At 42.4% G+C, this 71690-nt stretch overlaps 2 protein-coding genes and 8 non-coding genes across 11 annotated transcripts in view; 5 read left to right on the forward strand and 5 right to left on the reverse strand.

Annotated features, from left to right (window-relative positions):
- Positions 1-8284, reverse strand: part of Trim27 (tripartite motif containing 27) — a 21800-nt gene extending 13516 nt beyond the window's left edge. Inside the window, exons 1-3 of one of the 2 annotated variants that reach the window (XM_052727906.1) lie at positions 7545-8284; positions 6333-6428; positions 4044-4274 (exon numbers count right to left, since the gene is read on the reverse strand). In XM_052727906.1, the coding sequence (XP_052583866.1) occupies positions 4044-4274; positions 6333-6428; positions 7545-7964 (747 nt within the window). In that variant the 5' untranslated portion in view covers positions 7965-8284. The remainder of the gene's footprint in view (positions 1-4043; positions 4275-6332; positions 6429-7544) is intronic. The other variant, XM_052727905.1, reaches the window with a different exon arrangement.
- A 16341-nt stretch (positions 8285-24625) lies between these two features.
- Trnal-caa (transfer RNA leucine (anticodon CAA)) lies at positions 24626-24730 on the forward strand. Its single transcript has 2 exons — positions 24626-24663; positions 24686-24730. It is a non-coding gene; the product is annotated as a tRNA-Leu (tRNA).
- Positions 24731-25161: 431 nt separating this feature from the next.
- Trnaq-cug (transfer RNA glutamine (anticodon CUG)) lies at positions 25162-25233 on the reverse strand. Its single transcript has one exon. It is a non-coding gene; the product is annotated as a tRNA-Gln (tRNA).
- Positions 25234-27199: 1966 nt separating this feature from the next.
- Trnal-aag (transfer RNA leucine (anticodon AAG)) lies at positions 27200-27281 on the reverse strand. Its single transcript has one exon. It is a non-coding gene; the product is annotated as a tRNA-Leu (tRNA).
- Positions 27282-27557: 276 nt separating this feature from the next.
- Trnam-cau (transfer RNA methionine (anticodon CAU)) lies at positions 27558-27630 on the forward strand. The gene has a single exon. It is a non-coding gene; the product is annotated as a tRNA-Met (tRNA).
- Positions 27631-29125: 1495 nt separating this feature from the next.
- Trnak-uuu (transfer RNA lysine (anticodon UUU)) lies at positions 29126-29198 on the forward strand. Its single transcript has one exon. It is a non-coding gene; the product is annotated as a tRNA-Lys (tRNA).
- A 392-nt stretch (positions 29199-29590) lies between these two features.
- Positions 29591-29663, reverse strand: Trnam-cau (transfer RNA methionine (anticodon CAU)). The gene has a single exon. It is a non-coding gene; the product is annotated as a tRNA-Met (tRNA).
- A 6165-nt stretch (positions 29664-35828) lies between these two features.
- On the reverse strand, positions 35829-35901 carry Trnaf-gaa (transfer RNA phenylalanine (anticodon GAA)). Its single transcript has one exon. It is a non-coding gene; the product is annotated as a tRNA-Phe (tRNA).
- A 618-nt stretch (positions 35902-36519) lies between these two features.
- On the forward strand, positions 36520-36591 carry Trnae-cuc (transfer RNA glutamic acid (anticodon CUC)). The gene has a single exon. It is a non-coding gene; the product is annotated as a tRNA-Glu (tRNA).
- A 20123-nt stretch (positions 36592-56714) lies between these two features.
- Positions 56715-67061, forward strand: LOC128104364 (putative olfactory receptor 2W6). Its single transcript, XM_052729248.1, has 2 exons — positions 56715-56727; positions 66118-67061. The coding sequence occupies exons 1-2, from the start codon at positions 56715-56717 to the stop codon at positions 67059-67061; spliced, it is 957 nt and encodes a 318-aa protein (XP_052585208.1).
- The last annotated feature ends 4629 nt before the right edge of the window (positions 67062-71690 follow it).

The raw sequence follows: 71690 nt of genomic DNA on the forward strand, positions 1-71690 counted from the left end.
TTTGTACAGACCAGGCTGGTCTCAATATTGCATTGATTCTCCTACCTTTGCCTAGGTATGTGCTTCCGCTTCAGGCCTCTCAGTTACCTCTCTTTCTTCTTTTTAAAAATGGCATAGTATTCTGCTGGGCATGTGTTTAGCTGACTAAGTCAATCTTTTAGGTTTGGAAGTTAGACTATTTCCAGGACTTACACACAATGTTGAGGCAAATCATCTTGGTATATATTTTCATACTTGGGTCTGACAACTTTGAATTCCCACCAGCAGATCTAACAACATCCCAAACACTTGCTCTTCAAACCGATAAGGGAAACCTTAGTGTAGTTTTGGTAGGCATTACTTCCATAACACTTCTGGTACCCTTGCTTACTCCACAGGCCAACTTTATGATTCTGCAGCTTATCTCTTGGTGACTTTTGCCCATTTTCCTATAGAATGTTCTTTCAACTTTTTTTCTTCCTCAGATAGGGTCTCATCCTCAGATAGGGTCTCATCCTCCTACCTCTACTTGCCAAGTGACAGGGTCACTCTGTAGCCTAGCTTGGCTTTGAACTCACAGCAATTCTTCTGATTCAGTGTAGGGAGACAGGTATGAATCGCCACACCAGCCCCCGCCCCGTTGTATGACTATGTTGTCTCTTATCTAATTCAACTGGTTAAAACTTCCAATGAAGTTTTCAAACAGCATGCAACAGTTTGCAACTGTAGCACTTGGGAAATGAGGTAGAAGGTAAGTGCAAGGCCAACCTGGGTTATATGAGATCTTCATCTCATAAAACCAACAAGTGAACAAAAGTCGAGGGTGTACGATCTGCCTTTTTTTTCTGACCTCTGGACAGTCTGCTTTTCCAAAGACATAACTCTAAACAGCCCTAGAGAGCCATCAGACTTCTCCTCCTTATTGGATCCAAACACACTCTGTAGTGGGTAGCCATTCCAGCTTTGATCTGGAAGTTCCAACCCCCATTGAGACTTCGGCAACTGTCACGCCTACAAGGCGGGGCCAAGGGAGGCGCCTGGGGACCCGAGATCTGGATCTGGATCGGCTGGCGCTCTCTCTGTTGTGGGACCCTGGACTGGAGAGGTGGACCAAGCAGAGCTCCAGAGAACACCGCTGGACTGCGATACACCTTCCCCAGACCCCGCGACCTACCTATCCCTTAATTTGTAAGTTACACCATTAAATAAATCTCCTTTTAACTACGTGGAGTGGCCTTAATAATTTCACCAATACACTCCCATCATCCACCTTCAATTTCATGATCCATATAGTAAAAACTATTCTCACATGCTGAGGGTAGCTGTGTTGGCATGAAATCGTAGCATTTTGGAGGTTAAAGCAGGAACATATGAGTTTGAGGCCAGCTTAGGCAATATAGCAAAACTCTGTCTCAAATAAACAAACTAAAACAAAACCCCATTATAATTCCCCCAAAACATGCTGGATGTGGGTGCAATCTATAATTCCAGATCTCTGTGAGTTTGAGGCAAGTCGGGGATACACTGTGAAACCTTGTCTGAAAAAAAAAAAAAAAAGAAAAAAAAAAAAAAAAGAGTAGGACAAGTGGCTGGAGAGATGGCTCAGTGGTTAAAAGCACTGGCTGCTCTTCCAGAGGTCCTGAGTTCAAGTCCCAGCACCCATATGACACCTTACACCTGTCTGTAACTCTAGTTCCAGGGAAATCTGGTACACAAACATACATGCAGGCAAAATACCAAAGAACATACTATCTCTCTCTCTCGATATATATATATATACATATCATTATATATGCATATATATATATACATATCATTATATATGTATATATATATATATATATATATCTTATATAAAAGAAGCAGCTGGGTACACACGTCTTTAATCCCAGCACTCAGGAGGCAGAGTAGGATATATTCACAATGGAATATTATTAAGCTATAAAAAGATAAGGTATTAATTCATTCCATGAGAATGAATATTGAAAAAATTACGCTGAGTAAAAGAAGCTAGAATTAAAAAGTCCACATATTGTATGATTTTACTGAACACCCAAAATGTAAAAAACCCAGATACAGGGACTAGAGGTAGAAAGGAATGAAAGGGACTGCTAAATGAAATGGGGCTTCTTTGGGGGGTGGTGATAAAAGTGTTCTGGATTTAAATAGTAAGCTGATATTTGAATTCATTATTTTAAAATGCTATGTTTGTGCTACAGAAACAACATTTTGAAATGGTGAAATTTATATTTTCCATGCAAAAAAAAAAAAAAATCCCAAACCAAACAGGCCCAATTCTGTTTCTCAGGACTTACATGGGAGCAGTGAGGACCCAAGGCAGCTAACATCACCCACAAAGGGCAGAACAGTCCAATAAATACATCGTCACTGGGGGCCAGGGGGTAAGAGCCCCTTGCAAGCCTGAAGACTTGAGTTCAAGCCCCAGAACCCACACAAAGGAGGAAGGGGAGGACTGATTCCACACGGTTGTCCTGACTTCCTATCACATGGCCACACCTACCGATCATCAGTCATCATCAATTTGTCATTGACCAAACAATCCTACCCTGCCTCAGAGAGCAGAGGCTTTCCCATACATCGCAACCGTCTCTTCTCACACAGCAGAGGAACTCCTGGAAGCAAATGTGCTATTCTCTCCCCACAACCCTCTTAGCAGCATGCACTTCTGATGTCCCATCATTTTGGATTGTGTCCACGTGTTCTCTAACCTGATCTTTACCACAGACATCCTCCTCCCATGTTTAAAAGGTTTCTTCAAGTAGTCCCTCCAGATAAAGGCACAGAAGTCTCCTTGTCTCTAGGAATCTTCTCCATCATCACCCTTCAAATACTTGTTTCAACTATGACAGTTTCTACTCGCCTCACATGGTCACTACTTTTCAACTCTAACATGGTTCCTGCTCAAAATTATTACTGTGACAACTCTACGTGGAGTCATCAGTCATTTAAAAAGCTGATACTGCTGGGCATCCCCTGCATCAAGACTGTCACCTACTCCCACCATCCTGGTCATTCTGCCTCACAGGTCAACAGTCGCCCCTCAAACTCTCCCTTCTCTCTCCAACAGTAAAAGAGCGACAGTCATCAAGGCTTAAGCTGTCTGCCCTTACTGTGCTACCTAGAGTAAACTTTTTCTTGAAGAGTTAGATGGTAAACAGTTTAGGTTTCACTATCTATACAAATACTCAGCACTACTGATAATGGAAAAGCAGTGAACGTTATATATATGAATGAGCATGGCTATGTCTAATAAAAACTTATAGACATCTAATCTCAATTTCATACAGTTTCACCTATAATGAAAAACATTCTCACCTGGTTCCCAAACATCTTTAAAATATGAAAACCTAATTGGTTCCAAGCACCAACAGAAACCAATGGCAGGCTATAATTTGCTCACTAACCTATGTACTATTGTACTAACCTATGACCTGCTTTAAACGGCATTTATTAACAGATGTGATAACCATTTACTTATTGTCTGAACTTCAAAGTAAAACATAATTAAGGAAAGCTTATTTTCCTACCACTTAATTCCAGTGCCCACCATAGTGCCCGTGGCAATGGAAGATAAGACAGGAGGGCAGGCAGTAGATTAGCTACTGTGGTCTTGCCCTGTGAATACACTGGCCTTCCTCAGCTACACTAACACAGGCAAGTTACAGCCATCCTCAGGCTAACGTACCTGCTCTCTACCCGATGTCTTCTGGTTGTGCTAATATCCATGTACATATTAAAGTAAAGGCTTTATTATAATCCAGCTGAGCAAATGAGCTCAATGAAGCCCTGACAGTGTCAAGGGCCTGGCCCGCGATCAGACCACATAGTGCAGGACAGGCCCAGAGACTAGGTTTTTCTTTGCCCTTTCCATGACACAGTGCAACTGAAGAACTGAGTGTGTCAGTCACAACAGGCTTTCCTTCTGAAGTGCCCGACACTCAGGCAGTCGAAAAGGACAAAGGGAATCGTGAACTTCCAACAACAGTGAAGCTGCCCTGTCCTGCTGCGTCCACCAAGCTGTCCTGCAGGGCTCTCCTGGTTACCTGTAGGAGTTCCCGGGTGGGCTGCTGCTGCTTCTCTTCCAGCTGGGCAATCAGGCCACTGAGGTGAGAGATGTTGCAGGAGAACTGAGTGATGGCACCGTTGATGCTGTTGTAGATGGCCAAGTCTAGCTCCTCGAGGCGAGCTAAGAGGCGATACTCATGTTCCTTCAAGGAGTGATAGAGCTGCTCAAACTCCCAAACAATTTTTTCCCTCTCCATCTGAGTCAGGCTCTGCACACGACAAACAAAGGCAGTGAACAGGAAAGGCTCACTTCTAGAACTCTTCAAAGTATTCCCAATGACTTAACCTCAAGACCTCATCATTTCATCTCACACTAAAACAGATTCTCTCTCTCTCTCGCCAGTCTTTATACACCAGACACACAATGACCATGAACTGAATTACTCCAATGGTAACTAAGAAAGAGTCCCTGACCTTAAGGTACTTGGTCAAGTGAGAGTCAGGTTCATGAGACACCATCATGGTGGATAAGAACCGTCTTCCCCAAATCCATGTCCACACAGGGTCATGAAGAATGTCGTGGAAGCATGAACTCGGTAGGCTTTCTAGGCTGAGCTAAAGGCACAGGTAATCATGTGGGGAGATAAGACACATGGTTCTACATGCTTGGAGCCCGTGAGCATCAAGGGACAAGATCAGATCATACCCTGCCTGCCAGAGTCATGAAACAGCCATACAGAAGTGGGAAAGTGGGAAGGTTAGGTGTGTGCCCTGTGGAGGTGATCTGTAACGATCAAGCACACCTTCCTAGCCTTGTTTACTTGGTCCCTTTACGTGATCCATGCCCTATGATTTTTGGGGGTGCTTATGGGTTTGGCTTTGAGGAAGGTGTCCTCCTTTCTGTTCTCCACACAATGTGTCCATTACAGTTTGGCTCTCTTTCCTTCTCCACCCACCCCTCCACTGCTGGGAAGCTGGAACCAGGTGTGCTAGCGCATGCCTGCATTCCCAGGTGTGCTAGTGCATGCCTGTATTCCCAGCACTTGAAAGGTGGAGATGGGAAGACAGGGACTTTCAGGTCAGCTTTAGCTATAATGAATTCAAGATCAACCTGAGCTATGTAAGAACTCATCGCAAAAAACCAAGACTTCTAACTAAGGAATTATAAGTGTGGCAGTACATACCTGTAATCCCAGAAGACTAAGCAAGGGATATTCAGAATTCAAGACATTCCTGGGCTACATAGTGAAATTATTTCTGAATAAAAAAATGGTCACCAAATGGCTCTAGAACAGTCAAGAAACATTTCCTAGAATCCAGCCACGCCCACTCATCCATGTATTAGACATGGCTGCTTCTGAGGAACAATAACTGAGCTATTTAGTTGTGATTCGGCTTGTGTAAACCCACAAAGCTTTTTAGCTACTACTGGCGCCTTTTAGAAAGTTTGCCAAACCTGATCTGAACTAAGCTGCTCCAAGACGACACCCGCCTCATCACACCTCTAACCAACCCTCTTAGGCACTTACTAGGGATCTTTGTAGCACGCGCTTGTGCACGTATACGTGCACACGATACATACACACCTTGTGTTATAGACCCTTTTCATAAGCTCCTATCTCTTCTCAGCTGAGTAAGTCTTTCAAAGGCATAAAGCATACAATATAATCTTAGATGGACAAAATTACAGCTAAAAGACACCTTGAAGATCAGTGTTCCCAAAAGGGGTTGTGACTGACGCCCTGGCAGGAACAATTTGCCTGGCATAGGTCTGTTTCTTGCTGTAAAAATATTCATCAACCTTGTCCCACCTTCCCACTCAGCCTTCGACTTGGCCCAAAACAAACCATTTACCATTTCAAAGGCAGAAAGGGCAACACCAGCCTGCTGGAGAATCACAGGTTTCATCTGACCTCTCTATTTCACAGACAAAGAAATTAAGGCCCAGAAAGGCTGCACCACCTCTCCATCTAAACCGGCTAGTGTCAGAGCCAAGAAGCAAACCCAAGATTCTAGATTCCCAGAGGTTGTACCTCTCTGGACAAACTTTCCAGAGCTGACACTGCTGTACATGTAAGTTCAGTCCACTCAGGATCACTGAGAAGTTTCTTCAACCTACTTTCAAGCAAGGGGTGCCAAGGTCTCATTCAGCTGTATGTGGCAGAGCTAAGTGGTGGGATTGACAGACACCAAAGGGATAGGCTGTTTGAAGTTTTTCACTGGACCCTGGCCAAGACTGAGATTTCTCAAGGAGTACCAGAGACAGTAGTTCCGAAGTTTACTATCCAGATGCAATGCCTCTGCAGGATGGAGATCTGGACCCTTACCAAGAGCTCAGCTCTCGCCTGCTCCCCCTGTGCCCGCCGTCTCTTCTTCAAGTCTTTTACTCTTCTCAGATGGTCCAGGCGATTCTGGATTTGTTCCTGAAGAAAGCAAACAGTTGGGCAGTTCAAGATTATACAGATCTCAACATCAGAATAGTTACTCTGCTCGTCACACAGGAACCCAAACTACAGATGCCAAGGCCCAGCTGGATTGTCCTCAGACCACAATGCCACTCCTGGGAAGATCCCAAAGCACAGGGGTCAGCACAGCTCTGCTTTAGCGAATTGTTATTTAAACTCTGAGCCACCCACCAGTTCCTAGATGGGTTCTGCATAAGTTATGAGGCATCTGGGTGAGAAGGCTCAAAAGCTAAGGTGCACCTCTTCCTCAGAGGAAATGATTTATTTTCCTCATGCACAGAATCGGTAAACATCACTTTCCCAAAGTACAGCTTATCACCAGCGAGTGAAATGATACAGGTGTCAGCTCTGTAAACAGCACTGACATTTGGATGAACTCACATTTAAACAAATATAACTCTGTGTGCAGCCCTCAAAATAGATTATCACTGTGGAGCTCCATTATATGTAACATTTTTGCATTTCTGTGGAGCCGTGCCAGTGTTTACTCAACAGTCCACAAAGGTCTCTCCAGGTCTTGTGAGTTCACTTACTCCTCATAATGACTGTTCTCTCCCGAGTCTCAGAGTGCCTAAAAGATTTACTCAAGCAGTAAAGAGCTGTTTCCATTTCCATTAGCTTCTAAAACAGGCGACAGGGAAGTGCTGGGGACACAGATTAAGGGACAGGCACTGCTTGGTGTGAACTCAGCCGGCCAGCAGCGGCCGTTCGGTTTGCTATCCCGGGCCAGCTCGAGTTCGAGGTCTCCGAGGCCTCTCCAAGTGGACGCGGCTCCAAGTACATCTCCTTTGTCAAGGGAGCGTCCCCTCGCGCCGTCCCTGGCCCGCACGCGTGGAGGCAGTTAACAGGGGGGTGCCGGGGGTGGGGGTGGGGGTGGGGGTGGGGGGAAGGGATGGGGGTGGGGACGCCGCTGGCCTGGCCAGCTACAGGTTCTCCTTCCGAGTCTGAGTGCGGAGGCTCCGCGGCCGACAGGGAGGAAATGACGGCGCTGGGCCCCACGTCCGGCTCGCCATTTTCTCGGCGGCAGGCCAGGAAGCCCCCGGCTCGCCCCTTTGTCCGCCGGCCCGGCCCTACCTTAAAGCCCTCCACCGCCTCCTCGAGCGGCAGCACGCTGTGGCCGCGGTGCTCCCGCGAGCGGTCGCACACCACGCAGATGGGCATCTGGTCCTGCTCGCAGTACAGCTTCAGGGGCTCGCGGTGCTTCTCGCACACGCCCATCTCGCCGCCGGGCCCCGACGGCCGCTCGGTGCGCAGCTGCTTCACCAGCTGGGTCACGTTGGCCAGGTGCCGGTTGGGCCGCATGTGGCGCTGCGGGAAGGTCTCCCGGCACTGCGGGCACGACACGTTAGTCTCCGCGGCCCCCCAGCAGCGGGCCAGGCACGCGCAACAGATGTTGTGGCCACAGTCGAGCATCATGGGCTCCGCGAAGTACTGAAGACACACGGGGCAGGTGGTCTCCTGCTGCAGGCACTCGGCCACGCTCCCGGAGGCCATGGCGCGGGCCCACCGGGCCGCAGAGCATGAGCACGGAGCCGAGCTCTGGCGGAGCCCGGCGCGCTCGCTCGGCGGCTCCGCTCCGGAGCGGGGCGGGGCGGGGCCTCGGAGGCCGGGATCCCAGACGCGCGCGGAGCTCTCGGGCGGCCGGGCCAATCCCCGCCCAGCCGCACCCCGCCGCCGACAGCGCGGGAAGGCCTGGGCCCCAGAGCCCGGCAGGAGGCCGAGCAGAGGGGTGCCGGGAGCCGGGCGCCGCGGGCTGGCTCACAGGGCAACGTGGCCGCGTCGGAACGGATCCCGAGGCCGCGCAGACTCCTCAGGGCCGAGCGGAAGAGGTGGGCCGGGGGCGGGGCCTGGCTTCGCGCGCCGTCTCCTCCCGGCGAGGAGGCGGGTGTCCTCCGTCCGCGGGTCGCCGGTGGCCGCCCAGTGCGGTGTGCACACCGTGCCCCTGGCCGTGGGGTCCGGACACTCCGAGCGTCTGTGGACCCCGAGTCTTTTTGTCGGTCTCCTCTTGGTGCCTAGGCCTCGGCTCCTTTAAAAGTAAGATGGCTTTGTATAAGTGCTGGGAAGCCGGGCGGAGAGACCAGAGAAGCCCCTCCCTGCGTGTGAAGCCCTCTGCAACACACCCGACTCCGGGGTTTGCAATTGCTAGAACAAGGCTGCATTATCAGCAACTTTTCTGAATGGCAGAAACGGAGAAGCCCAGTTCTACTTCTTCCACCCTAGAGTGAGTTGGTTTACCGTTCCGAGCCTCATTTTCTTCTCGTGTGAAAATGGGGAGTGTCAGAATCCAGACCTGAGCGCTGATGATGATCAGACCCTGATACCTCCCGGAGTCCTCCCCTTTCTCCCTAGCGCTACGGCTGCTGGGGAGCCACTCCACTGAGAGCCCGCCCTGGGGTCCCTAACTTCTTACCAGGCGCCCTCAGTGCCCACATTCCTCACTTCCCCGAGTGAGACCAGCTGAGTCAAAGGGCTGCCTGGCGACACACCTCCCTCCCGTTCCCCCTGCCACCTGCTGAGGAGTCAGCCTACCGGCGGGTTCCCGTGAGACCCTCTAAGAAGGGACCCGGATTCTGCCACGTGAGCCTCGTTCTCAGGACACCCCCGCCCCCTCCCGGCCCGCTCCCTGCGGCGCCAGGGCCTGAAATTCTGAGTGTCCACGTGCTGCGGTCCGTCCGCACAGGGCGTTAGTAATTCTAGTAAGTTCTTACTCCCAACAATCCGCTTCAGTGTCCCCCTTGAGCCGAATACCCTATGTCTTTCAGGGATATACTCCAGCAAGGAGTTATACTTGGTTTTTTGTTTTTTTTTTTAACAGTTTAAGCCATGAAGATGTTTACTCACTAGTGTAAGTAAAACACCCAGTGCATGGATGGCATTGAGTAGAACCTAAAACTTGCTTGTTTCTGCTCTATCGAGAATCCTGTGATAAGTCGAGGTCTCATAGTGTCCACTGTCTTATCACAGAATACTTCTGCAGTTCTGTGCACTGTCACCTCTGACGGGGCATTTCCTGCTTTCCTTTGGGACTGTCTCAGTGTTGCCCTTGTGTATGAGTGAGTAACAGGGGCTTCTGCACCCAGAGCATCACTTTAGAGGACTCTGTTCAGATCTTCACCATGAGACAAGAAATTCGGGGTCCTAACAGGTCTTGCCAAGCCAAGCCTCCATTCTCCAATCTGCCCTCTGAAACTCCAGGCCCCAACTAAGCACACTTCCAGTAGAAGGCAGAATACTTGGCCTGGGCCACACCATAGTCTAGTTTGCTTCAAAACTGAAGTCCAAAGGAATGAAAAAGTTCACACTTCTACTCTAGAAGGAAGAAACAAGTTTTGCAAGCCAGTGTGTAAATATAAGATGCAGATGGCAGATGTGTGCCCTTAGGCAATCAGTGCAGGCCTGGAGTTTAGATTTGTCATCCAGGACTAATGTGGTCTCTGCTTTCCTAACCTCTGGAAGCAGATGGCCTGGAGATAAAGCAGATAAACAGGTGAGTTGGGTAAGGTGGGGGTAGGGGAAAGGCAAGCTTTCCCTTCTGGGTTTCCCACTGGTCCCCCTCTCAAATCACAGCTGCTTTCTCCTTATCCACTAAGTTTAGTAGACTTGTCATTTGCTTTATTGCTTAATTTGCCTACTCATTTACAGTTTTATTAGTGTTGGAGATCAAACTCAGGGCCTGAAGCTAGGCAAGTGCTTTTCTACAGTTCCATCCAACCATTCTAATTTTTGTTAATCCACCTTGACCTAAATCGTTGCAATACTCTATCAGTTTGCAAATGATTTTGAAATGAATTAGTAGTCAGATGAAGGAAACTACTGCCATTCATTTTGTTCCCAGCCTTTTTTTCTAACCATTTCATACCACTTCCAGGAAGAGTCATCCTTAAAAATTCTCCATAGTGTTCCTTCCATTTTGTCAAATTTTAAAGTACTTTTTGGAGTTAGTTGATGTTTGAGCTCCCTTGTTCATTGTGGTCTTTGTGTCATTGTGCTTTGCTCGTGTTAGGAGCCGTTACTTTCTGTGTCTGTTGCTAATCTACATTCTGCATATGAGAGAAAATGCGATAGGACTCCAAAGTTTGTTTGCTGAGCATATTTTTCACTTGTTCTTTTCTTGCATTTGAAGCACTCTTCGGTGACACCCTCAACCCGAGATTCTTCAACAGTCATAGTTTTTAACTACTACACAATCCCAACCAACCACCTTACTGGGTTTCTTTCCCTCTCGGTCAGTTTTACAGAGGCCAATCATTGCTCTAGTTTCTTGTTATATTTATTTGATGCTCAGTAAAAAAGGCTTTGCTAGTTTACCTTTGTCACAGTGGCTGCTCTTTAAACTACTATTCAGCCAGGTGACTAAGGCTATAGCCTGGGGGGACTTCTGTTCTCTCAGACAGTGGTCTGCTGCTGCCCTGAAGGTAGATTTAACTAAATCTCAATGTTCGAATAAAACTGAGATTCAAAGGATGGAGGAGATTCAAAGGCTACGGTGAAAACCTGTGAGCAGAGAGTTAGAATTACTATTCTAACCACGGGCTAACTTTCTCTCAGCGGTGTCCGGTGTCCCCGTCTCTTCCCCCCCCCCCCCCCCCCCCCCCCAGCCTCTCTCCCTCCACACCACCTTAAATAAATAACCCGTGCTGTGCTCCTCCTTGCTACTTCCTGTCAACTAGTTGCCAACCCCACCTCTCGGAGCCCAGGTTAATTTCATTTAATGCAAATGCAACACATCTTCATGTAGTTAAACAAATGCAGCATAAACAAATGTAACACATCTTTAACTTAGTTAGACAAATATTCCACAGCAAGGCTTCCACCAACTTGGCATACACAGGCTCATTGCAATTAGATGCAACAACACAAAGATGGAGTTGGCATTTATCTAAAGCTTTGGCCACTTTGGGAATTTCATGTACCAGGTCGTGATGGATGAGGGCAGTCTTCAGCACCTCTTGTAAAGCAGTGTAAAGTAAAGTTAAGGAACATTACATCTCTAGCAACAATGCCTTACTCAGGCCTTCCTCTTGTGTTCATGAGACTCCCTGGTGGCATGAGAAAAGTGTGTCCTTTCTCTCCCCTCTCTTCCCTTCCCCCTCTCTCTTCTCTCTACCTCCTCTCTTCTGTTGTGGGAAATTTTGATTGCACTCTGACACTCCCAAGACTTGCCAATAAAGTTAAAGCTTGAATCAGGGGGCAGAGCCAGTGATTAGCTGACCAGAATTGGCCATAGAGAAGCCAGCAATTTGGATAGAGAACATGCACGGGAAGGGAAGGGCGGGGACTTAAGTTTGGTGCTTTCCTTTTTGGTTCTGGGATGAGGGAAGAGACAAGTCTCTTGCAGTATCTTCTGCCAAAAAGCAAGGTCAACTAGTTGGTACTCAACCTCTCTAAGCTAGCAGGTTTTCACCCCAGCCTTTGACTCCTGAGTCTTATTGATAAATAGAACGATAGAGGCTTAATTTAAACCTACATATGGCAGCCATGACAGAACAGCCAAGGGACCAGAAGCCCAGCCATGTCGCCACCTGAGTGGCTGGCAGGATGCTGACTGAGGGGCCGTAGGGTGGCAGATAATAATTAAAATATCAGTAGATGCATGTGCAGCTGCAATGCCAGCAGAAAAACACCATTTTTCCTCTTCCCTCCTCTCCTCTCCACCTCTTCCCTACCTCTTCCTCTCCCTTCCTTGCTTCTCTTTCTTCCCTCCCTGCCTCCTACTTCCTCTCCTCCTCCATTTCCCCCCATTTCCCCCTCCTGATTTTGTGGATTTTTTTGAGACAGGATCTTTCTATGTAGCCCTAGCTGTCCTGGCACTCACAGAGAGCTGCCTGCTTCTGCCTTCTGAGTACTGGGATTGAAGTCTCTACGTTCTCATTCTGTTTTGTTTGTTTGTTTTTGCTTCCAAGGCATTGCCCAAACCGTTTAAAATACAGGACAAAGATATTAAAACACAGCCAGGTATGGTGATACACGACTTTAATCCCAGCACTCAGGAGGCAGAGGCAGGTGCATCTCTGGGTTCAAGGCCAGCCTGGTCTACAAAGTGAGTTCTAGGACAACTAGGACTACATAGAGATATCCTGTGTCAAAAAACAAACAAGCAAAAATTATATTAAAACACTATTTACTTATTATTTATTTCGTTTTGAGAGTTTCCCTAGGTAGCCCAAAATGGCCTTGAACTTGCTAATCATCCTTCCTCAATATCTTGGGTGCTTTTACAGCTGTGTACTAACATTTATAACTTACAATTTTTATTAATAAAATGTTTTATTTTAAAATAAATTCCTATTTGTTGTCTTTACTCTACCTACTCTAAGGAGACCAGTGACTTCTAGACTCTGTCAGGCTTTAGCACCTCAGAGGCATTTGGCACTGGTGACTCCTCCTTCATCAGATATTCATACAGGCTGAGTGGGACCCAAAAGGTACAGAGAGTTTCTCCTTCTTCTCTTTTTCTCATCTGCCCTTTACCAAGAAAATTTTCAGATTCGTGTATTTCTTAGTTAGGATTTCTATTGTTCTAAAGAGATACCATGACCACAGAAACTTTTATATAGGAAAACATTTATTTGGGGCTGGCTTACAGTTTAAAGGTTTAGTATATTATCATGTTGGCAGGAAGCATGGCGGCATGCAGGCAGACATGATGCTGGAGTGGTAGCTGGGAGTTCTACCTCCAGACTGGCAGGCAGCAGTAAGAGAGAGAGACATTGGGCCTGGCTTGAGCTTCTGAAACCTCAAAGCCCACCCCCAATGACACACTTTGTAGTGGGTTTTTCTTTGGAGTATCAACTCCCAAGTAACAACACAGAGACTTTTTATTAATTATGAAACCTTAGCTTAGGCTTGTCCCCAACTAGCTCTTAAAACTTAAATTAACCCATTTACATTAATCTGCATTTTGCCACATGGTTTGTTCCCTCTCCTCAGTACCATATGTCCAACTTCCTCTATGTCTGGCAAGCAAATCTCCTGTACCTCAGATTCTTTCCCAGAATTCCTATCTCTCCCTAGGAGTCCCGTCTATCCTTTCCTACTTAGCTATTGGCTGTTCAGCCCTTTATTAAACCAATCAGAAGGTGCCTTAGGCAGGTGAGGTTAAACAGAGACACATCTTCACACAGTGCACAAAAAGATTATCCCAACATCTCCCCCTTTTTGTCCAATGAAGGGCTCTTTCTCTAACATCAATAAACTATATGCAATAAGAACAATTATCAGATAAGAATTACATTCATAATGTCCAGATCATTTGTAATTGGCAACTTTGGAGAAAGTATTATGTATCTTATATTGGTGAGCCCAAAGTTTTATACCTAAATCACTTTCTATCATAATTTGTATTACCAACCTAAAAATGTCTTTTTAGACCATAAGACATTTTCCTACATAAACAATTTAAGCTTTTTTTTTTTTTTTTTTTTTTTAGGTTTTTTGAGACAGGGTTTCTCTGTGTAGCTTTGCGCCTTTCCTGGATCTCGCTCTGTAGACCAGGCTGGCCTCGAACTTACAGAGATCCGCCTGCCTCTGCCTCCCGAGTGCTGGGATTAAAGGCGTGTGCCACCACCGCCTGGCACAATTTAATTTTATGTCTCTACCTTTATAAACTTTACATCTTTTTTATGAGTTTCTTTTCTGAATTTGGTAACAAGGAAAACTATAAAACTATAACTGTCTAGTTTTCAACCTCATCAGAGACCTGAGAAGGATAAATATTACCTAAATAAACTGGAAGTGCAGAGCACGCAACTTCCAAAACTGTAGAAATGATAGAAACAGCTGGCTGCCTGGACAGTCACCCAAAGTTCCTCTGCAACATTGGAGCATCCATCTTCGGTCTGTTGGTCCAGAATATCTGACAGACTTTTCTGTGAAGCAGGAATTTTGAAGGACGGTCTTACCTTGTCTTAGCAAAGTTCAGCAGTCACCTTCTTTTGTGTCCTACTTGTCCATTTTGGACATCAAACTCAACAGTTGAGGTAAGTGCAGTTTCTTGCCCAAATGGCTAGCTTTGCCACATTGAAAGCAAACTCCCTATGGAGGTTCTTTGCTTCCCATCATCTTCTTTGAAGTAAATTGGTGCTGCCATCAGCAGGCATGTCTCACTGTCATGAAAAGCCTTATGTTGTTAAAATAGCTTAAATATCATGTTCCATAGATCTCTGGAGTGTTTTGAAGACCACTATCTATCTAAAATATATCTCTGTTTAACTTTGAAAACATGTCTAACGGGGCTGGAGAAATGGCTCAGAGGTTAAGAGCATTGACTGCTCTTCAGTGGTTCTGAGTTCAGTTTCCAGAAACCACACGGTGGCTCACAACCATCTATGGTGAGATCTGATGGCCTCTTCTAGAGTGCAGGCATACATGCAGACAGAACACTGTATACATAATAAATAAAATCTTTAAAAAAAAAAAGAAAAGAAAACATGCCTAACATGACTACTACCACTAACCTGTGGTTCTTAATTATCCTGAACAGTTTGTAATAGTAACTTTCAAGGACTAGAACTTTACATTACATTTTTAAATGAGCTGCATAGGTACAATACCTAAACAAGGGTAGAAACATATATACATGGTGGTAGAATTCCCACAGAGCTACAGCCCTTTGACTCTGAAGGGTTAGCACCTAGCTTTGATCTGCCTTTTGTGATTGCTATCTCCTGTCTCTACCTTCTGTTTGAAGTCTTATCTGAGAGTTTTCCTAGGGAATCCAAGCCTATGCAGACTTATCTTAAAAACAACTCAGAACACTATGGTATTCTTTATTAAGAATTTGCATTTGGCATTGTCCCTCTGGAGGGCTTAGATAAAGGTTTTGGTATACAGAATTGACTTGCTAAAGGTGTGAATTGTATAACAATAAAAGGGCCCTTTACTCAGTTACAGCTGTTCAGTCCATAGAATCCATCCTGCAGCTGGAAAAGGCTAAAAATTCATCCTTGAGGTGCCTCTGTACTTCTTTCCACAGACCTGCGTGTACACCCACACCTGATATACAACATACACAGTATGTTGTAACAAAAATAACCTTAAATTTGTATAAATATACAAAAATCCATACCAATGTAAAATATTTGAGACTTAGTAGCTTGATCTACTTAAGGGGACCCTGGCAGTAGGATCAGGATCTATCCCTGGTGAATGAGTTGGCTTTTTGGAGCCCAATATCTATCTATGGTGGGACACCTCGCCCAGCCTTGAGGGAGGGGAAGGGCTTGGATCTGCTTCTACTGAATGTACCAGGCTCTGCTGACTTCCCATGGGAGGCCTTACCTTCTTGTAGGAGGCAATGGGGGTTGGGTTGCGGGGAGAGGCTGGAGGGGCGGGAGGAGGGAAGAGGGGGATCTGTGATTGGTATGTAAAATGAATAAAACACTTCTTAATTTAAAAAAAAGAGGGAAAAAGTAGCTTCAATAATCTACCCTTTTATTCTATCATTTTTAACACTTCCTCCAACAAAGCCAAACCTATTCCAACAAGGCCACACTTCCTAATAATGCCACTCTCTATGAACCTATGGGGACCATTTTCATTCAAACCACCACAGTGTGGGAAATAATAGGAAAAACAAGCTGCTGCACTTTTTTTTTTCTTCCAGAGCTGAGGACCGAACCCAGGGCCTATGCACTTGCTAGGCAAGCACTCTACCACTGAGCTAAATCCCCAACCCTGTTGCTGCACTTTTAAAGATAATATAACAGATCAATGTAGCAGAAATAGGAAAATGAGAAACAATTCAAAATATCAGTAAGAATTTAGTATAAAATAAAGGAAAAATTTCAGGTTATGCTGTTGTCAACAACTGGTTTTGTAACTGTTGGCTGGCTGGTTGTGGGGAAGGAAAAACATCCTCCCATGATGCTTCCAAATATATTTTATTTCAAGGAAAGAGTTAAGTTTAAAATGGTCATTGAAAGTTCTAAGGTTGGGCAAGGGTTCAAAAAGTTACCTGGGGGCTGGAGAGTTGGCTCAGTGGTTGAGAGCACTTGATTCTCTTGAAAAGGACCCAGGTTAAATTCCTAGCACCCATATAATAGCTCACAATGAGCTACAACCCTAATCCCAGGATATCTGACATCCTCTTCTGGCCTCCTCAGATACAAGGCACAGAGATGGGGTACACATACACACATCTAGGCAAGACACTCTTGTTCATAAAATAATAAATAATATTTTTTTTGAGAAAATGTTTGTGTAGTCTTGGCGGTCCTGGAACTAGCTCTGTAGACCAGGCTGGCCTTGAACTCACAGAGATCTGTCTGCCTCTGTCTCTCAACTGCTGGAATTAAAGGTGTGTACCTCCACTACCCTGCTATAAAATAAATCTTTGGGCTAGAGGGATGCTCAGTGGTTGGGAGCACTGACTGCTCTTCCAGAGGACTCGGGTTCAACTCCTAGCACCCACATGGCAGCTCAAAGCTGTCTGTGATTCCAGTTCCAGGGGACCCGACACCCATGGCAAAAACACCAATGCACATAAAATAAAAATAAATTAAAAAAAAATCTTTAAAAAAAGTCACCTGAAGTTTTTCTAAATGTGAAGCTACGTTTGATCAATCCTAGAAGTCAAAAATTAATCAATCTGATTACATGGAATTATAAATCAAATGAGTCAATTCAATGATAAAGCAAATTTGGGGAAATATTTTTAAAGAATAAGATGAAGCCAGTTGGTGGTGGCCAGGGGATCTCTGAGGCCAGCTGGTTCTACAGAGTGAGTTCCAGAACACCAGGGCTAAACAGAGAAACCTTGTCTTGAAAAAACAAAACAAGCCGGGCGGTGGTGGCGCACGCCTTTAATCCCAGCACTCGGGAGGCAGAGCCAGGCGGATCTCTGTGAGTTCGAGGCCAGCCTGGGCTACCAAGTGAGTTCCAGGAGAGGCGCAAAGCTACACAGAGAAACCCTGTCTCAAAAACCAAAAAAAAAAAAAAAAAAAAAAAAAAAGAAAACAAAAAAGACAAAGGATATGACTAGAGATGATGCACTTTTAATCTGTAAGATAAGCAGGATTCAGTATTGCTCAGTATTGGTTAAGAATTTGAAGAACAGGCATTCCAGGCACTCCAACACTGAGAATGTAAATGGAATGAACATTATTGAAAGCAGTTTGGTAAAAGCTAATTTTTAAATGTAGACACTTTTTGAATCTTCTATTTGTTTCTCCCTCATCTGTATAAAATGACTGATTATACAATGTATAAATATTATTGCACAATTTGGACTTGTAAAATATAGAAACATATAAAAATACTTCAATAGAAGAAAACTTGATGAAAATACTATGCAGATATGCAATGAAATACTATGCAGGCACTAAAAAGAATGTGTCAGATTTCTATATTACTAATTTGGACAGATGTCTGAGATTTATTCATTTAATAAATGTTTTTGAGTATCAACTATGGTGACAATACCAAGTGTCCTTGCTAACTTTTAGTACACTCATGGGAACAAAACAATCCTGGGCTTCCTTATGTGTCTGATAGGGGATGAGTGTCCTTAATATGTGAAAGACTGAAAAATAACATACACACAAACCAAAACTCAACAAGAAAAAAAAAACCCAGTCAATCAATAAATGGTCAAATGAATTGAAAATACAGTTCTCAAAAGAAGTATAAATGTCAGATATATTCTAACTGTTGTACCAGTTTCTTGAAACCCCCAGAGACCACCAAGGAGCCGGTTTCTGATGCAAGCACATAAGGGTCCTTTTATTGTCAGATTCAAACCTAATGGAGGGAAATGTGGCAAAAGCCGAGAGCCCAGGTTTACGGAGTTTTTATAGGGAAAAAAGCGCAAGCCGGGAATTACATGCTTTGGCAATTTGGAATTGAGTAGATGGGATCTGAGGCAAGGTGATTTTTTTTTTTTTTTTTTTTTGAAACTATTGGTCTAGACTTTGGGCGCAAAACCACATTTGAAACCATTGGGTTAGACTTTTTGGTGGGGAACCACAACTTGCTGAGCAGGATTATCTGGGCTGCTCAGCAGGATTATCTAGATAGCTTCAAGGGCCATAAACTGCAGACAAGATGTCTGCAGAAGCATACTGCCCTGTATCTGTTCGAGTTATGGCACATTCCTGAGGTCCTTCCTGGAACTGAGTCCAGCAGGTGGCCTAAGATGGTGGCCCCACCCTAAGATGGGGTCTGTATTGCCTGCACACCAACATCCTTAGCTACTAGGGAAACAGAAATGAAAACTACACTGGGATTTTCTCTCCACCAGTCATGATGGCTGTTGTTAACACTAAGCAACAGCAAATGCTGTCAAGGGATTGAGAAGGTGTCTTTCTATACTGTTGGTCGGAATGTTAATGAATACAGGAAATCAGTAGACCCCACCCTCACCCCCAAATTAAAAGTTGATCTATAATGTGATGTGCTCCCGGGTATAATCACAGAGCATGCCATGGAGGTACTTGCATACCTATACTTATTGATGCTCTATGCATAATAGTCAAGATATTAAATCAATCTAAATGTTCATCAACAGATGGATAGATAAAGAAAATGTGGTACATATGTACAATAGAGTTTGGTTCAGCCACAAAGAAGATGAAATTATTTGTTTTAAAGGTTATAACATTAAGTCAGACTCAAAAAGATGTATCACGTGTTTTCTCTCAAAAGTGGAGATCAGGCTTTAAAATAGCTGTGAGCTGTCAGCTCTCTATCTGCCTACTGCCATGTTGTCCACACAGCCAGGGACACTAAACCTCTGCAACCATTAAGCCTAAATGAACTCTTCTGTAAGCTGCCTTGGTCATGGTGTTTTATCACAGCAACAGAAAAGTAACTAATCCAGTTAGTTTGATCCCTGGAACTCACATGAAAAAGAAATCTACAAAAATAGCACTTGGGAGGCAGAGGTGGGTGGATCTCTGTGTTTGAGGCTAGCCTGGTTTGCATAGTAAGTTCCAGGACAGCCAGAGCTACATAGTGAGACTGGAGAGAGAGAGAGAGAGAGAGAGAGAGAGAGAGAGAGAGAGAGAGAGAGAGAGAGAAAACAGAACCAGTGGGAGTGAGAAAGGACTGTTGTGAGAGGGTAATGGGATGAACATGATCACACTCGATATACATACACATCTGAAAAACCATTATGAAACCTATTATTTTGTGCAACGAGCATATGCTAATTTAAGTAGTACATTCAAAAATCTACGAGATGTGAAGATAGAAAGGGAGCTATTTGGAAAGAGGAAGATCAGCAGGAGGAATGAGGTAAAGAGATGGTCGTAGGTAAGGTGAGTATGAGCAAGTGGGTTTCACACTTGTATGAAAATGTTCTAATCTGTTATTTCATGCAGTTAACGTACACTAATAACAAAAAAGTTCATATGCTCATAAAATTACTTCTTGGGCGTAATAAACCAATGACTCCAGAGGCTGAGAATGTAGCCAAATGATGGAGCATTTGTCTAGTACACTCAGTGCCCTGGGTTTGATCCTAACACTGAAGAAAACAAAATTCATTCATATACATACACACAGAGACACACATATGCACATATCAAATCAGGCCTGACCTGTACAGGCCTGCAATCCCGGTTACTTGGGAGGCTGAGGCAGGAAGACCAAAAGTTTGAAACCAACCTGGGAACCAGAATGAGTTTAAGGCCAGTCTGGACAACTTGGTGAGACCCTAGAGGGAGAAGAAGAAGGGAAGAGGTGGAGGGAGAGGGAGATTGAAAACGTGATGAGGCTACAGCTTAGTGATAGAGCATGTGCCTAGCATGTGAAGGATCCTATGTTCAAATCTCTAGCACCATGGCCCGCGTGTGTGTGTGTGTGTGTGTGTGTGTGTGTGTGTGTGTGTGTGTGTGTGTGTGTGTGTGTATGTGTGTGTGTGTGTATGAGAGAGCATGGAGAGTGACTGGAATTGGTTGGGGTACCGTTTTCTCCACTTTTAAAGGTTTGTTTATGTGGATGGATATTTTGCCAGCATGTGTGAATGTGCACATGGATCCCCTGGAACTGGAATTACAGATTTTTGTGAGCTGTGTGGGTGCTGGGAATCAAACCTGGGTTCTCTGGGAAAGCATCCAGTACTCCTAACCATTCATCTCTCCATTTTCATCATAGTACTTTAGAAATATTAAAATTATAGACAGAACACTGGCCAGTAATGTCCAGGATTCAGGGAGAAAGGGGAAGGCAATATCTGTGGCTTTGCAGGAGTGGTGTGCTGGTTTGAAAGAAAATGGCCCCCAAAGGGAGTAGCACTGTTAGGAGGCATGGCCTTGTTGAAGTAGGTGTGGTCTTGCTGGAGGAAGTGTGTCACTGTGGGGGTGGGCTTTGACGTGTCTTTTACTCAAGCTTTGCTCAGTGTGACACTCAGACCACTTCCTGTTGCCTGCAAGATGTTGGATTCTTCAGGTACTTCCTCAGCACATGTCAGCCTGCATGCCACTGTGTCCCACCATAATGAGAATGGACTGAATCTCTAAATTGTAATCGAGCCACCCCAATTAAATATTTTCTTTAATAAGAGTCGCCGTGGTCCTGGTGTCTCTTCACAGCAATAGAAACCCTAACTAAGACAGGTGGCGTGAGATTCCTTGGGATGGCACAGTTTTGCATCTGGACTGAAGATTGTTCACATGATGTCTATGTGTGAACTCAAAATAATAGAGAGAGCAAACTTGAAATGGCACAAATCTTTAAATTCTTAAAGCCAATCTCCAGTGATTCCTTTTTCCCCAAACTCCAGTGATACCTCTTTCCCCAAACTGAAGACCAAGTATTCAAATGTCTATGTGAACATCATTTAAACCACCACACAAATAAACAAAAATTAAAAACAGATGTATCATTGGGAGAAAGTAAAGGGTGTACTTGATCTTCTGAAGTCTCTCTCTCCTCCAGAACATAGCCTCACACCTCCTTCACATGTGCCCCACCTCTGTGCTATACAATTAGCCTTAATATGAGTTTTGTGACATTAGTTCATGATCATATATTTGAGGCAATATGTCATTTTAATTTTCCCACTTAGACATACCCTTTTTGAGTCCTCATTATATAAAAAATTTAGGGTTGGAGAGATGGCTCAGTGGTTAGGAGCACCGACTGTTCTTCCAGCGTTCAATTCCCAGCAACCACATGGTGGCTCACAACCACTTGTAATGAGATCTGGTGCCCTCTTCTGGCCTGCAGGGACACATGCAAGCAGAACTGTATACAACATAATAAATAAATAAATTTGAAGATTTGTTTTACTTTTCATTTTTATTTGTATGTATTTTTGTGTGTCTGTGTATGGGTACGTGCACATGAGTGCATGTGCCCTTGGAAGCCAGAAGAGGGTGTGGGATATCCCAGAGCTAGAGTTACCAGTAGTTGTGAGCCACCCAACATGGGTGCTGGGAACTGAATTTGTGGCCTCTGGAAGAGCAGCAAGTATTTTTAACTGCTGACTGATTTCTCTAACAACAATTAAAGAAAAAGAGGCCATGAATTTGAGAGAGAGCAAGAGGAGACAGGTGGGCACAAAAAGTAAAAATTATAAAAATATATGCTTATATCAGCATTTATGTGTGTGTGTGTGTGTGTGTGTGTGTGTGTGTGTGTGTGTGTGTGTTACGGGGGAGAACGATCACAGGAGTCCTTTTCCTCCTGCCTTGTGGATCTCAGAGAATCAGGCTTGGTTGCAATGCTTTTACCTGCTGAGTCGCCTTGAAGGCCTCTCGCTTACCTGTGGATACTGAACACATGATAACTTGTCCCTGTGATTGTAGACGTAACAGACTGAGGATGAACTCTCAGGCAAAATTTCTCACTGGCAAGAAAAGGGGTCAAAGAACAGGGTCAACCCAGGTTTCCTGAAATTCAGTTTTCCTGCACACCTGGAAAAGTGCAGGCATTTTATTGCGTTGTTGGAGGGTAAGGTTTATTAGTCATGAGAATGACTTCCCCCTTCCCAGGAAATTTCTTATGATTTTGGGAGATTTTCCCATTTAAGATGCAGATTAGTGGCCCGTTTGTTCCCAGAGACATCGAATATTACCCTGTATATGGTGAGTTCTTGTCTTGTAAGATGAGATTAAAAGACAGGTACTGGGAAGGGTAACTCACTGGGTGACAGGTTCTAAGGATTAAAGATGTGAGAATCTGTTGTCTCTTGTCCCATGTGTGTTCTCTTGTGGTATTACTCTCTCTTCTGTCACAGACTGGCTTCTCTCTAGCCTGGAAACTAAGCAAGCCTTGGAACATCTTGTTTTATCTCTTTGGTGTGAAAACTTCACTATTATGGGATTTCACATGCTTTTATTAAGGTAAGTCTGTGTTTGCTAGAACATGTCTCCAGAAACTTCCTGAGAAAGAGTATGTGGGACATACAATGTTTTGAGTCATGCAGTGTCTGTTTAGGGTTGGTAAGGTGTCTCGGTGGGTGAAGGTGCTTGCTGCCATGCCTGAGTTTGATTCCTGCGACCCACGTGGTAGGAATGGAGCGCTGACTCAGCAAGTTGTCCTTTGACCTCCACATTCACAGCAGGGAATGTGCCCCTCTGTCAATAAATAAATGTAACGAAAATGTCTGTCTACATATCATCAATGGTCTGCCTGGGGGTGGATATCTAGATGTGACCATGACTCATCTTCTTGACTTGACTGAGTAATTGTGAGCTCCAAGCATGCCTGTGCAACTTAGTGAGAACAATGAGGAGTAAAGAGGGAATAAGGGAAGTGCCTCCCAGGCAAGTCCTAAGGCCCAAGCTCCACACCTAGGACTCCATCAGGAGAAGATCTACCTTTGGATTTTTTTCTTTTTTAAACTTAAAGGTCATTGACTTCCTGTCCTCTAGCTTTGAGTTTTGCTGTGTTTAAAAAAAGGACACCATTCTGAATCCGAATCCTTTATCACAGTCTCCGCAGTCTTTCTCTTTACAAAGACTTCACTTCCGATAGAAAGCGTGCCCTGATGGGGGGCCTAGAGGGGCCGACCCATCTGGAGATTTGAGGTCTTTGGTCTAATAAACTCTGTCTCCTTTCTGTCATTTCCGCCTTTTCTTTCCCAGGAAGCCCCAGGGTTTGAGAGCATGCCTTCTACTAGACTTTAAAAAACGGTTTTGTTTATCGTCTCCAATTTCCCGTTCCCCACCCATTTTCTAGGAGATTTCTTCAACTTTGTTTTGTAACTCAAAAAATTTCTGCCACTAAACTGTTAAAGAATTTATTCCTCTTCTTTTACCTCCTGAAGGAGATAATAATAATAATAATAATAATAATAATAATAATAAAAACAACCGAGTTCCCGTGCTGTATTTGTTTTTCCCCCTCTTAGGTCCTCTCCGATCTCCTATTATATTTAATTTTTTTCTTTATTGTAGAAATATTTCATAAGTACCTGATTTTTCTTGGTTGTTATTCATACTTAAGATTAGAAACTAAAACTCTGATTCTGGATGCTGTGTAGCCTAGAGATTCTTCGGGGTCACACTGATTCCCAGGTATTTCTTTGGAATATTTCAAATGTCAGTGTCTGTTGTCACTATGGTACCATTTTTCCAAAGATGGGACAGTTCCGCCTTTTCCTGAAGAAGCACCAGACAGTCTGCCTGTAAGTCTTCGGAGCAAAGGATCTGGGATTCGTCTCACTCTGACTCTTCCCTCCCAAAGTTTCTATCCCTTATTCCTGGTCTTCCGTCTTACTCTTACATCTGCCGTCAGTTTTCACCCAGGCCTCTGCAACTCTCGTCTACACGGCAGCCAGTGTTCATGGACTACACTCCCTTTCTAACCTGTCTGTTCTACTGTTTCACTCCCCTGCAAGCTCGCTCCATCAAGCGGGCGCTTGAGGACACTGTCTGGGAACAGAGCTTGAGCTGAGTGTGTCGGGTCGTGACTCCGATGAATGGTTCTGAGCCAGACCTGAGCTCGCAGGATCTTTGCGTTTTCTGAACTCCGCTGCACTCTGGAAGGGCCAGGGACCCAGGGGCCGATAAACGCTGAATTCCAGAGGGGATTGGGAGCAAAAAACCTCGAGAGTTTTCTTGTCCACATTCCTGACTAGACAGAGAAAAAGAGTTTAGTTCAGCTTACAGGGATCTGTATTTCTACATCGTAAATGAAACCTAAAGTGTAGTAATTGCATATACATTCAATACATTTGAAAGATACATTAATTATCACACAACCAGCGAGTCAGGATGGCCGAGTGGTCTAAGGCGCCAGACTCAAGCTTAGCTTCCTCCCATTGAGGGTTCTGGTCTCCCATGGAGGCGTGGGTTCGAATCCCACTCCTGACAGGTCTGCTTTTCTTGTTTTCAATTACTTTTCAAAGACACTTTGTCTCCTCTCCTTTTCATTTTCTATCTTAGCGGAATCTGGACCTTTCATGAAATCTGTCCCACTAATCACGAAGCTCGTTGAGTCCTGTGCTCGAGCCCTAAAGGGGTCTTTGCCACCAGAGGGAGAACATCTGGCGACAGGATACTGCGTGAACTGTCTGAAGCTTTCACGAACGGTGTAGGAAACGTGCACCAACTCCATAGAGACACTATAGACAATTGAGTACAGAGTTGACGGGGTCAGATACCACATGACCTTTTCCACTGCCAGGACCATTAAGAGCCAAATGCTGGAATACAAAAGGAACTGTTCATTGCAAATACAAAATTCAGCGAAACTCTGTTGACAGCACGAAACGAAGCAAAAGGAAAAATAATTTTGAAGAATAAGGTTCCACCGAGATTTGAACTCGGATCGCTGGATTCAGAGTCCAGAGTGCTAACCATTACACCATGGAACCAACTTGGCCAGGAGTTTGCCACAATGTCCATCTGTGAACACTGCTTAAAAAAAAAAAAGGCATCGTAAAAAACAAGAAACAACATTTCGCGGGTGTTATTTGAAATTCTGTTACGAATTTAGTATGTTTCAGAGTAACTTATCGTTCCTTTCTCATGAATTTCTCAACTTTATCCTTGGTCCTTCTTTCTTTCTTTTCCTGTTGGTTTGTTTGCTGTTTTCTTTCTCCAATTACTGTTTTTGGTTAGCATACAAATAAATGGGTCTAATTGTGACATTTTCGTATACATAAGTTATTAAACTTTGTTCTTATCCCCCACTTCCTTCCCCTTCCTCCCTTCTCCTCTGGCTGCCCTCCCCCCGCTGGCTGCCCCCAGTCTACTTTCACATCACAACTGAGGTCCTTGTGCTCTTCGCCAGCGCATGTTTGGTATACAAATGGAATGTCTATCTCTAGAGCCTCCAAGTGATTCTAACAGTATTTGTATCGGAGCTATTCACTTTTTAAGTAGAAAATCTTCGTCTTCGGTGTGTGGACCACGGACCTCCTGCATCTCAGGGTCCAGAGTCCTGCATTCGGGGTCTGCGTGGCAGCGTCCAGAGCAGTCCCCGCAGTTTGTGCTTTTCTTCCCCCCCACCACGAAAGGCAAGCTGGATGTCAGTCCTATCGTTAGAAGTTGAACAAAGAAATAGATGCTGTCTCCTTTCTCCTGCTTCATTTTCTCCTCCTTACATGGGACCCGCAGACTTGTCACGAGCAACGACCGTGTGGCGGGCAGCACCCCCCAGCTGCCATCGCGAGCTGCTGCGGCTTGTCAATACTTTCCCTCCTCGCAAGGCAGCAGGCGCCCAGGCGGAGTCTTTCTCCTGGTCTACAGCCTTCTAAAGCCTTCTACAGCCTTCTACAGCCTTCTACAGCCATCTACAGCCTTCTACAGCCTTCTACAGCCTTCTACAGCCTTCTACAGCCTTCTACAGACCCGGCCTCGGCGTCTCTGCTGCAGCGTGAACGCGGAAAGCCAGACGGGTGGACTCCAGGGAGAACAAAAACAAGGTTCAGCACTGTCAGTACCGCAGAGCAGCTTGAGACTTTCGGGGCACCCTCTCTCTTTTCCCGTCGGTGTCTCCAGAGGATAATTGTCATCGCCGAGTGGGTAGGACACTCAGGACAGCCTTCAGGAGAGAGTAATTTCTGAGTTGAGGACCAAGACAGAGAAGGAGCTAGGAGGCGCCGTCAGCCTCTGGGAAGACCCGAGGGGGCGTCACGACGTCAGGGAGTCCCTAGCTGGCGCCTAAGAGGCAGTGGCATTTGTTTTATTATTTACTTTTATTGACTTTTATTCATTTTTTCAGACAATATATTTTGATCATGTTTTTTGTTGTTTTGTTTTCCTTTTGCAAGGTATTAGACTCGTACAGCTCAGATGATCATGATTTGGGTTCAAAATGAAATGATAAGGCTGTGGTGATGCCGAGGACAGGCTTTCCGTCTCCCGGATGGGACAGAAAGAATTCCCTTCTTCAGTGGCATAGGCCCGAACTGTCTCTGGTTGCAAGTCGGTTCGGAAAGAGAACGTTCCACATTCATTCTTCATTCATCGTCCAAGATAACAAGAAAGACCTGCGAAGTCTTCAGGCCCTAGCCTGAAGCACGTTTCTTAACATGAGTGAATTAAAGAAAGGCTTGTTATCTGTTGGCGGGTCCCTTTATTCGGTGAAAATGAAGTGATTAGGGGAATAAATTTCACACACATTACGTGCTTGTTGACTGTTTATTGAAGCAGTTAGTTGATGGCGTATCCTCTGCCTGGACTGCTGTGGGTATGATGTGTATGACTATTATCTGTAACCTGGGAAAACAGAGACCAGGAAGGGAGAATCCTGGCTGATTTAAGAGACTGAAAACCAAGAGACTTGAACCAAGGGGGAAAAAAAAATCCACTGGCTTGAAGGAGTGCAAAAGCTACTGGCAGCGGTGGGATTCGAACCCACGCCCCCGAAGAGACTGGAGCCTTAATCCAGCGCCTTAGACCGCTCGGCCACGCTACCCCTGCGCCTGACCCCCCTGTCTTGTCTTCCTGGAGTAATTGCACGCTTTCCTTTCCCGCAGTCCTTTGCGCACGGGCCTCCGTGGCAGGCTCTCGTTCCGCAGGCTCTATGGCTCCTTAGCACAGTTGCGCAGGCTCGGTCCCTGCGTTGTACCGTGAGGCTCCGGCAGAAGCGGTTTTAGGCGCCATCCTAACTGAAAAACCACAAACCTGACAGTGTGAGACTGTCCAGCGGAACCGCACGAGTACATGATTTGTGAGGGTCCTTCCTACAGGCGCCTCCTTAGCGCAGTAGGCAGCGCGTCAGTCTCATAATCTGAAGGTCCTGAGTTCGAACCTCAGAGGGGGCAGCCGCAATCTTTTTACTTTCTTAATTTCGGAGAGTTCCCGTGCGTAGGTAGGGAGGGCAAATCTTTATATATATAAGTAAAATTTTCTTTTTCGCAAAAACAAACCCCAAAACTATTTAAAGAAACTAAACGGGTAATTTTCTGTTTGTGTAATGTAATGGTCTGTTACAAAGTTATAAAATAGTGATTATTATTATTTTTTAAATTATGAATTAAACACTCGACAAGCGTGGTGAAGCACTCGGGAGACAGAGGCAGGTGAATCTCTACATGGCGAGTTCCAGGGGCTCTGTCTTTAAAAAATATTAAACACGTTCTAACTTTTCATCATCATTCTCATCATCCGTACCAATTGGAGCCAGGAGAATTTCAGGTGTCTTTCAGATATGCTTGGAAATTCCCCAGCCTAGGTGTAAAAGAGAGAGGCAGGCCCGGGTGCGAGTGTGAAAGGTGTAAGGTGTGTATAATTGCTGGTTTGGTTCTCTTTAACCATTCTTCTGGGATTGCTTTCTATCGGGTCACTCCATCCCACCCAGGATACTCCATGTCAAAAACGAAACAAAACTAAGATACAAAAATAAATACAAACAAAACGCCAACGTGTTTGCTCAGTCTCACCACGTTGGGCTCTTGCTCTCGACAGAATTTCTAAGTCTTCCAAACTGCATGATTCAGAAAAAAAAGTCTAAAAGGGAAATAAGTAAAGCAAGGAAGACAGACATCAGGGTTGAGATCCAGCTTGCAGTATCTCCGTGGAGCTAGGAGGGATCTCCAGGTGTGTGTGTGTGTGTGTGTGTGTGTGTGTGTGTGTGTGTGTGTGTGTGTGTGTGTGTTTTCCCCACAGTGACGTGCAGGGCACTGTCCAAAGCAGTGTCCCGTCACCCATCCTCTGCGCCCACACCCGCCGTCCTGTTCTCTGTCCTGTGCTGGGGACTGGTGTCTACAAAGACATCCATCGCCCCAGGCTTCCCCTTCAAGTCTGTGAAAACAAGAGTCAGAAAGGAGGCCGACTTCGTGTCTGAGTTTTTCTTCTGTCAAACTGTCCTAGCCTCCATGCTCTTTGTGGGGTCCCAGAACATCTCACTATAGAAGTTGCTAGAGGCCGGAGTAGCGCCCGTGCTCCCCGCACCCCCAGCCAGGGCTTCCTCCTTAAAGCTAGCTGTGTGTCCTTCCTCAGAAAGCCCGACCCTCTCTTTCAGTCCCGCAGCGCAGCAAGGCAGCAGCTATTTATTTCCTGCGTTACGTTGGCTGCGCGGCCACAAGGCAGTCACTCGGCTCTTGCTGTTGCAAAAGAGGTGAAGGTTGACACTAAGCACGCAGGAAACGCTCTCCTGGAGTTTGCATTTTAATAGATTCTGAAATAGACAGATAATAGATTCTGAAATCAGCTGGCCAAATGTAGAATCGAAGATAAATGGGAAAAAAAAATGTGTAAATTAGACATTAACGCTTTTCCATGTATCTTTATTCACTGTAGGATAACATCTTTGCAAGAGCCCGGATAGCTCAGTCGGTAGAGCATCAGACTTTTAATCTGAGGGTCCAGGGTTCAAGTCCCTGTTCGGGCGTCAGCCTTTTTTGTCTTCCTGGTACCAGGCCCGATTTGTAGTAAGGCTTTCCATCAATCACCGAGCTGATGTTTCAGGAGGCCAGTTGTTTTTGCAGAACTTTATTTAACAAGACAGAAAACCTAGTTCACATCTTACATCGAGGACGTGGTGGTAAGGAAGTTTCGTATGTATTAAAAAAGAGGACTTTCAGGCAAAATCCAGCATCAGTCGTTCATCTATGCATTCCTTCTTTCCAATGAATAAGTTGCAGGGCAGAATACTGTTTGGAGAAGGAACTTGGGTAAAAGAGCTCTTGTCAACTGGAAAATGATGGCTACCGGCACAGGTTCTGAAATTCAGGACTAGACAATTTTGAATTCTTAACCACACGAATGCAGAAGAAAAGCAACTGCCCCCTCTGAGGTTCGAACTCAGGACCTTCAGATTATGAGACTGACGCGCTGCCTACTGCGCTAAGGAGGCAAGTGGCTATATCCTTGCGTCATATTACATTAGTAACAAATTATGTTTTGCCTGCGCTAGCTCAGAAGTTGTTCATGAATTTCCTAAATGATTTTTTTTTCCCTCTTGAAAATGTCTGGAAGATTCACCATCTTCCCACACTTGACCTAGATGAAAAGAGTCGCTTTGATCTTCTGCTCCCTCTCGGACATACACAAGGGTTTGTGGTCTTAACAAAAGCATTTCCTCAGCCAATCATCACTTCATCTCATTCCCTGCTTTGCAAGTCAAATTTGCAAGGTTGGCTTCCCAAGTCTCTTCAACTTTTCTGCTGTCTCCTTTCGACCCCTCGATTTCCAGGAGTCCAAAGGGGACAAATGAGATCTCAAAGCTTGAAGAATAAATTGTTCTTTACACAAACTCCTGGGAATCTGTTAGTGTGAGAACAGGAAGAGGTGAAAACCTGACTTACCCAGACTTGCCCGGGGTTTGATCTGGCTCCATACTAGAATTTCCCATTTTTAGTGTCTCCCTGGGATTTGTAAACAGTTGAGTGTTTGGTTTTCCGCGTTAAGTGTGTAAGTAAGACAAATTACAGAAACCTTTTAAATTACGTCCCCACTGCGACAGAAAAGCAAATTGATTTTGTTGTCTCTGAGGACCCTGAGATTCATAGTAGGATCCCAGTGTAGCAAGTGATCCAGTCATGGGGCGTCAGTGTGCAATGTTAGTGTGCAGTCCTGAGTGGTTTGGGTCTATCTTCACCCGAGTAAAAGTAGATTAACTGCTGAGATGTCGCTAGGTAGTATCAAGGTTATGATAGTTTGTTTTTGAACACCCTGAATATCATGACCATGTTTTTCAAGAATTCGAATAATGAAAATGAGAAAGATTATCATGCAAATGCCAGCACCACCCAGACATCACTGGAAAACTCTAAGTGATGTCCAATTTTAAAAAAGGACGGAAGGACACACAACTGGATTGTGGAATAGATTATCAAAACAGAGCAAACTGCACCGAAGGGAAAGAAGTCTTTAGATGTAGAAGTGTACAGGGAGTGTATTAGTCAGGGTTCTCTGGAGGAACAGAACTGACAGAATGAAGTCTTTATTAGTGTGGCTTACAGGCTGTGGTCCAGCTAGTCCAACACTGGCTCTCTACCAACGGAAAGTCCGAGAGTGCAGTAAGTTGTTCGTTGGACAAGGCTGGATATCTCAGTCGGTCTTTAGTGTAAGCTGGAATCCTAAGAAGCAGGCTCTGATAGCAGCGAAGGAATGGATTTGCTAGTGAGAGCAAGCAGGCCAAGAGAGAGCCAGCTCCCTTCTTCCGTGTCCTTTATATAAATTGCCATCACAAAGTGCCACCCTGATTAGAGGTGGATCTTCCCACCTCAAAAGATCTGGATTAAAGGTCTACCTTCCCACCTCAAAAGATTATAAGTGGGTCTTCCCACTTTAAATTATTTCATCAAGACAAAATCTGTCACGGGTGTATCCAGATGCTTGGGTTTTAGTTAATTCCAGATTTAGTCAAGTTGGCAGCCAAGAAGAGCCATCACAGAGAGACTAAAACTCACAAGGCTGCAATGAGTCAGACAGTAAAAAACAGATGTAAAAAATTTCCCAACAGTACCAATACTCAGTTGAAAAGCACACTGGGCATTATAGACAAAAATAAAATAAAAATTAAAAAAATGCTGTTTTATGGCTTATCTTAGTTAGCTCTCAGTTGTTGTAATATACAACACCATGAAAGCAGCTTGGGCAGAAAAAGGCTCATTTCATCCTAAAGATGTGTAGTCCATCATCCAGGGAAGTCAGGGCAGGAACTCAAGGCAGAAACCTGGAGTCAGGAACTGAAGCAGAGGCCATGGAGGAATGCTGCTTCCTGGCTTGTTTCCTATGGCTTGTTCAGTGCCTTTCTTCTACACCCCAAGACCACCGGCTCAGGGGTGGTGCCACCTAAAATGCGTTAGGCCCTCCCACACCAATCGCCAATCAAGACAATGGCCTACAGACCTATCCATAGGCAAGCTGATGGAAACCATCTCCCAGTTCACGTTCTTCTTCCCAGGAAACTCTAGCCTGTGTCAACAAACAGACAGACAAACAAAACCAACCTGGACATAGTCCCTGGATGACAATCTAGACTGAGAACTTAGAAGCCTTGGGGGAGAAAACCCCAGCAAATCTTAATGTCGTGTGCAATGTGGATCTTATTCTGACTCTGCTCTCTATCAAGTCACAGCCACTGAAATTCTTCCCCTAGCTCTTAAGGATTGTCATTTGGAATATGGCCTTGAAAATCATCTCGATTAATAGGGACACTTAATAAAACTTCATGTGTCAGTTAATTTCCTTTGTCAGCTTGATGGGGTTTAGAATCCCCTGAGATGACACACCTCTGGCATGTCTGCCTTTCCAGAGACGTTTAACTGACAAAGGAACACCTACCCTGAATGCAGACTGAATACGAAGAGAAAACCCGGAATCATCATTTTTCTTCTTGCTGTGGCCTCGATGAGACCAATGGCTTCACACTCGACATCTGTGCCTCCCTGCACAATGGACGGCCCCCAAGACTGTGAGCCACAATGGACTCTTCTTTCCATAGGCTGCTTCCTTCAGCTATTTGGTCCCAGTGACGAAGAAAGTAGCATTCAGTACAGGAAACTCGACAAGTGGTTATTGATACTTGGTCAATACTCACTCATATTGTACAAATAGAAATTTTCATAAATTCCATTCAGACTCTAAACTTATTACAGAAAGTGAGAAAAATCTTCCTTAGACTCTCTTTTTTTTGGGGGGTGGTGGTGTTGAGACGGGGCTTCAGTACATATCCTTGGCTAACCTAAAACTCACCCCGTATAGACCAGGCTAGTATCCAACTCACAGAGTGCTGGGATTAGAGGTAAATAACATTATGCCCATCTTACATTGCTTGATGTCCTCACACCCTTTGCTGTTGCGCAGAGTGTGATTTGCTTAGTCAGGACAGCAAGGCTTTCTAAAGATAAAGAAATGCTTAATGCAATGTTTGATTTTATGGGAAAGGCAGGAGATAGCAGCTGTTGTACCCATTGTGTGAAACCCCCAGAGACCACCAAGGTTTCCGATGCAAGAACATAAGGGTCCTTTTATTGTCAGATTCGAACCTGAGCCACCGCACAGCAGATGGAGGGAAATACGGCAGTAGCCGCGAGCCCAGGTATACAGAGTTTTTATAGGGAAAAAACGCAAGCCGGAATTACATGCTTGGCAACTTGGGATTGAGTAAAAGGTATGTGGGGCAAGGTGATTTCTTTTGAAACTATTGTTCTAGACTTTGGGTGCAAAACCGCATTTGAAACCATTGGGTTAGACTTTTTGGCGGAGAACCACAACTTGCTGAGCAGGATTATCTGGGCTGCTCAGCAGGATTGTCTAGATAGCTTCAAGGGCCATAAACTGCAGACGGGATGTCTTCAGGAGCACACTGCCCTGTATCTGTTGTCATGGCACATTCCTGAGGTCCTTCCTGGAACTGAGTCCAGCAGGTGGTCTGAGATGGTGGCCCCACCCTAAGATGGAGTCTGTATTGCCTGCACACAGCATTAGCTATGAGTCTACAAGATGCTTATTGTTACTGGTCACAGCAAAGATGTCAAAACGTTGGCCTGATGTAAATCGCGTTTCCAAAGTGCAGTAGAAGAGGAGTGTTCTTCTGTAATTTGGAGAGGTTGAGGAGTTAACACAGGGGGAAGGACTTGAGTAAGTTATAAATTTATATTTTCAATAAAGTTTAAAAATGAAAGCGGTTTTTACTAGTTGGCCAGTATGCCCTCTGTCAAACTGAAAGGTCTTCCAGGGAGGGGATTGGGGGAGGAGGTTTTATAAGTGTAAAAGGATCAATAAAGTAGAAATAAGGAACAAGAAAGGACTGACCATTTCATGTTTCCTTCCCTCTCTTATTAAAACAGTGGCTTCTCCTCACCATGCTGGCTCGGGCAGACTGGGCCCCTTCTGACTGGTGACTGGGACTGCTTGTGTTTTGTGCTTGTTTATCTGGACCTTTCCAAAGCTTATTTTGATTACTTAATGCAACAAGAGGCTCCATTCTAATCTGGTCTGTTGGAAGGGATCTAGGGCAGAAAGGAACTCGGTTCTGAACCATGGCTTCCATAAATTTTGTTTAGTGAAACCCTATTTACAGATCACGACAAAAATTCACATGCTGAAAAAGAGAGAAAGAAACATTTTGGAGTTGTTCATGTTTTAGATGAAATGTTTACACCAGCAAACAAAATAATGGGTCTCACTACGGTAGGTAGGCAAAATTCTGAGGATCCATGTTGTCTTTATTAATTGATGTCTATTGCTGGGCAGAGACACCATGGCCACACTAACTCTGGTAAAAGTAAGCCTTTAATTGGGGCTTGCTTACATTGAGGTTTAGTCCATTATCATCACGGTGGGAAGCATGGCATGCAGGCAGACACGATGCTGGAGAGGTAGCTGAGACGTCTTCATCCCGACTGATAGGTAACTGGAAGAGAATGAGACACTAGGCCTAGCTTAAGCATTGACACCCCAAAGCCCACTTCCAGTGACACTTCCTCCAACCAGGCCACACCCCTTAATCCCTGTCAAGTAGCTTCAAACCACCACACGTGCCCAAATGGATGTGCAGGGGTTTGTTGGCTTGACTCATGACTCTGGAGTGAGGCTGGGAACCTGAGCAATACTGGCTGTGTAAGAGTAGAAACGAGGCTGAGCATTAGCTCAAGTGTGCAGGGCCGGTTCCACTGGCTGTGGGTCCTGATTTTCATCACCAGTCTTAGAGAGAGAGGGAGAGAGAGAGAGAGAGAGAGAGAGAGAGAGAGAGAGAGAGAGAGAGAGAGAGAGAGAGAGAGAGAGAGAACATCACTGTAAACTTTATCTTAGACTGAATTCAGTTTGCAACTACTTGAAAAAAAAAGGATGTCCTACATATTACAGGTGGTTCACAGAAACAGTATTAGAAACAGTCATATAAGCTGCAGAATATTCTGCTGTAGCACAAAGCAGACAGAAAGGTGTTGTTATTATTATTTGTTTCGTTTTGTTTTTGAGACACGGTCTTACTGTGTAGCTCTGGCTGGGCTGGAATTCACTATGAAGACCATGCTGGCCTTGAACTCACAAAGATACTACTCCTTCCCCTGCTTCCACAATGCTGCTGTTACCACAACCAGCCGTAATTATTATTTTTGTCTTTTTGATTGTGAGCCTTAGGTCTTTGACGGTGGAGCCATCTCTCCAGTTCTATTGTTTTAAAGGAAGCATGGGTCATCTCTGCTTAAGAAGTTTTCTTGTGTTTGCATTTATAGTCTTATAATTTTCGTGGTGCTGGTATGGTCTGTATCTAGTTTTTTTTAATCAATGTCAGTATCAGGACTGTGACATTGGACTACAATTTTGCAAGGTATTGTCACTGAAAGCAGCTGGGCAACAGAAAAGGGACCTCTTTGTATTATTCTTGGAAATGTATGTAAATTACTTAAAAGCAGAGAAATTAATTAAAAATCAAACTGCAGGCCCCGAGAAGCAACTATTTCTAAAAAGTTACAGTAGTAATGTGATGAAATAGAATCACCATACAAAACAGAAAAAAAAAAAAAAAATGGGAGTACAGTTGAGTCCTAAGTCCAAAGGAGGATTGTTTAAGGAACAACTGTCAATTGGTTTTCATTCCATGAAAATTAAACATAGCACCGAAAAGAGCCACAACATCTGGAAACTGGGAAGTTGGTGGTCATGATCTGTTGGACTGGATGGCAGCCAGTAGCTGAGTCTGGCTTGATGGGTCACGGTAAGACATGAGAACCCGGGCTCTGTTATGTGGTCCAAACACGGTGGTGTAGATATTTTCTAGTCTATAGAGAGGCCAGTAAGGAAGAGAAGGATCCCTAATATCGCATGCTGTATTATCCACCTATTTGGATCCTAGGTCCCTTTGAATTATTAGCCGGCAGAGAATACGATAAAGAGCGAGCCTTGTGGAGTATCCGCTAAAGACCTTTACTGCATTACAACTCTTGAGATAACTTAATGGGAATAAAGAAGAGGTAGGTTTGGATAAGGAAACAGATACGTTGGAGAAACAGATGAGAATAAATATACTAAATACCGAAGTAGTTTTAAGGAAAACATTAATCTGCGTTGCCGAAACCCGGGATCGAACCAGGGACCTTTAGATCTTCAGTCTAACGCTCTCCCAACTGAGCTATTTCGGCCCCGCCCGATGTGGCCTCACGCTAAGTTCTAATGACTTTATCACTTAGGTCCGCGCTGTTATGACAAAACTGACGAGAGAACCTAAGATTAACTAAGAATTTTGATGTTTGACATCTTATTGTATTATAAAGAGAAAAGCAAGGAGACAATTTAAATTGATCTTTAAAACTTGCCTTAGCGCAGGGAGTGGTGGTGCACGCCTTTAAACTAGCATTGGGGAGGCAGAGGCAGGAGGATCTCTTTGAGTTCAGGATTAGCCTTCCTAGAGTTCCAGCTCAGGGCTGAGACACAGTCTAAACAAAAAAGTTGTGATTTTTGTTAAATGCTATAATGTATTCTGGGTCAATTCATACATTTAAGGAGCAGTACAGACCATACGCTGTCATGCCTTTTGAATTGGCTGGAATTTGTAGTTGGTTAATCGGGTAAAAGTCACTGTGTTACTTCTGACTTTTACCCGATTAACCAACTACAAATTCCAGCCAATTCAAAAGGCATGACACAGTAGCTAACCGGAGGTAACACAGTAGTGAATCAAAGGTAACACAGTAGCTAACCGAAGGTAACACAGTAGCGAATCCAGGTCATGTATCTTACAAACAAGCGTTCTACCAGTTTCCCTGGTGGTCTAGTGGTTAGGATTCGGCGCTCTCACCGCCGCGGCCCGGGTTCGATTCCCGGTCAGGGAAGTACTGTTTTTGCAGTTCACTCATACACAGGCTGTTTTCATATGGGAGTTTCTGCTTTGTGTTCGGTTTATTTTGGGTATTCCAACTGAAAATTTCAAATGATGCAGTGTCACCATTTAAAAAAAATTACTAATAATTATTTTATCTTGTGAAGACCGAGGATAAGATAGCCCAAGCGCTCTTGCCAGAGGACGTAGGTTCGGTTGTCAGCACCGACGGGACAGTCCACAAGTGCCGGTTACTCCATTTCCAGGAGATTCAATGGTCTCTCCTCTTGCCTCATTGGCACCAGACATCCACGTGGCACACTAACATACGTACAGGCAAAACACTCATGTATTAAAATGTAAACAAAAATCTTATTAAATTTATTTGTCGTGTTTGTGCCTGAGTATGTATGTGTATATATATGTATATGTATATGTATATGTATATGTATATATATATATATGTGTGTGTGTGTGTGTGTGTGTGTGTGTGTGTGTGTGTGTGTGTGTGTGCCGGCAGAGGCTGGAGTTAGAGGCAGTTGCGAGCTGCCTGTGGCGGGCTGAGCCCGGAACTCAACCCTCTGGAATCCTCCCTCCTCCCCACCTGTCTCTGGGCTTTTGCATTTAAAAACTCATGCTAGAGGGCGAGTCAGCGAGAGCTGGCTGGGGTTCGCACAGCGCTCTTTAAGATGCTTGTGAAGGAGACAAGTGGGAACTCGCGGGCCTTCCCACGGCCTGGGAAGTTCCGGGGTGAAAAGCGGAGGGCCTCAGAATTTCTCGGTTCCACTGGCACAAGAGAACTGCTTAAAATGCTTTAAATTCGTTTGTCTAAAGGGAGGGTACATTGAATTCTCAGTGCGTCGATTTAACTAGGATTCTAAGACATCTTACCTGGAAGGACCTGAACTAACCCCAAGCACCGGAGAACCTGGCGGAGAAGATCGCCGCAGGACGACATCAACCCCCGAAAGGAGAGATCCTTCCTTGACTGTGAGGCTACCCCGCGGAGTGGGCTGGGCATTTCAAAGGGGATCAGATTGCTCTCCTCAGCGAGGACGTCTACAACATCCCTTGCAAAGGAGAGGAGAACAGTCAGAGCATGGTCTGAGCTGTTCTGGCAGCTATGCATACCCCCAAACCTTCTTTCATATGTATAGTACATAATATGCAACGTGTTTACAAAGTTCCGGCTTGCCCTTTGATGATGGATGTGGGGGCATCTGTTTTCCAGTGTGGCCACTTTGATTAAATGTCCTCTCTCTGCTCTTCACAATCCTCTCCGGCATGTGAGAGAGGCGGTTGATAATAGTTTGTTGTCCGGACTCTAGGGGCCAGAACTTAGTTATAAAAGTCCGGTAAAATACTTGTAACTGCGTAATCAATCTTTGCCGTTCCTATTCAACTTGAGACAGCTGTAGGATCCTGACTGGGCTAGGACCAGGTGAAAGGCAGCCCAGGCAGTGGCGTTGTTTCTTCCAAAGAGACCAGGCATTAGTTCATTGATCACTGAACTGATGGGTCTTCTGTCTTTATTTTTCACTTGTAGTCTACTTTACAAAAAAAGAAGAAAAAAGAAAAAGAAGAAAAGGCAACACTAGAGAGAAAATCAGTCCCTGGATTGTTGTTTTTAAGAAGCAGTTGATACAGCATTAAACCAGATAACACCAGCAGAGGGCGCCCTTGCTCCAGGTCGGTCCGACAAGGTTAACTTTGAAGCCCTGCAACCTTGCCCTTAGAAGCAAGCATACCAGTGCGCTGATTGCAGAGAGATCGCCTTTGATACGAAGAAAAGAGACGACAGTCAGGCAGAGAGCCCAGAGTCACACAACGGGTGAAAACCCACGGCTTCGGATTAACGGACAGGGAAAAGAAGTGGATAACCGTGTTGTTCTGGCTTTCTTGGGAATCCATTTTTCTTTCTTTTTTCTCTTTTTTCCCTATTCATTCATTCATTCATTCATTCATTCATTCATTCATTCATTCATTCATTTATCTATTTAATTAATTATTTATTTTACATTTCGACTGTGATTTCCCCTCCCTCCTCCCCTCTTGCCCCCCACCCCCCTACACTCCTCCTCCTCCATTTCTCTTTAGAAAAGGGCAGGCCTCCCATGGATATCAACCAGCCCTGATAGATCAAGTTGCAGGCACCTCCTCTCCTATGGAAGACTGGATGAGGCAACCTGGAGGAGGAAAAGGTCCCAAGAGCAGGCACCAGAGTCAGAGACAGTCCCCCGCTCCCACTGTTAGGAGTCCCACAAGAAGACCAAGCTACACAACTGTCACATACATGCAGAGGGTCTAGCTCAGTCCCATGCAGGCTCCCTGGTTGTCAGCTCAGTCTTTGGGAGTCCCTACAAGCCCAGGCTAGTTGACTCTGTGGGTTTTCCTGTGGTGTCACCCACAACGCCCCCCCTCTTCCGCAGGAGGGAGTCCTTTTTTCTCTCTTGGTCATTATCTTAATTTCCTCAGGAAATAACATCTGCCAAGTGCTGAGAATGATGCCGAGTGATGTGATGCCATCGAGCCAGTCATTCCTATAGAGGGCCTTGTGAAGGCAAAGCAGGGATACCTGTGGAAGCTGAACTGGAAAGAATTTCTGTACCAAATTCTTTTTCCTGTTAGAACTCACCTTTATATATATATATAAAATCCCTGACTGAGTGATTTAGACTCCTTTAACTGACTCAAACCTTTTCTGGATCAGGAGCAAAAACTCACTGCCCTCCTCCCCCAGGAACGCGAATAGGAGAGCTGGGGGGAAGGGCAGAACTTTCCTAATACAGATGATGCCATAACAGCAACTGTTCTTTAAAGCATTCGAATCCTGGCATTTCAAAGTGAGCGGCCTTTGGCTTTTTGCCGGGGGACAGTTTGGTGGGAATTCCTCTGTGTGAGATCTCTCAGGGAACTGCTGGGCCTCAGACTCCGCAGGGATGTGGGGTGGGGTGGGATGTAGTGGCTTCTACCTCACAGATCATGGACTCACAGGTTGTGTGAGGTATCTGCGCACCTCCCTCTCCTTCCTGGGTGATCAGGAGAATGGAGGCCACCGGTGTTCTCCAGCACTGGTCAAATGGGGTGGTGGTGGCACCCGGGCCCTCAAGGGCTCAAAGTTGCTCATAGGGGAAAACACAGGACGAAACACTCGTGTGGTACTGTGCCCAAGCCGTCTAAGGTGCTGGATTTAGGCTTGTATCTGGGAAGAATCCCACTACTGACGAGGATTTTCCTCATTAGCAATGTACCCTCAGCTCCCTAGATTCCACTCGCCACCGTTACACAGCTGCTAAAAAGCTTTGATGGCACACATTTCCTTCCTTAGTTGTGTTTCTAGTGTGGTGATAAGACACTATGAACGAGGTAACTAATGAAAGAAAGCATTTACTTTGGGGCTTATGGTTCCAGAGGATTAGAATCCGGGACTATAAAGGCAGCAAGCAAAGACCAGAGCAGTAGCTGGGAGTTCCTATCTCCACCCACAAGCACAAGGGGAGGGGAGTGAGAGAGAGAGAAGAGGAGAGACTATGCCCAATGACAAGAGTGACACACCTCCTGCAACAAGTTCTCATCTCCTAATCCTTCCCAAACGGTTCCACTGACTGGAGCCTGTGGGGTTCCTGTGAACCTACGGGGGCCATTCTCCTTTAAACCACCACCTGGCTAATTATAAATTAGTGGATGAGGTAGTTCATTTCAACAGTAATTAATGGGAACCATTTGGAAGTCCACTTTCCATCTAGTACATAAACCTATGCTATCATTAGCCATTAATATTAGTTCTAGCATCTTTACTCTGAGCAGAGTACATCTGGAACGGGTCATCTGTGAATTCTCTATGGCGGTGCCCTTCTGTGTGGTTCCTTTTATAGTTTCTTCAATGTAACTTTGAAACTGGGAGAAGGATGACTGACTGGCGGGGGCAGGGTGGGTGGCTTTCTCAGAAAGAGCTGACTTCCTGAGCTGGGGAGTGAACTGGCCAGAGCAGAGAGCACCCTCAAGTCACGGGGTTATGGGACCCAGAGTGCTCAGGTCTGGGTGCTGGGGGATGTGGAATGTCAGGTGATTGCAAGGTACCACACAGGTAGGCGCTCTTCCTAAGGTTGCCTCTCTGAGTGTCATCAGATGCTAGTGAGTTCCAGGACCAATTCATCTCTTAAAAATTATAATATGTAACAAATATATTAAATGTATACAATAATAAATAAATATATATAATAATATATCTATATATATTTTTGAAGCAGGTCTCATTATGTAGCCTTGGCTGTCCGGGAACTCACCTTGTAAACTAGGCTGGCATCAAACTCACGAGAGCTCCACTTGCCTGCAAGTACAGGGATCAGAGGCCTGTGCCACCACACCTGGCCATTAAAAGTGTTTTAACTGTGTGTCAGGGTGAAGAATCCATAGAGCATCACAGTTGAGGAAAATCCTTGGCAGTGGTGGGATTCAAACCGACATCCCTAAAGAGGTTGAAACCTTAATCCACTACTCTAGACCACTTGGCCACACTGCCACATCTGAGTGTTCTCACTTGTGTATTCCTTCCATGTGTAATCTGGAGCTCCAGCAGGCCTTCCCCCAGGTCTCCTCCCGAACCTCCCTGGTTTCCTCCCTGCCTGTCAGCAACCCTATTTGACCAGTGCAGGAGAACACTAGTAGCACACAGACATCCTCTTGATTGTGAATTGCCTGTCGCTCAGCTTCTGCTTGTATTCTATGCAGTTTTTACTGACCAACAATTTGATTCACCGTGTTGTGGTGATGTATTATGTCCCCCAATATACTGTATCTCACAATAAAATTAAACTTGCCTGGATGTCAGAGGAAAAAGCCAGCCACTATATAGAAGTTGGACAATGGTAGCACACGCCTGTAATCCTATCACTTGGCAGGCAGAGATCTGTTTGGATCTCTGTGAGTTCAAGGCCACACTGGGAACAGAGCCAGGCATGGTGGCACACTCCTTAAATTCCAACACTAGTTAACCACGGAGGTCTGTAGGTCTGTACAGACAGATAAAGTGACAGATCTAAAGAGGAAGAGGAAGTGATATAGCTGGGCAGAGAGAGTGAATGAGAGAACAGAACAGAAAGGCATATAGGTGTGGGTAGACAGAAAGTAGTCTTTGGAAGCTGTGGAGTTGGTGAGGTGAGGTTAGCTGTGGCTTTCCCTATTTCCCCGATCTCTCAGGTTTTCACCCCTATATCTGGCTCCATGTTTTTTATTTAATAAGACTGTTTATCAATTTGTCTACACCATGTGTAGCAACTGGATGTTCAAGGATTCATCTCTCACAGTAGGCATTGATCCTCACCCCAGAGACTGAGAGAGCAGCCTCAAGAAGTCAGTGATAAACTCCAGGTCTTCTGCATTTCTAGCTGACTGGATGTAAGTGGAGGGTTCCCACCAGCCCTTCTCAGATTTGATGGCATGCTGGAATGCCCTATAGAGCTCAGAAACTCACTGACTTATATTTACTAGACAATATAAAGGATCCAACAACCCAGGGACAGCAAATGCAAGAGGCAGAATGTGGTGCCAGGCCTACTCAGCTGCACTACTCTCTTTGGATGGACCTCTATCTCAGCACTTCAATTCACTCTCCAGTCTGGAAACACTGAGTGCTTCATTTAGAGATTGTTATAAAGATTCAATCCCCTTAGCCACAATAGCTTTATTAACTCAGACTCCTGAATCTTCTACTGCCCTATAGCTGAGGGGTAGGGCTGAAAGAACTGGACTCTATCCAAGGCCTGGACATTCAGGTAGCAAGCTCTTGCCTCTGAGACTCACTGCATTAGAATAAGAGGCTCCCACCACCCAGGGAATGCCAAGGTATGGGTATCACCCCAGAAACTGGGGACAAAAGCCAAATGCACATTTCTTGATGTGCCGAGAGTCACAGATTTCCTTTTGATGTATTTTGTTTTGGCAGTTGAGACTGCAGTGTCACGCTATAGCCCAGGTTGGCCTAGAATTCATTAAATAGCCTAGACTATCCTAGAACTTGCAGCAATTCTGCCTCAGTCTCCTGAGTGTTGATATTACAGGTATGCACAACCACACCTGGCTGGCCCATGTTCCTTTTCTTCTCTTGGTTTTACTTGTTTGCTCAGACTGAATGATGAGATATACCAGTGGATAGCAGTGAGTATTCTTCCTCCCCAGATGTTTTCATGTTTTTATAACAGTTTATATTGGCTCACCTCATCCCCTGGGTCTCTGCCTATTGGTGCTGCCCCAGAGTCCCCCAGTTCTTCCTGTTGCCCCTTCCAGCCTTACTGTCTAGCCCATCTCCATTCCTTTGTGACACCTCACTGACCTGCAGAACCTTCTGTTACCAGGGACACCACAGCCAGAAAACTTGGCTGGGACTCAGGGACCTTACAGCCACCACACTTGGCTAGGACCCAGAGTAGCAAACAGTAAGCAAAGAATGGACAAAAGGGAGACCAGATATCTACACTAGAAGCACTTCAAATGTTATAACTCCAGATGCCTAGATCCCAAAGGAGAACTATAAATGTGAACAACCAAGACAATGTGCCTCCTCCAGAAGCCAGCAACTCTCCTGCAGTAACCCCAAGAAAAGCAATTCAGGTAAAGCACAAGATGAGGACTTCAAAATAGCAATTATGAATATATTCAAAGACACTAAAAAGATAAGAATAAATGCCTCAAGACCACAAAACACAAGCAGTTGAATGAAATAGTGAAAATAATTCAAAATATGAAAATAGAATATAACAAGGAAGAGACATGCTAAAGAAAAGACAAATTTAAATAAAACTGAAATGAAAAGCTCAGGAAGGCAAACAAAAACCCCAGAGGTAAGCCACAGCAGCAGATTAAGAGATGTAAAAGATACAATTTAGGTATTGAAGACAAGGTAGAAAAAATGGATAGTTCATTCAGAGAAAATGTTAAAAAAAATACAAGCACAAAACATTCAGGAAATTTGGGACATAATGAAAAGACCAAACCTACAAATAATAGATAAAAAAGAATGAGAAGAAACTGAGGTCAAGGGCACAGGAACCATTTTTAGCAAAATCATAGAAAAAAATTTTCCCAATCTAAAGAAAGAGATATTTATCAAGGAATAAGAGACATACATCAAGTAGACAGGACTAGAAAATAAATTCCCTGTGACACATAATAATCAACACTAATTGTACAAAACAAAGAAAAGATATTAAAAGCTTCAAGGGAAAAAAGGGCATGTCACATATAAAGCCAAGCTCATAATAATAATACCCAGTTTTTTTCAATGGAGACTCTAAAAGCCAGAAGGGCCTGGACAGATGTTCTACAAACTCTGAGATACCAAAGATGCCAGCCCAGACTATAATACCCAGCAAAACTATCAATCACAGTAGATGGAGAAAGAAAAACCATTTCCTGAAAAAACATTTTAAACAATTCCTGTTCACCAATCTAGATCTATATCAGATACTGGAAGGAAATCTTTAGTCTGAATAGAAGGCTAACTACACCCAAGAGGACACAAAGAATAAATAATCCCAGAACACTTAATAACAAGAGGAAAAGAAATCCCACACCATCACAACAGCAACAACAAAAAACCCCAAGAATTACACTGCTCATTATTAACTCTCAATATTAAAGGTCTCAATTCTCCAATAAAAAGACATAGATAAATTGGATTAGAAAACAGGATCCATCCTTTTGCTGCATCCGATAAACAAACCTCACTATCAAGGTTAGACATCGCCTTAGGAAAAAGGGATGGAAAAAGGTATTCTAAGCAAATAGACCCAAGAAGCAAGCAGGAGTAGTTATTTAAACAGATGATGAAATAGACTTTAAGTCAGAACCAATCAAAAGATAGGGAAGGACTCTACATACTCATATTAAAGGAAAAATCAAGAAGATTTCACAATTTCAAACATCAGTGTATCAAACACAAGGGCACTCAAGCTCATAAAAGGAACACTGCTATAGCTAAAGTCACATATTGGCACTAACACAGTGATAGTGGGTAGCTTCAATACCCTACTCTTACCAATGTACAAGTCACCTAAAAAAACTAAACAGAGAATGCTGGAGTTTAAATAACATCATAAATCATCAAATGGGACTAACTGACATCTTGAGAACATTCCACTGAAACGCTAAGGAATATACTTTCTTCTCAACAGAACTATCTCCAAAATCAACCACATGTTAGGACAGAGAACAAGCCTCAACAGATATAGGAAAACTGAGATAACACCCCACATCTTATCTGACCATCATGGGTGGTCGAGAAAGAAATTTAAAACTTTTTAGAATTGAATGAAAATAAAAACAACATACCCAAACCTATGGGACACAATGAAGGCAGTTCTAAGAGTCAAGCTCATAGCACTAAATGCATACATAAAAAATTGGAGAGATCTTATATCAGTAACTTGAGGACATATATGAAAGCTCTAGAAAAAACAAGAAGAAATAACATTCAAGAAGAGTGGGTGGGAAGAAATAAACTCAGAGCTGAAGTCAATGAAATAGAAACACAAAAATACAAAGAATTAATGAAATGAAGAATCAGTTCTTTGAGAAGATCAACAAGATTGACCAATTTTAGCCTAATTAACTAAAAGACAGTGAGAGAAGATCTAAATTAGTAAAACTGGAGATGAAAAGGAGGACATCACAAAGACACCACAAAGATAAAGAGGAAATTCAGACAACCATAAGACCATACTTAAAAAATCTATATTCCACCAAACTGGAAAACGTAAAAGAAATTGATGTATATTTGGTTGGTACATATGACCTTGGCATATATGACCTACCAAAGTTAAATCAAGATGAAATAGAAAATTAAAAAACCCCACCGACTCCAGTGAAATAGAAGCAGTAATACAAATCTTGCAGTTAAGAAAAGCCCAAGAGTCAGATGGATTAAGCACAGAATTCTACCAGACCCTCAAAGAACTAACAAACACCAATACTTTTCTTCTTCTTCTTCTTCTTCTTCTTCTTCTTCTTCTTCTTCTTCTTCTTCTTCTTCTTCTTCTTCTCCTTCTCCTTCTCCTTCTCCTTCTCCTTCTCCTTCTCCTTCTCCTTCTCCTTCTCCTTCTCCTTCTCCTTCTCCTCCTTTCTTCTCCTTCTCCTCTTCCTCCTCCCCCTCCTCCCCCTCCTCCTCCTCCTCCTCCTCCTCCTCCTTCTTCTTTTTAGTTTTTTGAGAGAGCGTTTCTCTGTATAGTTTTGGTTCCTGTCCTGGAGCTCGCTCTGTAGACCAGGCTGGCCTCAAACTCACAGAGATCCATCTGGCTCTGCTTCCCGAGTGCTGGGATTAAAGGCGTGCGCCATCACTGCCTGGCCAATACTTCTTAAATTATCCCACAAAGTAGAAACAGAAGGAATATTACCTATTTTTTCAAGATGCCACAGTTACTCTGATACACAAACCAACACAAAGAACCAACAAAGAAAGGAAATTACAGACCAATTTTTCTCATGAACATAGATGCAAAAATTCTCAGTAAAATATTTGCAAACTGAATCCAAGAACACATCAAAAAGATTATCCGCCATGATCAAGTAGGCTTCATCCCAGAAATTCCGGGATGGTTCAACATATATAAATCAATAAACGTGATCCATGATAAACAGGCTGAAATACAAAAATCACCTGATCATCTCATTAGATGAAGAAAAAGCCCTTGACAAAATCCAACATCCTAGCATGATAAAAGTCTTGGAGAAACTAGGGATACAGGGAACATACTTCAAGATAATAAAAGCAATTTACAGTAAGCCCACAATCAACATCATTTTAAATAAAGAGAAACTCAAAACATTTCCACCAATATCAGGAACAAGAAAAGGATGTCCACTCTTTCTATACCTATTCAATATAGTACTTGAAAATCTTAGAGCAATAAAACTGAAGGAGATCAAGGGATACAAATAGGAAAATAAGTAAAAATATCTTTGTTTGCAGATGGTATGGTTATATACATAAATGACACTAAAAATGCCACTAAAAAACTTCTACAGCTGATACTTTTAGCAAAGTAGCAGGATATAAAATTAACTTATAAAAATCAGTAGCCTTCCTATATACAAATGACAAATGGAGTGAGAAAGAAATCAGGGAAACAATACCTTTTTAAAATAGCCTCAAAAATGTGTTGGGATACAAGTGAATTTTACAATACATGTGAAAGACTTGTATTATAAAATCTTTAAGACACTGAAGAAAGCAATTGAAGATTTAAATATGGAAAGGCCTCACATGCTAATGGATTGGTAGGATTAATATTGTGAAAATGGACCTCCTACCAAAAGCAATCTACACATTCAATGCAACCCCCATCAAAAGTCTTCACAGAAATTGAGAAAACAATTTTCAGTTTCATATGGAAATAACTGATAGCTTAGAAATTCTGGACAATAAAAACATTTCTAGAAGTATCACTGTCCCAGATTTCAAGAAGTATTATGGAGCTATAGAAATAAAAAGAACACGATGTTGGCATAAAAAAGGACATGATGATCAATGGAATAGAATTGAAGACTCAGATGTAATTCTTAGCCATTTTTACTTCTTTTGAGAAGTCTTTCTTCAGTTTCAGAGCCCATTTTTTGAATGTGCCACTTTTTGTTTGTTTTGACTTTATTTGAGTTCTTTATACATTCTGGATGTTAATCTTTTGTCCAATACATAGCTGTCAAAGATTCTTCCCTAGTCTGAGAACTTTCCTCCTTACTCCATTGTTTGTTTCTTTAGCTGTACAGAATCTACTCAGTTTTATGAGGTCCAACTTGTCAATTGCTGGCATTAATTTTTGGATAAATGGAGTCCTGTTCAGAAAGTTCTTTACACACATTATATGTAAGGTACTGTCTATATTTTCTTCTAATAGTTTCAGTTTTCACATATTTAGAACTTTGATCCCTTTGGAGTTAGTTTTTGTTCAAGATACAGATAAGAATCTAAGTTCACTTTTCTACATGTGGATGTTCAGATTTTCCCGTGTCATTGTCCTGCATTTGTTTTTCTCCTAGTCTATACTTTTGGAATCGTCATCAAATACCAGATGGATGTAGTTACATGTACCCATGTTTGGCTTTTCTATTTTGTTCCATTGGTCTGCATATGTATTTTTGTGCCAGTACCATATTGATTTTGTTACTACAGCTCTATAATATATTTGAGGTCTAGAATATGTGAAGTCTAAAATGGTAATTTCTACAGCATTGGTATTTCTGCTCAGGATTGTTTTGGCTATCTGCAAAATTTGTGGTTCCCTATGAATTTTAAAATAGTTTTTCTATTTCTGTGAATAATGGGATGGGGATTTTGATTGGGATTGTATTGAATCCATAAATGGCTTTTGGTAGAATGATTATCTTTACAACATTAATTCTACCCACCCATGAGCATGGCATGTTTTTCCATTTTCAAGATTTAAAGTTTATATTTTAGACATTTATTTTTCCCCCATTTTCTTTATTAAGAAATTTTCTACTCTACATACCACCCACAAATCCTCCCTCCTCCCTCCTCCCATCTCCCAGCCCTCCCTCCCAAGCCACCCCACATCCCCACATTCCTCAAATCAAGGTCTCCCATGGGGAGTCAGCAGAGCCTGGCACAATGAGCCTAGGCAGGTCCAAGCCCCTTCCCACTGTACCAAGGCTGCGCAAGGCGCCACACCACAGGTACCGGATTCCCAAAAGCCTGCCTATGCACCAGGGATGGATCCCGATCCCCCTGCCTGGGTGTTCCCCAAACAGTTCGAGCCAAACAACCGTCTTCCGTATCCAGAGGACCTAGTCCAGTCCCGTGGGGGCTTCACAACCACTAGTATTTTAGACATTTCTTACCTCCTTAATAAAGATTTATGCCTAGATATCTCATTTTCTTTGAGACTATTGTGAATAAGAGTGTGTCCATTATCTATTTCTGACCTCACTTGGTGGTGGTGTATAGAAAGCCTACTGATTTTTGTTAAGTCGACTCTGTATATTGCCGTTTTTGGGAAATTATTGATCATTTCTAGTATTTTTTCAGATTTTTTGGACCTTTTATGTATACTATTATATCACGTACAAAAAGAGTAGTTTGACTTCTTCTTTTCCTACTTGCACCCCTTCATTTCCTTCTCTTGTCTTACTGCTCCAGCTAGCGCACTGAGTGCGGTATTGAAAAGGGATGGAGACAGTGGACAGGTCTGTCTCAATGCTGATTTCACTGGTATTGCTTCAAGTTTTCCTTCATTTAGGATGACGCTGGCTCGGGTTGTCATGTATACCTTTTATTACGTTGAGATATGTTCCCTCTAGTCCTCTGTAGCATTTAATCAAAATAGCATGGTGAATGTTGTTAAAGGCTTTCTCTGCAACTGGTGAGATGACCAATTGATTTTTGTGTTTGAGCCCACCTAGGTGATTTATTACATTTGATTTGCATATGTTGAACCATCCTTGCATAATTCCATATTGTGGAATAAATCCAACATTCTCATGGTGGATAATCTTCTTGATGTATGTCTATATTTGGTTTCAAGTATTTTATTGAGGAATTTTGATCCTACGTTCACCAGGAATATGGGCCTTTAGTTTCTTGTGTGTGTGTGTGTGTGTGTGTGTGTGTGTGTTTTGGTATTAGAGTAACTTGGTTTTGGTATTAGAGTAACACAGGCTTCATAGAAAGAGTTTGAGATTGTTCCTTCTGTTTCTGTTTTTTTTTTTTTTTAAATAATTCAAGAAATATTGGCTGTAGATCTTCTTTGAAAGTCTGGTAGAATTCTGCTGTGAATCCATCTGGTCTTGGATATTTTTTTATTTGGAAGACTTTTTATTCTATTTGTTTCCTCGTTTGTTATAGGTCTATTTAGGTTGATGATCTCTTCTTAATTTAATGTGGTAGTTTAGACGAATCTCGAAGTACATTCATTTCTTTTAGATTTTCCATCTTAATAGAGTAAAAGTTTTAAAATTATTCCTTCATAATGCTCTGAATTTTTTTGGTGTCTCTTCTGATGCTTTCCCGTTCATATCTGACTCTGCTAGTATGGGTCTTCTTTATTATTTTGGTTAGTCTGATCAAAGGACTGTTAATCTCATTTATCTTCTCAAAGAACTGGCTCTCAGATTTGTTGATTCTTTGTGTTGTTTTTGTTATTTCTATCTTTAAAATTTCTGCTCAGATTTTTAATATTTCTTTTTTTTTTTCAAGATTTATTTATTCATTATGTATACAGTGTTCTGTCTGCGTGTATCCCTACAGGCCAGAAGAGGGAGCCAGATCTCATTACAGATGGTTGTGAGCCACCATGTGGGTGCTGGGAATTGAACTCAGGACCTCTGGAAGAGCAGTCAGTGCTCTTAACCTCTGAGCCATCTCTCCAGCCCCGATTTTTAGTATTTCTTTCCATCCATTGGATTTGTATGTAGTGAGTTGTTCTCTTGTTGTAGTGAGTTGTTGTCTGTCTCAACCAGCCAGCTTACAAATCATGACATGTAGACTTATTAATTATGAAATCTCAGCCAATAGCTTAGGCTTGTTTATAGCTAGCTCTTATAACTTAAATTAACTCATTTCTATTTATCTACATGCTGCACTGAGGCTTGTTTACCTCATCTAATTACAGTCCATCATGCTTTCCTGTTTCCCCTGTGTCTCCTTGCCTTCCCACCCTTCTTCCCAGCGTCTTCTGTGCCTGGAAATCCTGCCTAGCTATTGGCCAGTCAGCTTTTTATTAAACCAGAGTGACACTTCATCATAGTGTACAAAAAGATTATTCCACAACATTTCTTCCTTTTTGGCTAAATAAAAAGGAAAGGTTTTAACTCTGACACAGTAAAACTATATACAATAAGAACAATTATCATGTAAATTCACAATGTCCAATTTATTTGTATTTGGCAAATTAAGAGAAAATACTCCATTAACTATCCTTTCTTGATGAGTCCAAAGTTTTGTACCTAATTTACTTTCTATCATGACTAAGGAAAACTATAACTATAACTGTCTAGTCTGCAACCCCACCAAAGACCTTGAAGAACAGAGCAAGCAACTTCCAAAACTATAAGAAATGACAGAAACAGCTGGCTGCCTGGACAGTCACCCAAGTTTCCTCTCTAATGTTGGGGAATCCATCTTCAGCCTATGGGCCCAGAATATCTGACAGGCTTTTCTGTGAAGCAAGAATTTTGAAGGACTGTCCTGCCTTGTCTTGGCAAAGTTCAGCAGTCATGATTCTTGTGTGTTCTGTTTGTCCAGTTTGGACTGCATACTGTTAGCAGACAAGTCAATGGCAGTTTCTTGCCCAGCGGCTAACTTCTGACACAAAGAAAGCAAACTCCATATGGAGGTTCTTTGATGCCCATCATCTTCTCTGAAGTAGATTGGTGTTGTCAGAAGCAGACGTGTCTCATTGTCATGAAAAGTCTTCTGCTATTAAAACATTTAAAATGCCACATTCTGTAGGTCTTTGAAGTATTTGAAGACCACCTATCTATCTAAAACATATCTTTGCATAACCTTGAGAATATACCTAACATGACTATAAGTTTTATTGTTATAGATGACTAACTATTCATCTGTATTTCTTTATTATCCTAAATAACTTTTAAGGACTACAACTTTACATTTAATTTTTAAATGAGCTGCATAGGTACAATACCTTAAACATGAATATAAACATATACACAGTATAACAAAAAATTTTTAGATTTGTGTCAATATACAAAAATCCACACCAATGTAAAATATTTGAGACTAGTGGTTGTTTAAAAGTAGACTCAACAATTCACCCTTTTATCCCATCATTTCTATATTACATCCCCCTTTTCCCTTCAGAAAGAGATCTCTGAATCTAATCTCTTTTGTTTAGCTTTCTCCCTGATCATGACCAGTAACAATTTATGACCAATCCCCTTAAATGATGACAAACATCCATAACCTCCAAAAGACTAAAAACCACCCACCCCAGCTCTTGGGAATGTGGGCATTGTGTTCTCTAGATAGTTTCCTGTTGTCTGGGGGGCATTGGCATTTTTAGGCAACCCTGAGAAAATTGGGATAATGTTCAAGTCCTGGGAGAGCTAGCTGTTATCTAGTCTTGGTGTGATGGGAAAATGTAGGGCATATTTGAAGTCTGGCTGGAGTAGTCTGTGAGGCTGGACTAGCTCAGCCTTGAAGCTGTTCTGGATGTAGAACTCTGAGGAAACTGCAACAGAGGCATTCTGAGAAGCTGGATCACCTGGGCCCCCTGTTTTTATTGATATCTGGTTCCCTTGTTCTGAAAACATATAAACTTTCAAAGGTAACATACATATATGCATTAACAGTATGGACTGTGCATTGTACACAAGCCAGTCAAAGATTATTTTTTTTTGTTTTATGTTTGAGAAGGTAAAATACACGTCATCTGTTTTGTAGTTATTCCAGTTTTTTTCTTTATGTCTGTAACCAGGATTTTCAGGGGGTCTTCCCCAGTCAAATCTGATCTCTATTAACTATGAAGGAATCCACAGCTTTTCATTTTCTGTGGAAGCAAAAGCATAACATTTTCCCCAATGTAACATATTTTTTGACTTCCACTTTGAAGTTAGAACATTTTAAAAATATATCAATTGGTTTAATTTAGTAGTTTTTGTAATCTAATGTCTCTCAGCAGCTGTTGTTTGCTCATCAGCAATCAAAAAATTTAAAGTCAATACAACACCATACAGGATCCAGACTCCCTGTTTATTTCCCATCTCTATATGGCTTATCATTTTTACATTATTTTATTTTCTCTTTTAAAGACTTTATTATTATTTATAAACTATTTTTTCCATGACTGTCTATACCCATTTTCTTTTCTTTTTTAAGCCTATGCATATTTTTTAAACACACTGTAACCTGTTTAGGGTTTTCCCTCATCTGAATCTGTCTTTATTGAACCTCTGTAGCATTACCTGATCATGTGCCATGCAGCTCAGCTCAGCATGGCACTGGTAGCTGGCTCCAGCTTGCAGGAAGTGGATGGTAGCTGCATCTCTGTAGTCCAGCTACTGAGCACCAGCCTTCCTGAGAGACTGCAGAACTAGGAAGCTACATCCAGTTCTTTGTCCATGACTTTTTTTTTTTTTTTTTTGCTTTCTTAGGCCCTGTATTTGGATATTTGAGCTCCCACACTGAACACTATTTGTAGAGAGTCTTTCTCTGTCTCACCAGCTAGCTCCCAAATCATGACATGGAGACTTATTATTAATTATGAAAGCTCAGTCAATAGCTTAGGATTGATTTTAGGTAGCTCTTATAACTTAAATCAACCCATTTCTATTATTCTGTGTGCTGCCCCAGGCTCATTTACCTCATCTATGTACTGCCCATCATGCTTTCCTGCTTCTTCCTTGTCTCCTCACCTCCCTGCCCCTCTTCTTCCCAGCATCCTCTCTGCCTGGAAATCCTGCCTAGCTATTGGCTGTTCAACTTATTATTAAACCAGTCAGAATGACACTTCTTCACAGTGTACAAAAAGATTATTCCACAACACTTGTGTTTGGTTTGTTCTGTTTTTCCAAATTCTTGAGTGCATCAAGTCATTGATTTGTGCTCTTTCTACTTTTTAATGTAGGAACTTAAAGCTGTAAAATTCTCCCATAGGACTGCCCTTGATGTGTCCCAGAGGTTCTGTTGTGCTGTATTTTCATTTTTGTTGTGTTCTAGGAATTTTTAAATGGTGTTGTGTTCCCTGGAACTGGAGTTATGGATGGTTGTGGGTTCTGAGAAGCAAACCTGGGTCCTCTGCAAGAACAAGTGCTCTTAACTGATAAGCCATCTCTCCAGCTCCTCTCTGTTTATTTTTGTCCAGATGACCTGATTATTGTAGGAAATATTGTAGGAAACTCACAATTAATGAGTTTGTAACAATCTGTCTTTAATTCCAGTAGTATGCTTTTTATGACATTGGGTAAACCAGAGTTTGGTGCATAGAAATTCAGGGCTGTAGCTGGGTGGTGGTTGTGTATGCCTTTAATCCTAGCACTCAGGAGGCAGAGGCAGGTGGATCTCTGTGACTTTGAGGTCAGCCTGGCCTATAGAGTGAGTTCCAGGACATCCAGGGCAACACAGAGAAACCCTGTCTTGGAAAAAAATATATTTAGGATTGTAATGTCTTTTTGATTAATTATTCCCTTGGTTAGAGTGAAGTGCCCTGCTTTGTCTCTTCTGATTAGTTTTTGTTTGAAGTCTATTTTGTCAGGTATTAGATTACCAGTGCCTGTTTGCTTCCTACTCCCATTTTTTTTTTTTTTTCTCGAGACAGGGTTTCTCTGTGTAGCTTTGCGCCTTTCCTGGAACTCACTTGGTAGTCCAGGCTGGCCTCGAACTCACAGAGATCCGCCTGCCTCTGCCTCCCGAGTGCTGGGATTAAAGGCGTGTGCCACCACCGCCCGGCCCCTACTCCCATTTGTTTGGAGCAATTTTGTCCATCCTTTCACTGTCTAAGATGGTACCTATATTTAAAGCTAAGACATCTTTCTTCCTTCCTTCCTTTCTTTCTTTCTTTCTTTCTTTCTTTCTTTCTTTCTTTCTTTCTTTCTTTCTTTTCTTTCTTTCTTTCTTTCTTTCTTTCTTTCTTTCTTTCTTTCTTTCTTTCTTTCTTCTTTCCTTCTTTAAATGACATTTATTTATTTATTTATTTTATTAAGAGATTTTTCTATTCATTTTACATATCAGCCACAGATTCCCCTGTCCTCCCTCCTCCCATCCCCCAGCATTTTCCCCCAACCCACCTCCCATTCCCACCTCCTCCAAGGCAAGATCTTCCATGGGCAGTCAGCAAAGCCTGGTACATTCAGTTGAGGCAGGTTCAAGCCCCTCCTCCCTGCACCAAGGCTGTGCAAAGTGTAAGACGAGTTTCTTGTAGACAGTAGAAGGATGGGTTTTGTCTTTAATCCATTCAGTCAGCTGTGTCTTTTAAACAGAGAACTGAAGCTGTTAAAGTTATTTTTGAAAGGTACATATTGATTGCAGTCATTTCTGCATTTTTATTCTTGCATGCTTTTTAAAACTTTCAGTATCTATCCTTTTTTTGTGAGTGGGATTATATTTTGGCAGATTCCCTGTAAATATAACCACCAAGAAATCTACTCTCACTGTCAATTTACTTTCCAATCCCTTGAATCTAGGGTGGCCCTGTTATGTGCTTTGGCATGAGAAGGTGATAGAAGAGGCTTGGAAACTTCTTCTCTTAGAGCCCCCCAAACCCATGGAGAGATGGCATCTTGTAGCCAGTCTTTCTCTACACTGCCAGCCCCCAAATCATGATGTAGAGACTTACTATTAATTATAAATTCTTGTTCTTAACTTAGGCTCACCCCACTAGCTCTTAACTTAACTCATTTATTTTAATCTACATGCTACCACATGGCTCAAGGCTTTTACCTCTCCTTCTACATGTCCTGCTTCCTCTGTGTCCAGCTGGTGACTGCCCCTTCTTCTTTTCTGAATCCTTTCTGTTCCCAGAAATCCTCCCTAATCTCTTCCTGCCTAATTGTTGGCCATTCAGCTCTTTATTAAACCAATCACAGTGACACAACTTCACACAGTGCAAGGGAATATTCCACAACAGTATCTCTCGGTAGAGAGAAGTCTCACCAGGCATGGCGCCAGTCTTTGATGAAGCCATCTTAGAAGTCCGAGCTCCACATGAGCTCCCAGTTAGGTTTTAGACACAGGAACAGCCAACAGCCAGTGCTTTATGTGGCAGAACACCCTGGCTTCGCCTGTGTAATTGACAGAGAGAGGAGAATCAATCACTGCTGTTTTGTTACTTATTTATTTTTTATAAACATTCAATGTAGAAGTTTATTTGCTTAATCAAGATAAATCACTTCATTGTCATTGCATTTGGGATGATAGAATGTTCATAAATGTATGATGAATGAGCACATATCCATGTGACATTTTATTTATTTCAATGGGTTGGTCTACAACACATCTGTAGGAAAGTTATTTAAATAATCAATTTAAAGCTAACATTTTGATATATCACTTAGATAGAAACTTTTCCAAATAAAATTTGAACCTCCTCCCCATTTTGCATTTAACTTATCAATGGGATTTCTAAGCTATTTCTTGTTTATTGAAAAAAAGTCATACAATATATTTTAGTCATATTTTTCTCTCCCCAATCCTCTCAGATCTTCCCCACCTTCTTAACTACCCAACTTTATGTTCTTTCTCTCTTCTAGCTTTAAAACAAACAAAACAAAGCAAAAACAAGCAATAGTCTTCCCCAAGAAACACACATAGCCACACCCCAGAAAAAACACAAAAACAGGTCAATATCCCTGATGAACACAGATGCAAAAATACTCAATAACTTCTTACTAGCCATATACAGACACATATAAAAAGCTTCATCCACTATGATATAGTTGGATTTATTCTAGAGATGGTTCAACATACGTAAGTCAATACATGTAACAAATCATGTAAGTGGACTTAAAGACAAAATAACATGGTCATCTCAATAGATGCAGAAAAAAATCTTGACAAATTTCAACATGCCTTCATGATACAGTTTCTAGAGACAGTAGGACTGGAGAGATCATATCTCAACAGATATATGATAAACCCACAGTCAATAGCATACTACATGGAAAAACCTTGAAGTAATCCTCCTGACATCAGAAACAACACAGGGCTGTGCACCCACTCCTTTTCAATGTAGCATTCACTAGAACAATAAGACAAGAGAGGAAATTAATGGGATATAAATAGGAAAAGAAATCAAATTAAACCTCTTTGCAAATGATATGCATCAGCAAAGTGGCAGGAAAGAAAATGGACTCACAAAAGTCAGCAATTTTTCTGCTTCACCAACAAACACACTGAGAAAGAGATTACGTTCACATTCCTATTCACAATAGCCTCAAAAAATATCTAGGAACAAACTAGCCAAGGAGGTAAAGGACTTCTGCATCGAATTCTTGAGATTTCTGGAAAAGAAAGAAAGAACTACCAAATAGAAAGACACCCAACGTTCACGGGTTGGTAAAATTAATATTGTGAAATGACCATTCTACCAACGGTACGTCTTCAGTGGTGGGCCTTGAGGTTTCAAAGGCCATTCCATTATTAGCGCTCTCTTTGCCTCTGCCTTGTACATGTGGATCAGATGTAAGCTCTCAGCTACTGCTCCAGCATCATGCCTTCCTGCCTGCTGCCATGCTCCCCACCATGATGACCATGGACTCTAATCCTATAGAGCCTTGAGCCCCATATTAAATGCTTTCTTCTATAAGTTGCCTTGGTTATGGTGTTTTGTCATGGCAATGGAAAAGGAGCTAAGAGAGAAGTTGGTACCATGGTTGGGGCTGCTGCTGTGTTTTGGAGGAATGTGGAAGACTTTTGAACTTTGGACTAGAAAAGCAGTTGACTGCTGTGAATGAGTAGAGTTAATCCTAGTAGGATCATGGAAGACAGTAATGGTGAGAACCATGTGAACTATGGAGGCCCACTCAAGAGATTTCAGAGGCAAACAATATTAGCAATTGGGCTAGAGACAATTCTTGTGGTATTTTGGCAAAGAATATAACTGCTTCTTGCCCTTGTCCTAAAGATATACCTGAGACTAAATCGAATAGTTTTAGACTAATTTTATTGGCAGAGAAGATTTCAAGACAACCTAATATTGACTCTGTCACTCAGTTGTTAGTGATCACTCTTATGCAGGCCTACAGTGAAAAAGAGCAAGTGAGGCAAAAAGAAATACAAAATGTACAGATTGAGGAGATGAGAACCAGGAAATTTAATGTTGGAGCTAAGGCATATGCTGCAGGAGAAAAGGAGAGGCTTGAAGCTAAATGGAATAAAGGGAGCAGTGTCCTCAGGGCAAGAATCTGTCCAGCTAATCTTACAACTTTTAAAAAGGAAAGCTAATGCAACAAATGGAAGCAATAAACCAAAGCTTTCACAAACATAATTCAAGGAGAGGGACCAGGTTCCATCCTACATAGGCTGTATTTGTCACCATTGGCCCTGTAGTTCTGGCTTTAGAGCCTTAAAGGGAGCCCTGGATCTTCCTCCGTGGCTAAGGAAAACTGATGAGGCCAGGCATGTGACTGACAATGGTGTTCCTGAACAGAGGCCTGGAGAAGCCGTTGTGTGAAGCTGTAAAAGTGAAGCCTGGATTTTGGTGAGGATCCCCAAACATTAGAGATACCAGAGGCGTGGGATGCCTGCCAAAGAAAGCTGCACCCAGGGAGTGGAGCCAATGCAAGGGAGAGAAGAGTGTGGCAGTCAGCAAAGCTGGAAGAGAGTAGCTATCTAAGCCATTTAACATTGGACATACAACTACAGGTTAGAGTTCTATCTGCTGGGTTTTGGTCTTAACTTTGGTCCAGCATTTCAGCAGATTGCCCAAATTCTTCCCTTTTGAAATAGTATTGTATAAGCTCTGACATTTTATGTTATAATATATAATTTGATTTTTGATTTTGCTTGAGATTGAGATTAAGAGATTGCCTTAAGTCTCAGAAGAGACTTGAATTTTTAAGCACTGTTCAGACTGTGAAGGACTATGGGAACTTTAGGAGTTAGAATAATGTATTTTACATTATGATATGGCCAGGAGCCTATAAGGGCCCAAGAGTAGAATCTAGTTGTCTAAATGAGAATGGTCCCATAAGCTGATATATTTTAATGCTTCATCTCTAGTTGGTGGAACTGTTTGTGAAGGATTAGGAGGTGTGGCTTTGTTGGTAGAGGTATGTCACTGTGGATGGCTTTTAGGTCTCAAAAGCCAATGCCATTCCTAGTTATCTTTCTCTCTGCCCCACGGTTGTTGTCTTAGCTACTGCTCTAGCGCCGTGCCTTCCTGCCTGCTGCCATGCTACCCACCATGATGGACATGGACTATAATCCTCTGGAACCTTGAGCTCCAAATTAAATGCTTTCTTTAAAAGTTGCCTTGGTCATGGTGTTTTGTCCCAGCAATAGAAATGTAATTAAGACAACATCTGAGAAAATATTAGTATCCAAAAAATATAAAACATCTCAAAAGAAAAAAAAAAAACAGAACCAAGAAAACAAACAACCCAGTTAAGGGTTGGGATAAAAATGGCTAGGAAATACCTCAGAAAGTTTCAACTCCTTTAGCAATTAGAGGAATGCATCTCATCACATCCCCATTAGAATAAGTATATCAAGATAATACAAATGCTGGTGAGGTTGCAGGGAAAGGGAAATTCTTGTCTATTCTTGGTTAGATTGCAAACTGATATAGCCACTTTTGAACTCAGCATGGAAATTCTCAAAAAGCTAAACATATATCTACCATAAGACATAGCTGTGCCACTCCTGGGCATATTCCCAAAGGATTGGACATCCCACTCTGCAGATACTTACTCAGCCATGTTCATTGCTACTCTATTCACAGTAACTAAGAAATGGAAACAACCTAAATATGCTTTCACTGATGAATGGATAATAAACTGTGGCACATATACACAATGGAATTCTACTCTATTGTAAAGAAAAGTGAAATCATGAAGTGTGCAGATAAATAAATGGAACTAGAGCATTTTATATTGAATTAAGTAACCCAGACCCAGAGAAACAAATGTTGCATGTTATCTATCATTTGTGGTTCTTAGTTCCAAGTGTATAGATGTGTATAACCCCTATTAACCACAGAAACAAGGGAAATAAGAAGGGGCTGGGGGTGAGAAGCAGGAGTTTTAGAGTGAGGAATGGAATGGCACAGGTGCTATGAAGGAGAAATGGGGAAATGGGGAGTTAATCGGAAGGGAGGATGGAGAGCAATACGGAATGAGAGGGTAGAAAGAGGGATAAACAACACTGATAAATAAGCAAGGCGTTACCATTTTATATTTACTTGAAATTATGTATAATACACATATACATATATGTATATGTAGAGTTTAAACTATACCACTTTATATATACTCTATGTATAGTTTAAACTACATATTATACCTCTTGGGATAACAATACTTCAAGAGCCATAGACTAGCAAAAAATCCAGGGCCAGGTTTGAGAAATCTTATCTCAAGTTGTCGGGAGAGTCAGAGATGCCCTGTCTTAGTGTTTCACTACTGTAATAAAGACCACAATCACCCCCCCCCCCTTTTTTTTTTAACTGTTTTCGTCATTTGGGTTCTTTTTGAACAAGAGGTTGCTCAAGTTTGTGAATGCACATTAACACTTTTTCCCTGGAGAAACCCTGTGTCCTGACTCTTTTGATCAGAATCTCACAACACTACAAGGATATGGGTAGATACCATTTACACCATTTCAACTGGCAATAATTTAAAAGTCTATAATGCCATGTGCTGTAGAGTATGTAGATCAATACTCTATAGGTAGTAAGTGTAGGACAAACTGATAAAATTCCTTGGGGAGAAATGGCTTGTAAAGGTTACTCCTAACTTTTCCATAAACCAGCAATTCCTATATTAGACACACACACACACACACACACACACACACACACACACACACACACACACACACACAAAGACTTTCTTGACTGTATGTTCAATGAGAGCTGTATGTAATCATTCATTATGGAACCATTCACATAAGTTGAAAACTATAATGTGTGTGAATGTCTATCGGTATTGGGATCTATAATAATAGCACGCTTATACAATGGGTTGTGAACCACAGCTAGACAGAATGTATTGAATAAATTGTACAAAAAATGTTAAGTGAAAGAAGAAAATCCCCCAGAATGGCATATGTTCTTTGCTTAAATTAAAAGCAAGTAAATTTTAGAACACATGTTATTTAAGCACTCCCATACTAATGTAGGTTAAGTTACATTTTACTTTTTAAAACAAGTGTGTAACGAACATGACTCATCACTCTGATTCCCTACGAGTCAGATAGGAATAAGGGAAGAGTGGTAAGGCAGGAGGCTCTAAGCTGTTGTTAAATTTCCAGTCCTCAAATTGGGGATAGCTTTAAGAATTTTCATCTGTTATTTTAATTCATTGACAATGAAATAAGGATGAGGTAATTCATTCACTAACAATTATGATTACTTCATAAATATGTTAAGAGACCAACTATTTTCTGTTCTGTAGATGCAACACTTAGATAATAAATTCTTCAATCTGATATCCATTGATCAAAAAATGTTTTAAATAATCTGTCAATTTTTATAGATAATGTCATACTTCTAATTTTCAATATAAACTTAATATAATATTAAGTATTTAAATTTATGAAATTAATTTCTTTTAACTAATAAAATTTATTTTATTATAATAAAATTATATAATTTAAAGTGCTATATATTATATAAATATAAATATTTATATAAATTTTATAAATATAAATATTTATATAAAATATTATATAAAATTAATTAATAAAATTTAACTTTATTAATAAAAAATCTAAAGCAAAAGGAAGAGATGAAACCGTTGTCTTAAGGGAGCCCTTCATAAAATTGTTATTTGGATAGGATTCTGGCTATAGTTACAGATTTCCTTAATCACCTCTGGGCAACACCAATCCCTTTGGGCCTAAACCACACTAACACAGTAGCCTTTAGAGTTGAGCACAAGTACTTCTTCACTATAGCAAAATAGCCTTGGAATACAAAGTGAACAACACAGTGCTCTCATGCAAAATGCAAGGTATAATTATGAATAAGAAAATGCAATAAACAATTTCAAATATTGAACCAAAATATGGTTAGCCAAAACTGATTTACTGATTTTTCCATTGCTTTCAGATCTAATTTTAATCCAACATCCAAATTAAAAGATACTATTACTATTGCATCTTAGTCCAACTGTTGCTTTTAAGTGTGAACAGGTTTGTGAGGTGGATATAAAGAAAGCTGGTAGTTAACCCAATTGTGTTTTTGGCACTTTCCCACTTTTCTGCACAAGAACTTCCTCTGCATTATTAATGAAAGGAGAGATCATCCTAGTGGCAGCATGGGTACATTCGGACTAGAGAAAAGCATGACAACTTCCTGCCTGGAAACATAGTCTCATCATCCTGTCCTCTGGTGAGTATTGTCTCCTGCATCCAGCAGAAGACCCAGAACCAGGTCATAGACAGTGTAGGCCTCAGTCGAACATAAAAACAGAATTCTGAAAGGTGTAGACTATATACGTAATATGGACACACTGGAGACCTCTTAGGAGGGAGGGCTAAAATTCAAAATCGACAGTTTGTATATTTTGAAGTTTCTGAGTGGTTTTCAGGCATCAAGCCCCACCCTAAGTATTCTAGATTTATTCTGTCCTTTGAGCCTCCTCCAAGCACTGAACAAAGCAGGTGCCATTTGGATACCAGCAGGTCAGAAACCAAGAGCTACAAAAGCCGATGAGCCTGATAAAGTTGACACAGTAGAGAAGAGGCAGAGACTGGTGCCGGAAGACACACAGGTTTCCTGAAGCCAGGATCTTAACTCTTTTGACCTGATCCTTTTCTGTTTGGACTTTGGATGACAGCAACATACATCTTGGTTTATTATTAGTAAGTGAACATGTTTTTAAGTATTAAGACAATTTCAAAATCTTGTTTCTATTTTCTCACCAGATCATTATACATATCAAACTATTCCCAGATATGCTTAGTTCACTTATCTTAAAAATTATTGAACTTAGCAAATGGAACAATGTTACATTATTGGAAACTGAAATAAGCCAAGTACAAACCAGCTTTGTTTCAAATGTAGCATGCCACTTTTTACCACCTGTGTCTTCGGGTATAGTATCCAAAGCCTCAATTTTAATAACATACTCCCTTTCATATTAAAGCTAAATAACAGCCCATATTTGAAGTCAAAGGCTTACTCTGATAAATAGAGTGGTTAAAACATAAAGGATGCTATGTTTAGGTAAAAACATGAGATTACAAAGAGCATTTCTGTTGTGGCATTTCTGACGAGAATGCCCAGGGTCTTAAGTGATCCACACTTTATGACGAGTTAGTGAGATTTGCATCTGAAAATACTGACGTATGTTTTGGAAAGGTATCGAGATCACAGATGCTCCCAGTTCTCTTCCATAGTGTTGCTTTTCTATGGTGTGCTTTCACTGTTGACTTCATGGACTTGAGCATGGATGAACCACGGTGGCCACCGGACAGCAACAAAACAAACTTGGAAATTCAAGGTCAGGCAGCACAAGGAACATCTGGTTCAGCACTCTTCCTGCAAAAAGAAATCCAAGAGTTTATTTGATAATAACTTCTAAAGTTAAAAAAAACCTTAAGACACATTTAATGGTTTTATTTATTTATTTATTTATTTATTTATTTATTTATTTATTTAGTGTGTGTGTGTGTGTGTGTATGTGTGTGTCTGTGTGATGCACATATTGGCCAAGGAACAACTGTTGGGAATTACTTCTTTTCTTTCATCCTTACATGGGTTCTGACATGGAACTCAGCTCTTCAGGCTTACACTATAAGGGCCTTGTAACTGCTGAGTCATCTTGCTGGACCTCCAATTTTTAAATTTTATTTATTTATTTATTTATTTATTTATTTATTTATTTATTTATTTATTTATTTGTTTGTTTGTTTGTTTTTCGAGACAGGGTTTCTCTGTGTAGCTTTGGTGGCTGTCCTGGATCTCACTCTGTAGACCAGGCTGGTCTCGGATTCATAGAGATCTGCCTGGCTCTGCCTCCCAGATTAAAGGCGTGAGCCACCACCGCCCGGCTAGGACCTCCAATTTTTGATAAGCTAAATGATCCAATATATACTTACATTTACATCCTTAACCTAATAAAATGAAAGGGAAGGATCACCAGTAAGCATCACGGTAGTGGGTGGTTCAGGAAGAGTTATGAAGAATGAGGTGGAAAGAAGGCTTCTGGGGTGGTTGTACTATTTTTGACTGGGTCCTAGTTACTAGACTGATTATCTACTCAGCATCTTCCTTATTTTGATATTGTATCTGTCTTATTTATTAACTAAACCACATTAGATGTGAGGCCATGGTAGGTAGACTACTTTTGGTGTTTCTTTTGGAATTAAAACGAAGAGCCTGTGCCTAGGTGTCACCAAAAGGAGGTTTTGTGTTCATCGAAAGAGGCACCACTTAAAGGCAAAGCCAGTCTCCCTGCCACTGAGCTTACACAATGGGAGTTGTTTCACAATGGGAGTTGTTACACAATGGCAGTTGTTACACAATGGCAGTTGCTGAATGTTCTCTGGAAAGAGTGTCTGTACTGGAGAGGGATGGAGTCAGAACTTCTGAGGTTTGTTTCTACTTTAGAAATCATGGCTTTTTAATTCTGAACATTCTCAACTTTAAGAAATCCAATGAACACAGGTAGCTTATAACCACAGTATTTCGGGAGCTGAAGTCATCTCCTGATCCTATGGTTTCTCTGTACAGGATATGTATTATACTACGCTTGTGCATATTTTTGTGCACAGAAGTACATTTGTGTATCTTAGAAGTCAGGCTAAAAAAAAACAAGAAATTTGAGTTTAGTTCTAAACCATCATGTAAAATGAGTATCTCAAAAGGTGAAGGGGTCAGGGAGAACAGTGCCTGTTTGAAGTGTGGGTAGTCTGTTGTTTTAAAATTAAATATAAGCACAGGTTCTAGAACTTTCATGAGTATTAATGTTCCTTACCTCTCACTGAAGAAGGGAATACTTTTATATCCACTTCACATATGAAGAGCTTAGCATTCAAACAGGTTAAATTACTGCCCAAGAGTACAGCTTATGTACAGTTTATGACTGGGATTTAATACCACGTACATTGCTTGGAATTCATCAGGGGTGGCGGCACATGCTAGCAAGCCCAGCACTTGCAGGGCTTGGGAGGTAAAGGCAGAGGGATCCTGAATTCAAGACCATTTCCTGCTACACAGCAGATTTAAGGTCAGCTTGAGCTATAAGAGACTCTGTCTCAAAAAGTACTGCCCCCCCCCCCCGCCCCCCCCCCCCCCCCCCCCCCCCCCCCCGCCCAAAAAAAAAAGAAAAGGAAAAAAGTCCATCTAAGCCCTATGCTTGACTTCCTACTTATATAAAAGCATCCTATTAATATAAAAGCTTGATATTCAGCTAAATTTACATTTTAGACTAGGAAAAACTACATTGTCACTCCATATAATTTGTGAATAAAACTCATTTTCATAATTAAAACATTTTCATGCTCTAAGGTTTATACAACAATGATTTACTTGAGGTAATTTATCATCACCTTGTTATAATGAAAATGAGGCGCTTTATTTTCATGCCTATGGGAACACTATAAATATAAGAAGTTCTAGGTCTGAAGTTCATGGTTCAAAGCTCACTGACAAAAAAGATGCTGAATGACTAAACATTGCATGTATGCACAGATATGTCACATGATGCAGGAATAGCAAGGTTGATGAAAGTTTTATTCCTTATCTATTCTCTTTAAGAGGTAACCAGGTGATGGTTTTTCTTAACAGGCTCCACAATAACCAGAAAACCTACTTGCTATTGAATTTGATGAGGATGGTCACTCCACTGCTTGCTGTATGAACTGTCTCTTACTGAACCATTTGCCTGGCTTCTTCTGTGGAGTGGGTGAGGGACCCAAAGCTGACAGTGGCTGTTGCTATGTGTCTGTGATGGTCAAAAGATTCTGGAAATGGTTCAATGTTTAACCCTGAAATAGATCCATAAAGTTGAGCAGAATATCTAACAGACATTTTTAAGGTATTCAAAGTGGCACAAAACACATAAAGGTTAATAATTAGAAAGGTTATTTCTTTAGAAACAAAGATATATCATCAATGACAACAACAAAATAGTGTAACTATGAACAGCAAAGTTGATACAGAAAGCATAATGCTCACAACGTTGAACAGAGAAAAACTCAGAAGAGAAGGATGAGGTGTTGGTGGTCGTATGGTTATGATAATTATAATGGCTGGGATGTAGGCATTTGTAAATGAACACGAGAACAAGGATTATGCTATCAAGTGGTGGAGCACATAAAGAGTTAAAAACTTTTTACTTGAAGTTTAGCTCCTTTGATAAAGGAAAGATCTATCACCATCAAGTGATAAATGTCATAATTCCAGGGGAAAATTTCAAGATCTTCTCTATTTCAGCAGGGTATGGTGGTTCAAGGCCAGCACAAGTGACACTGCAAAGCCCTGAGTCACACACACACACACACACACACACACACACACACACACACACACACACACACATTCATACATACTTACATACATGCATATACACACATATATGGTATATAACGTGACTTTTATAATTATTATGGCTTTAACACACAATCAAAACACACAGAACCATGGGTGAGGTGATACTGCATATTCATGCTTTTCAATGTTTTCTAATGCACAGGGACTGAGTTCAGCACATTGTAGAATCATCTGAATACAAACAAGTATGGACTAGTCATTGACAAATATTTTAAATATGCTCCAATAAGAAGATGCATCCAGATGGATGGGTTTTAGACACTTTGTGACAAAAGTCAGTGACTTTCCATTTCACCCAAGGCTGAAATTATTTTTGGTTACCATAGTATTGTCTCTTAGCCTTTCCTAAGGAGTGATGGAAATGAACAGAAGCTCTGGGGCAGACTTCATCCTTCTGGGATTTTCCAGTCGACCACAACTGGAGCACGCCATCTCTGTCGTTGTCTTCATCTTCTATATTGTGACTCTGGTAGGAAACACAACCATCATTCTAGTGTCCTATCTGGACTCTCAGCTCCATACTCCCATGTATTTCTTCTTATCTAATTTGTCTTTTGTGGACCTCTGTTACACTACTAGCATTGTCCCGCAGATGCTGGTAAATCTATGGGGTCCAAAGAAGTCTATCACCTATGGAGGGTGTGTGCTCCAGTTCTTCTTTGCTCTGGACCTGGGAGCCACAGAATGTCTCCTCTTGGCTGTAATGGCCTATGATCGCTATGCTGCTGTTTGTCAACCTCTTCACTACACAGTAATAATGCACCCTGTTCTTTGCCAGAAGATGGTGCTGTCGGCCTGGATGGGTGGTCTTGGCAGTGCCTTAATTCTTTGTTCCTTGACTTTGAAGTTGCCAAGGTGTGGGCACCGGGAAGTGGATAATTTTTTCTGTGAAATGCCAGCGTTGATCAAGATGGCTTGTGTCTACTCCAGAGTAATTGAGATTGTTGTGTTTACTCTTGGAGTTATATTTCTTCTAGTACCTCTATCACTTATCCTCATCTCCTATGGAGTCATTACTCAGGCAGTGATGAAGATCAAGTCAGCAGCAAGGTGGAAAAAGGTCCTTAATACATGTGGTTCCCACCTCACGGTGGTAACCCTGTTTTATGGAACACTCATTTATATGTACATGAAGCCCCAGAATACCATATCCCATGAGGAAGGACAGTTTTTCACTCTTTTTTACACCATTGTCACCCCTAGCCTTAACCCTTTGATCTACACCTTAAGAAACAAAGATGTAAAGAGTGCAGTGAGGAGAATTCTGGGAATAGACAAACACTCTGGCAAAGTGTGAGGTCAATGGAGAAAAAAATTCAGCCAGAGTGTGGCGAGCTAAAGGAGCAACGGCCTTTGTCACAGGCAGCTTAGTCAGTCCATTCAAGACCATTTATCTGGCATTCACTTAGTAGCTAGAATTTCTTAGGCACAATGTTAGCTTTCACCATGTTTATGTTCAGGACTATGGATATAGTGTGGTCAGCTGCCTCCACTCCAGTTCCTACTGTGATGAAGTGTATGTGTGGAAACTGGGAGTCAAAGTAAACCTTGCTTGCTTCTCAAGCTGCCTTTGTCAGATAATGAAGAGATGTGGAGGAGAGGAGAGGAGATGGGAAGGGAGGGGAGGGGAAGAGAGAGAGAGAGAGAGAGAGAGAGAGAGAGAGAGAGAGAGAGAGAGAGAGACAGAGACAGAGACAGAGACACAGAGACAGAGAGAGGACACAGACAGAGAGACAGAGACACACAGAGTGAGGAACAAGGAGTAGCAGGAGGAGATGGCTATCAATGAATAGTAAAGCTTTTAACCCTTTCATACCAGTTTAAGTACACACAGTGGCCACATGAAGACAAAGAATCATGTTTTATGTTCTTGTGTGTTAGCTGGGCTATCCGAAGATGGCACAAATACATCCATTTTTATTGTTGTTACTGAAGGGACACCAGCCCACTCAGGCATGGCTCTGGCAGGCCTTGTCTTTTCCCCTCATTCCCTCTGCCTTGCTAAAAAAAGTTAGGTTAGCCGGGCGGTGGTGGCGCATGCCTTTAATCCCAGCACTTGGGAGGCAGAGGCAGGCGGATCTTTGTGAGTTCGAGGCCAGCCTGGTCTAGAGAGCGAGATCCAGGAAAGGCGCAAAGCTGCACAGAGAAACCCTGTCTCGAAAAACCTAAAAAAAAAAAAAAAAAAAAAAAAAAGTTAGGTTAAATTCCTAAAGCTAGCCACCAAGGTCTATTCCCTTATTTGGCCATTTCCTCCTCCTGAGGCTGACTACCAAGGTCCAGCAAACAGAAACCCCCTTTGGCTCACCTAATTAACATGCATAATTAAAATTAAACACCTCATCCTAACACAGGGTCTCCCTCTTTACCTTTATAAACCACCATTTGCCTATGTGCCACATCTGTCTCCTCTTTGTCCAGAGGCAGTCCTTTGTCCCTCTGGGACAAATACCCTCGTCCCTTTCCCTTGTCCCTCCTCTTCTCTTTCATCCCCTATCTCCCTTACCACAGCATCCTAGCCCACTCTAACACAGACTTCCCTTTCTTCTCTTAAAAATTGTACCTTCAAGGTGATCTGCTGCTGTTTTCCTGCCTGAGTCAGAAAGCAGTCACTTTTAACTTTTCCTCCTTGATTGATAAAGGATCTCTCTGTGAGAGGTGTTTGGATGTGGTTTGTGTCTAAGCCAGGGTCCCCTTCAGTTACTATTCTACTAACCCATCATCCCATGCTTGTAGTACCAACAGAACAGTGGTTCTCAACCTGTGGGTCTCAACCCCTTTGTGAGACCCATGTCAGATATTTACATTATGATTTATAAAAGCAGCAGAATTACAGTATGGTGTGTGTGGGTGGGGGAGTCACCACAACCTGAGGAACTGTATAAAAGAGTTGCGGCATTAGGAAGGTTGAGAACCACTGCAAAAGAACTATCTAGGGTCTATATTTTAGGCTCCTCTTCTTGAAAATTCTCCAAATTTTAAATTCTATAAGTAAGTTCATGTCAGTTTGCACGCTAAGACAAGGCCCATTGTTGACATTTGTTCTCGCCGGCACTGTGGTGCCACTAAGGTGGCGCCTTGGCTGTATGTAGTCCAGGACCTCAATCAATAGTGCACCCCATGAGAACCAATGGCGTCAGGTTTCTGCCTGATTTATAGCTGTCCTTGTAAGGAGGCTGTCATCTTCTGTCCCTATTCTTGACTTTTGAATCTCCGAGGCGCAGTTTGGTCTGAGTGGGTGCTTTCAGAGCTGTTAGGATAAGAGCCTGGGCACTGGCTCAGCCACAGACCATTAATTAGTCAATTAAAGAAAGAGTAGTGAAAGGCAAAAGAGTTATACGATCTGAGGTGAAGCCACAGAGTCTGAAGCAGCAATCATGGAGCCTACGTGGGTCTCTGACTCTTCTGCCTGCTCCTAGGACCCTTTTCCTCCTACTGGGTGCCTCATCCAGCCCTGACATGAGGGTTTGTGCTTAGTCTTATTTCGTTTTATTATGACAAGTTCTGTTGATATTCCTGGGAGGCCTGCTGTTTTCTGAAGGGAAAGGGAGGAGGAGTGGATATGGGGAAGAGGGGAGGTGGGGACTGGGAGGAGAGGGGGAAGGGGAAACTGCATTTGGGATGTATTATATGAGAGATTAAAACAACAACAACAACAACAAGAAACAGTGGTGCAAAGCGGTAAAAGAGATTCAATGTGGTCACACTGGAAAATGGAACAAAGAGGCCAAACGACAACCACCCATACCCATCTTTTTGTCGCTAGGGTGGGGTTTAGTTTTAAATAGTGGGCAAATGGTATGCATAACTAAAGTAGGCCTGGTCAGGGTATGGCACCACCCGACATTGTTGCCACTGCTTCCTTCTCCCACAAGGTTGGTGACAAGTTGTCAGAACTTTGTGAAATCTCTCTGCAGGAAACAAACTCCTTCTCTGGTTGGCATAGGCTTCAGCCTTTTCCTTTGCTAAATATATAGGCTTCAGCCTTTTCCTTTGCTAAATATATGATTCTTAGGAAAATCCCAACTCCTTGGATTCCATTATTTCAGTAGTCCAAGAGCCAAGAGACAGTGTCTCCAGAATAAATTTCTTCCTGCCAGGGAGGGTCTTGGCTGGCCTGGGTTTTCAGGATTTCCAGTCTGAAAAGCATTCATTTTCATCAGAGAGTTGAAATAATCCAATAACTCTGGCAGAACTGAGTTTTGTTGAAGCTATAATAACTTTTCCTCTTCTTGAGATTTCCAGAGAATGTTGATTTTTTTTTTACTTCTTGGACCACTGCTGCAAAAAGCAGTCAAGTGGACTTGCTCTGTCACTGGCTTCTCATAGAAGGCTTGTTCTCGACAGCCTCTGCCCATTCAGAACTCTGCAGGTTCCTCCAAAACAGGTGCATTCCCTGAAACTCTCAATAGCTATAAAATGATTATCTCTGGGGCAGTAAGGCCAATGAGCCTTGTGAGTGAGCCATGGACAGTGAAATCAAGATGGAGCTCTGCTCTCCCAGGAATGACAGGTTGCAGGACAAGTTTTACTCTCCCGACACCATCAGCCTCTCTTGCCTTCTTGGAATGTCTTGGAATCTTTGCTCTCTGGTGTTAGTCGCTTCAGTTAAAAGTGTTTCTAGGGTGACAATGCTATCCTAAACACGGTTCTAACCACTTCTTGGAAAAACTTGACCTTTCCAGGGTGTATCTTCCAAACCCACCTTTAAAAAGGGGTGGGGAGAAATGAGAGGCAAGATTCACTGTAAAGGAAAAACAGTGGCTCTCTGTGCAGCTGGGTCCTGCACAGTTTGTTCCAGGGCACAGGTTGGTGAATCTTCCTGATTCTGATCTTCCCTTCTGCATACCATTCTCAAACCTCTGGTCTAGATCCTGTCTAACACCTAGTGCCTCTACATAATCTGGTCAGTCGGGCCCACACCACATCCACCCTTGAGGCTTGGACTAGGACACTTACCCTGTGTGTCAGCACAGGCTCTGGTGTTCACCTGAATTTATTAGATCCATGACATACATAACATTCAGGCTCAACCCCATCACATGTCCTGTGCTCTGTCTCAGCCTGTTGTATCTATATCAGGCACTGAACTAAAAGAAACATTTGTCTCCAGGACCCATGGCAAAAATTCAAATAATATGAAATATCAAGATAACATTTTTCCAACTCCCAAATCCACCAGTCCTTTAGAAATGTTCTCCATTGAGAATTGCCTAGATGAACTCTAGGACACAGAATTTAAAAGAAGCATCATACACTTCATCAAAGAATTCAAAGGCCAGCGTGAGGTGGTACATGACTTTAATACCAGTACTTGGAGGTGGAGACAGTGTTTCCCTATGAGTTTGAGACAAGCTTGGTTCACATAGTAAGTTCCAGTACAGCCAAAGTTACATAGTGAGACCCTATTTTGAAAAACAAAACAAAATTCAAGGAGTTTAAAGAAAACTTGAATAGCTCAATGAATGTAAAGTGAAAAAACTCAAAGAGAGTAAACACCTGATTAATGCCCAAGAAAACACAAACATAAGGCTGAATGAAATGCTGAAGACAATCCAGGATTTGAAAATAGATTTCAATACAGAGGTAGAAATATTGAGGAAAATTCAAGCCCAAATAAAGATGGAAATGAAAAACTCAATAACCCAACCAATAGACAACTGAAGAGAAAACATTACAAGTAGAATGGATTAAGTAATGTAATATTAGGACTTGGAGATAAAATAGAGCAACTAGACCAGAAAAGAGTATGAATCATTTTAAAAAGGAGGACAGTAACCTGCAGAAACTGTGGAACATCATGAAAAGACCAAATCTTTGACCTATATTCATAGATGAGGGAGAAGATTCCATAGACCTTCAGAACTTCAACAAAATCACAGGAGAAAACTTTGTCAGTCTAAGGCAGCAATATACATACAAAAAGCAC

The sequence above is a fragment of the Peromyscus californicus genome, unplaced genomic scaffold (genome assembly GCF_007827085.1).
Source record: "Peromyscus californicus insignis strain IS unplaced genomic scaffold, ASM782708v3 Scaffold_8__1_contigs__length_139910024, whole genome shotgun sequence".
Classification (NCBI taxonomy): domain Eukaryota; kingdom Metazoa; phylum Chordata; class Mammalia; order Rodentia; family Cricetidae; genus Peromyscus; species Peromyscus californicus.